The sequence below is a fragment of the Gavia stellata genome, chromosome 26 (assembly GCF_030936135.1).
Source record: "Gavia stellata isolate bGavSte3 chromosome 26, bGavSte3.hap2, whole genome shotgun sequence".
NCBI classification, from domain to species: Eukaryota; Metazoa; Chordata; class Aves; order Gaviiformes; family Gaviidae; genus Gavia; species Gavia stellata.
The window spans coordinates 6,585,992-6,658,080 of NC_082619.1; the positions used below are offsets into that span (position 1 = coordinate 6,585,992).

Sequence of the window (72,089 nt, forward strand, 5' to 3'; positions counted from 1 at the left end):
CTAGGTTTCTGTATAGCATTGCACTGCGCTGTACTTGAACCCAGTAATTTTAGCTAAGCAAAAATCTCAAGCTACTGCAACAGGTGAAAAGAATGAGGGGCTGTTCTCTTCTCCTGCCTCAACAGAATACATATTACCATCTTCTTTTTTTTAAAAAAAAAAAGGAAAAAAAAAAAAGAAAAAAAAACAGAAAGAAATCCCCCATCAGCTATTTGTCTAAGTTCCTGAAGTTTCTTATGCTGTATTAAGCTTTTATTTTTCACGCTCAGCCAGCAGAGAGGACGCATTGCAGGGACAGCATGGCACACAGGGGAGAGCAGGGTGGCAGTGGCCGGGGTGCAGCACCCCTGCGACTTGTCACACAGAGACGCCTTTGTGTTGGGAGGAAGAGACTTACACTTGGGCACAACATGCATGTTTGCATGAAGAAACTTCAAAAAACCCTCAGTATTTTAGTTGCAAACTCCAGGCTGTGGAAGCTGGGAATGCTGGAAATCGGGTGTTGCAAGAAATGGTGAATTAACCCCTGTGTTTTCAGCAAACACCTATAGAAGTAGACTGGGTGAGATAGTAAAACCTGTGCAATAACAGATGCCGCCTTCTCCGCGTTTTCCATCGTGCCAGCCTACCCTACCTACAGATGTCTGTCCCTCCCCACTTTTCCTCCTGTCATTCCTCTGCTTCCCCAAAGCCCGTTTGGAGATGCCCATTGACCGGGGCGGGAGGCCATCGCCGAGGAGAAAGCCCGGTGCCGGGCTTCTGGCAAGGCAGAGCCTGCAGCTCCGTGTCATCCATTCCTCATCCACTGTAGATTCATGTACGATGACACCACGTCATGGGCCCTAAATGCTCCTCGCTTGTAATTTTTGCATTCTGCTCCCTCTATTTATAAAGCAGGATTGCCAGGCGAGGCACGCCGGGTAAACGCGCGATGCCAAGGCAGGATTAAGCCTAACTGGGTTGCAGTGATTCCAGGCGCTGCCAAGTGAGCACTCCTGCATGAAAGGGCAATCATGGTGCCCCCCACCGCGGGCAGCCGGAGGCTTGGTACCCACCCGCAGACACAGCGGAGAGCACCCACCAGCTGCCGGGGGTTCGTTCAGTCCTAAAGAGTCCCGGTGATCACAACAGCGCCGGGCTGGGAGGTAATAGAATACAGAGCGCGGGGACCACTGTGATCCCCCTTTTCATCTCCCTTCTAACACAGGCGCAGGATTAATTTTAACTAGAGGAAGTTTCTTAAGAAGAGAAATTCACCCTGGCTATCAATATTTCCAGTAATGGAAAATCCACCATAACCCCGGCACGCTGCTCCATGGTCAATTAGCCTCGCTGTTAAAACGTCTCCCCTGCCGTCTCCATCATCCGTTCTGTCCATTAGGGAAAATCCAGTAGATTCAAAAATGAGATGCATGTCATTTCAACTTCTATAGCATTTTTCAATGCAAACAAAAAAGTATAATTCATTAAAAAAAAAAACCTTCCCCAAAAGATATCCGTTTCCAGAACCTGCAATTACAGCTTTTTTGCTTCTGACTCTAGACCAAGGGCTAATGAACTCGTTGACAATATAAGTAGCATGCAAGGAAAGGGACTTGGCACAGCACCATGCTGAGCCCTATGAATAGAAGGTTTCGTACAGCCCCAGCCACGTTAATGCTGTCTCCATTCAAAAACATTGTGCCTGAGCATGGGGGAATATTTCCACGTTTGCCAAATGGAACAACCGTACCAGCGAGTTATTATTACTCCATGAAGCAACCGCAGATATTTCTCTCTTCTTTCCCCAAGTTAAAAAACAAAGGCTGAACAGAACACAACTACTCACCGCCTGTTTAGCAAGATCACCTATTTTTAATGTGACATCTGTTATTACGCCAAACTACCCATAGCTCCTGAAAAAAAAAGCTGGATAAAAATAGAACTTTATTCATTATAATCTGCAGCAATTACAGAGACGATGGGCCCGATTCCGCTCTCACCTACAGACACCGCACAGGCACAGTGCCAGGGGAGGGAGGGAAGGCAGGTCCGTGAACCCAAAGGCACATGAGTGGTTGCCCAGGGCATGTCCACGCACCCATCCTTGACAGGCAAGAAGCAGATCGGCACAGCAGCGAGAGGGAAGGGCGTACTTGAGAGCTTAATGAGGCTGCAGGACTCCCTGCCACACGATGTTTCTGAAACCCAAGAGCCAAAGTGTAATTGATGTGGATACTAATACCTAGGGTCATTATAGCCAGAAGTAAGAAGCATTTGGAAGGCATATACAATGTCATGTACCGGGGTTAAGCCAGCTGTTAGAGGTTAGGAAAAGGGCCATTGTGAAAGAAAGATTGCTCTGCATCTGCCTGCTACCGTACCTTGTATTTCCCTCGGAGCCCTTGGTGCCCAATGCTGACACAGGCGGCACAAATTTGAGTCTACTGTTTGGACACCTCTTTCTCTAAATTACTCAGTGTTCTCCACTTCCACTCTGCATTGCGTGGAGCGTTTAGCTAAGTAGAACCAAGTAGCCAAACTTTAAGACATCGGCTTTTGCTAAAGGGGGATCATTCATTTCCATGCAAATCGGGGTCTGGTGGCGTCGGAATTTATCTAGACAACAGCAATCTAAACTAAGGAAACCAATTTAGCCTCTATCTACAGTCAGGGGCATCTCCAGAGAGCGATTCACCTCTGCAGGAGACAGGATAAACTGTCTCTTTCTCTGCGCTGGCCACAGGTGGAAGGAAATGGTCAGCTCAGACTAAACAGCAAACTTTTAAATGGTCAAAGTCAGGTGAGATGAAGCCCACCCAAAGGGAGGAGCGTTTCAAGCCGCTGTTGTGTAGGGTTGCCCGACAGATTCTCAAAAGGAGAATAAAAATTTCTACCTTAATTAAAAAAAATAAAGGTGGCATAAAGTTTATTTCCTCACCTCTTGTCAGTCCTGAAAGGGCTCATTTTTTGCATACCATAAAAGCAACAAAAATCTGACAAAGTGATCCAACTACCAACCGAAACTGGAGGAGAACGTTGGAGAAGGAGCCAGAAAAAGGGTGTAAATCACAGCAACTTCCACTGAGAAATCATGACAGCATTTCTACTAAATCCAGGTGAAATTCACTGTTTTTAGCGCATTCACCTTAAGAACATGAATTAATATGGCAATCTGGATACAGGAGTTACGTTACAGCAAACCAGCAATGGGGCCTGAGCTACCTGAAGTGGCTTGGACCCCAAACTAGACAGTAAAGCTGATTGTGGCTTCCCTGGAGATGGGTGTGAAGATCCAGTTTCAGACATTAAGGGCTGGTGGCTTCAACCTGAACCTCTCCAAAGCTGATGAACAGCCCCACAGGAGCACATACGTGATTTGCAGGCAGAGTTTATTGACTGCCAGCTTTGGGCGCCTTCACAAATTCACCCCCAACAGCAAGCTCCACCACGACTGTGGGTTTTCCTAATCCAGCTCCAGACCGGAATGCTACAGCTTGCTCCCATCCCTGCCTCTCACATCCTTCTGCACCTGCTGACTTGGGCTGGAATTGCAGGTGATAAAACACTACCAGAAAGTCTGTTACAATATTTCCCCATGCACCAAAAGTACAGAATTCAGGAGAATTTATGAGAACCTCTTGCAAGATTTACACCCCAGTTCACAAGCCAAAGCCTTTCAAAGGAATTCAAATACATTTCTTATGAGCAGCTGAACTCCTGTCCATGCTCTTATTGCTATCAGACAGGATCCCTGGGGTTTGCACTCTTGCCACTCTTGTCTTTGTTATTTTGAGAATTGTGCTTCATCTCTTTGTGCCTTTAGCTTCCATATCTGTAAAATGGGTGCTTCACTAAATTAGAAGTTTTGCATCAAGTAATGTTGCTAAAGCTTTTAAAATCATGGCCATGGAGTTCTTTTCTTGATTTCACTCTGTAAGGAGAGTAGAATTAAAGCTGATTGCTACAGAAAAGAAGCCTTTGTGTCTCGTCTTCCTCCATCAGATTATGTTTCTAAGGTATGTTAAGAAATGAGACCCCATAGGGTTTAGTGGTGTCCATTTAAATCTCTCAAATACCTACACGCAAATACACCGAGTGCACGAGGATTAACTCTAAATCTGAGTGGATTAGTCAAGAAGCCTTGCACGGCAATGTGGAATTGCTAGAGAAAAATATATAAAATTGTCATTTTTGTCAACTTTACAATACAACTTGATCCCCCGTGTATAATGAGCTGTAAGCCTGGCAATATCCCAGGATCAGGTGAAGAGAAAACTTTCACTTGGGAAAAAAACAGTGGAATTCACAGGGTCAGAGCATCAGAGACATGAGAGACGGGAAACCTGAGGCCACCTAGCTCCCTCACTCAACACCCGGCAGCCCCACCGGCTGCGCTCCTGGAGCTCGTCCAGTCCTTCTTCAAATCTATAGTCACACACACATATATAAAAATATATGTTTACACACTCCCAAGTAATTAAAGACAACTATGAAAGATTAGGATGTGAAGGACATGATTAAACACACAAAATAACATGAGCAAACAGACAAGCTTGATCCCTCTTTTGAAGGCTATATACATTACAATACTAAAAAGAGGGAGACAATTCCCTTTCAAGAAGAACATTTAAAGTAAAGCAAGCACAGTTTCCTACAGGACTTCCCTTGCTTATGAGATGTTTCAGCTGAAAGAGAGCAGAGATAACCACTTGGGATAACCTTGCTGGTCTATGCCGTAGAAGTTGGGTCTAATAACTAGACCCAACAAGTTGGGTCTAGCAACTAGAAGTTGCTCCCATGCTACATGGGTGGAAGAAGTGACCAAGGGAAAAGTCCGGCTCTGGCATCCGGCCTGAGAAGTTTGTAACTCTGTGAACCTGTTGCTAGAAGAAGGGACGCACCGCTCTGCCCTGCTGCCAGGGATGGGGCAGGAATATGAAAAGATGGTAAGATTTTTTTCAAGGTTATCAAGGGAAAAAGGTCAGAACTGCTGCCAGGCTCCTGTAACCCGGACTGCATTTGATCCGCAAAACTCTCCTCGCTTTTTTCCTAAAAATTTCCCTGCCTGGAACTGCTTGTCGGTAGCTGCATGACTGGCCACGGCTTATTCACAGCCTTAATTAGCAGGTGTGTGACTGCCTGTTTAGCCACATTTTTAGATCTCTGGGCTCTCAAGCTGTCAGAAAGAAAAGCATTATTTTAGGTAAAATACCACTGCAAAACAGAGTAACATTCAGTTTGATGCGTGAGGATAAATTAAGGATGAGGATACGTTAAAGAAAACTCTGAGCGCCTTCGTTGCATTCCTACATTCAAGGAGAAATGCAGCTGAGTTTCAGTTGATCTTGGCTTCTTCATTGACCTGTAGCAGTAAATTTTCCCCCCTTTTAGTGTTTAAATACTTTGCCAGTGAATGATCCCATTCATAAAGTGCTGGTGATGACAGTTCTGCAAAGCTAAATGGCACTTAACTGTGCACCTAATAAATCTGCAACAAAAATAAACAGAGAGGATGAGGAAAAAAGAGATTAACAATGCCAAACAGCTAAAAAAAAAAAAAAAAATCACTGGCAGGTATGAAAGGATATTGTCATTAAAACTGTTTGAAACGGTATTGTGCAGGATTGCTCCCATTTCCTGCCCCTGTTTGGCTGACCTTTGAATTTTCAGAAGAAACCAGGCTTGGCTGACATCTGGGAACTCTGTAATCGGTCGGATAGATTTGTTGCAGACAGTGCAGATCCATCTCTCCCTGTCTCTGTGCAGGTATTTGCTTCCACCAGGACCTCCTGATTTAGCAAAAGGGCATCTCCACTCTCGTGGAAAGCAAAATTTGCATTTATGAAATGGTAACCCTGATTCCATATAGGGAAAATGAATGCAAATACTCAAATTGCTGAAAGCAGGAAACAGATTTGGGGTGAAATTAGGGCAGAAAAGCTGGAACTACGACAATCCAGTAAGAAACAAATCTTAGAGAGCTTAGAGCTCTTGTGTTGCAAACAAGATGCTTATCACATCCCCAAACTCCAAGACCAAATGTTTTAATAAATCAATCTAGCCAAAGGTGGCACCGGAGAAATGTCACATATATTTAAGAACTGACAAGAGAATTTGAAATAAGCAAACAGGCTGACTTTAATAGCTTGGGAAAAAACCAGCAACCCTACACGTAGAGGAGACACAGGGAAATGGGATAATGTGGGAAGAAGTTTGCGATGCTTAATCCCTCTCTTCAGTGAGATAATGGATTTCCTAGACAAAGGGAATGCAGTACACCAGTAATTTGTATGGATTGTATAATTCTGTATAGGGAATTAATGACTTCACTGACAAAAGTGGGGTTTTGTATGAGAGGGTACAGAGGCGGCTAAAGATCAAAGGAAAACGTGTTCAGAGGCAGACAAGTGGGCTCAAGGAAGTTTATTAGCAGAGTTGTTCAGGATTCAGACTGAGACTAATTTTATCTAAGTCTTTAATTAAAACCCTGGGCAGAAAAAGCAGAGTTGAGCCATCAAAGTTTGGTGATGACAAAAAGCTGAGTCAGATTGCCATTACCGAAAAGGATTGTACAACCTGCAGGAAAACCAGGAGGTGGAGGACTGGAGCAGAGGAACAAGACATGGGAGGAGCAACCCATGAGTGTGGCAATCAGGGAAGGATTAACCGAGGTTTCTGGCTACCAAAATCAGGTGGCCCATATCAAAAAAAAAAAAAAAAGGCAATTGTAACTCCAAAATGAGCCAGATAAGGTGTTTGTGCTGGAGATAGCACTGCTGCGAGACCTCCTCTGTTGCAACGTGTGTAGTTTTCATCACCTATGTTCAAGAAAGATAAATCCAGCCTGGAACAGAAGCAGCAAAAGGATACCGGAGCGATTGGGGGAAGGAGTTTATCTCATGAGACAAGCCTCCAAAAGCCTAGCAGGATGAAGGCTGCACGGAGATACGATCCCTAGCTATAAATACCCAGGGAGAAAAGCAGCAGAGAGGGAGAACTATTTGCGCTAGTGGACAATGCTTGTAAAAAAAAAAAAAAAAAAATACAGCGAAATGGGACATATGTAAGTGTAGACAGAAAAATTAATGAAGGATTGCCACTGGAGTTAGCTTCTGAAGCAGCTTCCCAAGAGGAGTAGAAATGTACAAACCCATCTATTTGTTTTTAAACGGAGACTGAAATATTTATGAAAGGGAAAGTACGAACACACACACACACACGCACGCGCAACAACCTGGTCTTCATAACCCAAACAGCCCCTGCTAATCCCAACTTGAATCTCCTGCCATCATACAGGATCCCGTCTCGGGAAAGCAGTCCCCAGCACTAACAGCAGAGAACCTTGTTGCACGGGGAAAAGGGGAATGTTTGTATTATGTTTCACCAGCATCCATTTCCCGGTCTGTTGTTATTGTAACTACGCCGAGTTTAATCAAACAAACCTGTTAGGAAGAACAAGCAGGAAAAGAAACTGATAAAAATAGGATCCTCCGAAGAGGACAGCACGGCTCGTAGAAGCACTTGGGGGACATCACTGGTTTGGCGACGCTCCCCTGTTTACCTGCTCCAGATTTATTGGGCAAGACTAGAGCTCAGTTCCTTTGCTGACAGCAGATCTTTAAAAAGACCTATTAGAAAAGAGTCGAAATGTAGAAAGCTCTTTTTTTTTTTCTATAAGAAAAAAATAGCATCCTGCCTTTGCAATCCAGTGGCTGGGTTTGCAGTTACTCCTGACTTAGGAGAACCACCGCTGCGGGAGACTGTGCGTGACGCCCTGAAAGGAGCTCCGTCTTCAGAGGCAGGATTATCTGCTGCTTGAAAATCAGGATCTCTCCCGGGTGTCTCGAATTCAGACTTTGAAGACTATCTTGGCCCTTGTTCCCAGGCCCAAGTCCCACACAAACTTCACACAGCGCTGAGCAAATCAGGCTAAAATCCCACTCTCTGCTACCTCGGGCTCTCTGCAAATTACTGCTCGAACAGATGGGCTCCGTACTGCGTCCAAAAGGTCAATGCATTTGGCCTAATCCAGCCCAGGGCTGGGAGCCAGGGAACGGAGCATTCCTCAGGAAGGGGTTCACAGAGACCGCTCTGCAGCTTTCAAACAGCTTTTACGAAGGGGAGGATCAAGTTCATGGGCTCTCGCTCATCCCTGGGTGGCAACACGGCACGAGGAGAGAGGCAGGTCCTCGGGAAGGGGAATAACGAACCTCAGATTTAGCGGGGAAATGTCTGGCTGACTCTTCACGAATGAGTTATCCCATCTCCCCTGGCAAGAGCTCAGAACAAACATCAAGCCATCCCCTGCTCTTTGACATCTTCATCTTACTGCTCATGATGGGTGACTTTTCACTGCACAAATGGATCTAATTATTACCTCAGGGGTAAATATTCGCTCAGGCACACAGAGAATAAGGCAGGTAACTCCCAGTCTGGGTTTCTAATCCCATTATCAGACACTTCCTCAGCATCATTATCCTAAATAACACAAAATGAAACACAGGGGGAAAAATACCATTGTATTTCCAGTGATGAGAAGCATGGACAAGAGAGGAAATAATTTCTCTGAGTCATGCTCCCCACCCAAATAATAGCAATATCTCCATGTGGAGAAGCAGATGACGTTATGGATTAGCTGCACTTAATTTTCATCATGAAAAAGTTCCTATGTGCAAATCCCAGCACAGAAAGCCAGCTCTCCCTTCTTAGGCGGCCTGAACTCCAGCTATTCGCTGTCTTTGAGGTTTGCAGGGAGCTGGTGCTGTACATCCCTTGTTTGCAAGGGATCAGTCCTCTCAGACAGAAGCCGTGCACTTCCGATCATCCCACATCCATCCAGGGATGGGCACAGCCGCAGAATAAAGGGAGCAATTGTTCTGGACGCAGAAAGCAGTTCTGATGTGGCGGCTTGCGGTTTGGGAGCAGACCCAGGCGTCTGCTGCTCAAGACCTGGCAGCATGGGTGGATCACAGCTCCTAGCTCCGGGAATCCCAGAAGGTGCAATCCCTCAGCTGCTGAAGCCCCCGGGGAGCTCCTGCGGGAGCAAAACTGACTGGGAAGGGGCAGATGCAGGAAGGTTTGGAAGAGGAGCCGGAATTACGGGTAATCCGAGCTTCCAGTAAGAAGAGGGAAATTCCCATCTCCTGGCAGGACCTCAGATGCCCAGAGCATCAAGACTTGTACGTGCACGTATATGCTAGGGACAGGGATGGATGATGGAGGAAAAGTTTCTCTCTTCCCACTGAGCGGTGCCACAATCTCCCAGCAGAAGAGCTGCCAGCAAGAAACCCCCAGCCTGTGACCTGTTTGTGTATTTACCACTTTAATCCACCACTTTCAGCTTGTTTGTTTCTCATTTAGCTCCTAGACATCTAGGAGAGTCTGTATTCTCCAGGGGCACCAGGAAAGCTCCACGGAGAGCAGCTGTGTGATCTGGCTTTAAAAATAATCCTCCCCCCTGAATGTTAGCTTGCTAAAAAGTGCTCGAGAGCGACAAAAATCTGCAGGGTTTGTATCCAGCAGTCTCAAGGAAGAAGCTCTGCTGTTTTAATGAAAGTTTACACCTTTTTTTCCCCACTACTTTTGCAAAAAGCACTACTATAATGTCATAACTATGAGGTGGCACTGCTGGAACAGCCACGCAACTGTGACAGCAAAGGATGCTGTGGGAAATTTTTTCTCCCAGTGGTTTGCTTCTTGCGTAAATACTAGGACCTGACTGACTTCAAGCAGCTCTCAGACCCGCTTTAACTTAATTCACTCGCTGCAGTAGCCCCCCTGACACCTTGCAGGGTGCAGGATCTCTGGCACATAGGTCTGCCCTAGCCAAACCCTCCCTAGTTCATTGGCGGTCTGTAGGAATCTGCACAGCATCAGAATTGGGTATCACAGCTCTGATATAACGCAGGAAGGGTTTGCTTTAGCTTAAATAAGAGCTGAGCTTTGGGTGTGGTGAGAACGGTGAAGTCTTAAGTGGCCGGGAACTCGTAAGCTTTGCCACCTGACGATGATGCTAGCTACTGCTTGGGAAAGACATTAGTGGCCCTCCTATGGGAAGCGTAAAAGGCCTGAGATATTTTACTATTGTTTTATCTACAAGGGTTTGGTGCCTTAGGTTTTATGCAAATATTAGAAGCATTTGCCCAAGGGGTAACCATTGCTTCCTCTGCTTTTGTTAGTGCTCTGGCACGCTCAACAGCCTTCTTCCCCAGGAAATTTTGGCTTATGAAATTTCTTTTTGATACATTTCTCAATAATCTCTGGGGGAGAAGAAAACCTCCTCCCAGTTGCATGCAGGAAGGTAGGCTGTCCAGCACCAGGATGATTTCAGGAACCTCTCTTAGTGAGTAACTCTATTACTCTCAATTGTTTGACAAAACAAGAGCTTCAGTGTTTCCAGCAGTTAACTGACTCGTCAGAACAGCCTGGAGGGGTTAACTCTCTCCATTGGCAACCGCTTAGCAGTACACCTCTCCCTTTTGGCACCCACGGATCCCAGCAGTGATAAGAGGCTTCCTTCCTAGCAGTTACTGCTATGCTAAGGCGTAATTATTCCATTGCGTTGGGACAGTATGTTCAAGGAGCTTAACAACATGGGAAGGGACTAGAATTGGGAGGAAAGCCTAGAAATGACAGGGTATCTGGTTATGAGAAAAAAGAGAATAATCAATCTATTTCTGCTAGGGAAAAATATATTTAGATTTTAGGGTTCAAATCCCTGCACTGAAAATCATCCTCATGAACCTTAACTCCAGGACTTCAAAGTTTAAACCTAGTATCTAGTTATGGATTCCTAGAGCAACAAGTTGGGGGGTGGTTTTTGTGGGGTTTTTCATTGTCATTTTCACCAAACATCACTAACTTAAGAGATAGGAATTGCAACTATGTTTGCAATGTGCCACACTTGTAAAAAACAGGAAAGCTACTGTGCCACAAAGATTTATCCCCTCAAACCACCTATTCTTCAGTTTACAGTAAAACCTGATAAATCCTACCTGGCAGTACCAGACCTTGGGAAGAAAGAGGAGCGAGTTTCTTACAGCATGTTCATGCCCAACATCTCAGATGCCATGGGATCTAGGCTTCACCAAACCCGTGCCTTTGCCAAGACACATATTTGGGTCCAAATCCTGTATTGTAGCCCAAGTCTAATCCAACTGTTCCTTATGTTTTAAGTTATACAACGTAAGAGGAAACTTAAGAAAAACCTGTCATTCACCATCCTTGCATGTATAGTTAAGCCCCAGAAAAATCTCTGTATTTACAGAACCAGAACTTTATCTGTCAAAATTTACCCCCAAAAAGTTGACTTTTCATCAAGACTATTTGTCTCCCTAGTTTTCATTTTTCATGTAGGTTGATACAGTTGAGCTTTTCAGCTTTGGCTTTTTCTTTCACCTCATCTGTCTTCCCTCTTTTTTCACTCATTCCTTTCTCCCTGCCCTTTTCCATTTTGCTTCTGAAGAAAGATGATGGAGCGAAGGGGGAACTGAAAACCCACCCAAACACCAAATTTCTTTGTACTGGCCTGAAGTTAAACGAATGCATACTTTTATTTTTCTTGCAAAACAGGACGAAAGCCCATTCATCCTTGCTGGGACCTGGGGGAACTTACCATCTTGCAGGATGAGCTCAGTGCTTTGCAAAATTATCTAAACAGTGGGTACAATAAAAGGTGGGTCCCAGCCAGAACTCCGGATATGAGCACTTTCCATCCCTGTAGGGGAGTTCGGATTTCGACATCGGGGCTTGTTCCTTGCTGTTAGAACTGGAAGCTGAACACCCCTGAACATCAGCAAGGTTCAACCCCAAGGGCACTCGTCTCCCATCAGACTCCTCCGGTAAGTGACAAGCAGTCCTGGGACAGGAGATCTCGGTGCCTGGGAGACAGAACAATCAATAGCCTCTTGAAAAATAAGACTATCTTCAGGACCAGCGCAAAAGGCACTTGGACAGCCCTTCGCTGTCTCTCTGTTGATAAAGACGAAGCCTTTTTGCGCAGACTTCCTCAATAGGGACTGCAGAGAGCAGCCCACTTCAGCTACGCTTCTGAACAAGGGTGCCTAAAGTGAGACTTGTAATGTTCTTTCTGGGTCTCAGGAGCATGAAGCAAACACAACTCACAGCCACCAGAGCTGGGCAGCACCACAGCCCCCTTTAAAGGCTAATCTCAAACAGGCAGGCTTTCTCCAGCCCAGCCTTGAAGCCCAGCTCAGCTCAGCCCAAAGCAAAGGGGAAGAGTTGCTCAATTCTTTGCATCTCAGTGACAAGAGCAAAAATAAGCTCAGTGGAGGAAAATCTTAGAACAAGAGGAAAAGGAGCACTTGCCTACCAACAACGGCTGGGATCAGTATGTTCAGTTCTACTAGAATTTGTAGTTGTTTTTCTCCAGCTGCAGATGTAACACAGAACAGACAACAAGTACAAAAAGATTTGGCCAAGAAATAATTCAATGGTTTTACCATTTCTCCCCTGCTGTTTTCTTTCCATCCAAACACACGCATTCTGAACGTGCTTTCCATGAACATTCAAGAGATTATCAGGAAAGTCAGTGAAAGTAATTAAGTGTGAGCAAGTATCAGACAGCATTTCAAGAGCTAATTTTGCTCTTAAATAATCACATTGAAAAATAAGATGCTAAGATTGCTACTCATCCGAAAGAGGAACAAAAACGTCTTCAGTGTCTTATGGACTCATTAAAAACTAGCCCAGACAGCTAGAGTATTGCATTTTTACCCAGATTGACTCATAAGTGATTAGAATGGGATTAAGAAAAAAAAAAAATCCAAAATCACTGGAACTGTTCCCGCTGTAAACTGGGGGTTGAGTCAGGAACAATTATTTTCATCTGGGAAGTGGGAAATGTCTTTCTGTAAAACTTACTTTAATCTTTGCTGGAAACTGAGCAACATTGCTTTGCTCACGATCTAAAAACGCATCTTTAAAATTTTTTGAAATGTTGTATTTTCGTTATTTCCCCATTTCATTGGGTAGCACAGAAACACCATACACCACTTCCTATTTCGGGGCAAGAAAGTAATGGTTTTTTCCTGTTTCTACTTTTCATTTCTCCCCACCATGTAAATCTATCAAAATTCCTCAAATTAGACAAATCCACTGGGTGCCAAATGCAAACAAAAACCCACCAAACCCCAAAACCCACATGCATTATCCATTTTATGGAACGCATTTCGGTTGAAAGAAAGGCTATAGACTGAAATTGCCAAATGCTATGTTTAAAAAACATCTCTGAATTTTTTTTAAAAAATTCACTAGAAGATATTTCCAATTTGAACTCAGAGAAGTTAAAATATCTTTGATGCCTTCCCTGACGGTCAGCTTTTTATGTTGCCGGAATGATCTGCACACAAAATTTGATTTAATGAACTATTCAGGCTTTCGAATAAACTTCGTAGAGACTCTTGCAGACTTTTTTGCAATCTGATGGTGAAACTCATTAGACAAATTATTTCCAGTAAATTGCTCTCTTCACCCTCACCGAGTACTACCGCATTTAAGACTTATAGAAACATTTTATTTTGAGATAACAGTGCCGATGCTACCATCCAAGAACAATACAGGATGATTATAGATTTCATAGACCATCTAATCTAATTCCTGTATAAACAGGCCATAGGCCTTTTTTAAATTAAATGCCATTTCAAGTCCAATAGATACAGTTGAACTAAAGCACAGTTCTGGAAAGAAAGAAAAAAAAAAAAAGACATCCACAGAAAAAGAATGTGCAACAACATACTGTATCATAACTCCAGGCAAGTGCCAAAATCCTGCCCCGCCACCCTTGCCTCTCACTGTGCCTGTCATGAGTCTGTCAGGGCTCAGGGGAGAGAACAATGGTTCAAAGACAAACAAATTTTGACGCATTTTAATGGCAGAGGAAAGACTTTGTAGCTCACAGCCTGCGTTTTCAACACAACAGGTGAGAGGGAAATCTTTTATCCCATTTCCATCTCTTCGTGCCATTAAAAAAAAAAAAAAAAAAAAAAGAGCTGAATGGCATCAAATGCCTGGGATTTTCAAAGTTTCTTGCAAACGAGCATTGCCCAACTCTGGGGAATTTGGTTTAGGTGCAAACCTGTAGATGCCCTTAAACCTGTAGATGCCTTTTCAAAGTTGATTACTGTGTATTAAATACACAGCGAGTGGAGCAATGTCCCACCCTGGCTTCGTTGAAGTCAGCTGGAGTTCCGCCATGTAAGTATTACCTGATGCAGATGCACGTGCCATTGCAGAGCTAATGTGGAGGTGGAATTAAAGTCTTCCAAACACCACTGAGCAAGAAACTGGGAAAAAAAAAAGAAATGCTTTCTCCCCACTCAACACTCCTTGGATAAGTCACTTGAGATCTATGTGTGTGAATTGTTACCACCACCCCAAAAAAGGGATATTAAGAAATCATCCTCACAAGGACACAAAGACCCATTCATTAGCCCTCCAGATGTAAGTGCAGGAGGGGAGGTGACAGAAAACACCTACAACACCAGTGCTCTCGTTCTGACACATTCATCAGCACCCAGTGACAAGGTGGCATTAACGACACCCCTCACCTACCTTAGCAAGGTGCTACAAGGAAGTTCGCACAGCGCTTGCCGCACAGTAGTATTACGGAAAGTCTGATGACTCCCGCTTTCTCCAGGGTTTGTTAGAATAGAAAAACCTAGCCCAGAAAAGTCTCTGTCTAGCATTCTGGAAGAGAAACAACAACAACTGCTTTATTTATATATTTAATTTTTAATTAAAAAATAAAGGTTATCTTAATACATCTCTTGCAGCCTTTGGGCAAAATGCACCCTTAACAAGACTTTATGAAACATGATGCACATCTATTCTTGGCACACATGTTAAACAAACGCGAACTTTCTGCAGCAACTTCTTAAATCCATCATTCTCCCAAAACCCTGAAAACATTTAAATGTTCTTTAAAAAACCCTACAAAAATTAGAAGTGGGCCCAAAGCAAAAATCCCAGATCCAAGCATCCCAAAGCTTTTGGAGAAGACTCAAACCCAAACCCTCATCTCATTCGAAGTTTTATCCTGGATCACTGCAAATTCACAGACACGGCACCCGAACAACCAAGAGAGATGAAATCTGAATGCTGACCTGGGTAGGAATCTCGCTTCGGAAGCTTTGATCTTTACTCTGGGCCAAAGCAAACCTATGGGTCTGAACTCCTTCCCAAAACTGTTTAAGTTGGGCCCATCCCTAACAGAAATAAGTGCTGGTTACACGATGAAATAGTGCTATCGGAGCTCCTCATTTCCTAGCTGTCCCTAATCTGAGACCAGAGCAAGTACTCCATCCATTTGCACTACTTTAAAAGGCAAGGATAAAGTCAAGCGAACACACTGAACCCTCCAACATAGTCCTATCACTACACATTTGCCTCCTGCAGCATGAAAGGAGCCCCGGCCTTCTCCTTTACTTGCCAGGAGCTGTCTCAGGTTTCTAGTCATGGTTTTCTCTGGAAACACGCTCAGGCCTCCGTCACTATCTGCGGGAAGGCTCATGCACACCGCCGGAGGGACGGGTTGTCACCACTCACACGGGATGTCTTTGTTCCACCGTGGCCCATGATGGCTGATTCCCAAAGGCACAAAGTGACCAATCTTTAGACTTATACACAAGGTCTACATATATATATATATTTATATATATATGTACACACACAAAATTACATACATATTTAAATATATATATATACATATATATATTTGGTTTTGGTTTTTATCTTTTATCTTTTTTTGCTGTTCCTTTTTCCCCTTTCCCTCCTTGCTTTCCCTTTTAACTTAATGGCGTAGTCTCCTCTGAGGAGGGCTCTGGTATATGTTCTGGAGACTTCTCTGTCTCCAAAGAGACTTCTGGCTTCTCCTCTGTCAATTTAGGCTCCTCGGGAGCTTGAGATCCCTCCAGCTCCTGACTCTGCGCCTGGCTGTTCATTTTCTCTTCTGCTTCAATTTCCTCCGAGGTGGGAATGGAGTTTTTCTTTGGACGGCCTTTGGGCTTCGTTGGAGCCTCCTGTCCACCCTTCAGCACCTGAAGCAAAGAGATGAACAGTCAGGATCAATCTGAACTCTGCTGCTATGAGACATCCTTTGCAGAAGGATGAAATTCGGCTTCGACCTCAATGTTAATCCATGACTTGGTCACCATTTCAGCCCCATAGAAATGCCCCGTGTTCATGGTGTGAGCTCACCCATTACCTCATATTAAAAAAACGAAATGCAAACGTTACCAGCAAGGACACCCAGAACTCTGGAGGTCTCTGTCAGTTCCTATGGGAGGCCCAAAAGCAACCTAGGCACACAGTCCTCAGCGCTTCAGACAGAGATTTTATGCAGAATTCAGTTTCTTTCCCGAGTGTTTGCTTTAGTCAAAGCCCACGTAAGGATTTCCTCTGACTGCCTTTCCTCCAGCCTCTTTGGCTTCCGAAATAGCCTTTATTATTATTATTTTTTTTGTAACGTCGGCGTTAAAATACACGAAACTCCTCTCATCTGTGTAAAAGGCAGGAGTCAGCAAAACAGGTCTGCTCCTACGTCTAATCCCCTCTCCCTTCACACCATCACTGCAGCAACAAGATGCTTCCAACCAAAGATCTGTACCCAAGCTAATCCCAAATGTGTTTTAAGTGGTAGTAACTTCTGCAGCTGTCACATACATTCAAAGACACAGTCTAGAACTGCATCTCCTCTCCCTGATCAGAACACATAAACATCTCCACTGGAGAATGTCACAGCATCATGGTTCCCACCAGGATTTAGCAGACAGTTGTCTTTTCTAAAAGCAGTTCAACTTGAAAAGGGCCATGAAGCTGAGAATAAGTGAAAGAAGTGAAAGGAAGATATGAAAAGAAAGAATGAATGATATTAGCTCTCAAAACTGCACTGGTTTCCATGGAACAATACAATCTTTTTTGTCTATGCACATAACCAATCCCACAAGCATTAAGATCACAGGAATGCCAAAAATGCAGAGGGAGATATTTTGGTTCTTCCCTCTCTTCTGTTCTAATTTCTTTCATCCCTTCGCCTTGTATACTTCCTACTGCCTACGGTCCCTCTAGCCCACCACGTTGCAGTATAAACTTTTTAAAAAAAGAGTATGTTTCTAAGAACAGTGATCAAGACTAAAACCAAATTTGGTATAAACAGACACAGGTCACTGACACTATGCTCAGCTTCCAAATCTGCTCTTTTGAAATCAGTTTTTAAGAACCATGGAAAAATGATAATGAACCACTTACCATTTTCTTCCACTTCATCCTACGGTTCTGGTACCATGTCTTCACCTGGAGCTGAGTCAGCCCCAACGACTGGGCTAAGTCAAGCCTGGGAGACAAGACAGACATTGAAATGAGTTCACGGAGGAGAAGAGCAGCTCAGATGCCAGGTGCAGGCAGTCCAATGCTGCCAGAGCGTACAACAGGGGGACCGCCAGAAAAGTTGGCTACTTGTCTCTCTCATCTGTTGTTTCGAGAAAAGGTCAGACAAAAGTGGCAAACCACTGTGAATTTAGGACGTAAAGATAGATGCTTTTATGGAAGAAGCAAAAATATTTAGGTGTTTGCAGGTGCTCTCTTTTCTCCTCTGTGACCACTGGACAAACAAATAAGCCTAGAAGTTTCAGAAGTTTGCCTGCCCTCTTTGAAACACAAGCCCGCTGTACTCCAACTGCTGACACTCAGCATTAGTATATGAAGCAGGGAGCTACTGGTACACTGCATCCCTGAAAAACAGGTCTACGGTGTCTGAAGCAAACACGTAAGAACTAGGACACCCAGCATCAGTCTGCCTTTGAAAGTGCTGCTCTTTGTATCATATTTCTTCTTCACTACCTATATAATGGGGATAATAATACTTTCTCATTTCTCACGGAGTAGTAGTACATCTAAATCTATTAATTTCTTATGCATTCTGCTATTATAGGCAATTTAGGCTTATAAATGAATTTATTATTTGCGTGTTTAGCTTAAGGGTATATGTGGCAGACAGCCCATAATCCTGATTCATCCTCCACAAACCTCCAACCTGTGCAAGTTCATCTGAAACCATTCATTATTTCTATATTAAAACCCAGGATATGAAGCAAATGCAGCTCAGAGTAACTCTTTATCCTTCCCCACAGGTGGTAGGACCATGCATCTGGCAGTGTTGTAATGGAATTGCACAACGGACAGAGTTGGAAATCCTCAACACCGCTGGGCAAGCGCCCCACAGAGTCACGCAAGTCCTGCAGGTGGGACAGCTCAAGCTCAGAGTCACATTCCAAGGTGTTCTGGATTGTGTGAACTTTTTGGAAAATATTTCCCCGCCTTTGGATGGGGAAACACATTTGTCAAGGCCAAGTTTTTCATAATAAAACTTTTGTTTCAGCTGGGCTCCTAGGGCAGTCAGACTCACCCTTACGTTTACAAACACCTACGTACCTCACACCAGCTCTCTGCGCTCAACCGCACGCTCATGAATTCATGCTTTTCCCCCACTTTGGATTCACTCTAGACCTGCAGCCTTGGTTTGCCTGCTGCCTATGCCACTACATAATGTCTGCGAGGTATCCCATTGACTTAAAGATACTAGCACTGCTATTTGAGAAGCAGAATCTAGCAGAGGCATTACCCTGTTGTACTGCACTCCCTTACTACTAATAAACCAGGTGCTTCAGTTGCCCTCCAAGCAGTACAATCTTGTATCCAAGCCAAAAGCTGCAGGAGTGAATGCAGATCGCAACCCACTGCTTCGCCATCACGTTTCCAGCCATGAGCTGACAGAGAGAAACACTGCTTGACTAACTCTTGCCTTAGCGCACATGTCTTATCACACTTTGATTTCCTGCAATCAGTTACCATGTCTTGCCACACACATTAGCATAACCAGCATTGCCTAGAAACCTGAGGAAACAAACAGAGGGGAAGTGGCACACGGACAGGAATTGCTCATCAACAGCCTCAAACATGTACAAAGCCAAGGAACAGTCATACCATAAAATTAATTAACAACCTCGAGTGCTTCATCAACGGTGTCAACCATCTGGTTATGTGAAGCTGTGAGGAGTCAGTACAGGGGCATTAGGAACTCTGAAACTGTATGAGACAGCCTGGCCATGCCCATGAAATTTGGTCCAGCTGCGATCCTTGGCTTTGGTGGCAGGCAGTGAGTGGAGAATGCTGATCTTCAAAACCTATTTAAATATTGGGACACTGCCATCTGTGGAGTTCAAGGTCTGGTGTAGCTTTCAAACCCTCTCTAGGTTTACAAACTTAATAGGAATTGGACAGGTCTTTATATTTGTGGAGTAGCATTCAAAGCCTTTAAAACAGATAAAACCTTTCCTTATTTTGGTTTGTCCTTTTGGTACCAAGTGGTCCCTAAGAACTTGCATTTTCCTTCACAAAGACAAGGTACTTGCCTGTGCCTTCACAAGGGCAAGGTACCCTTCAACTCTATGCAACCCTGGCTCTGTTTTCCAAGCTGATGGACAGGCCAACACCTTCTCATTGAATTGATACCCAAGTTTGCTAGATGAAAGCTACTACAGCAGCCAGCTGAAGCTACAGCCAACCTCTCAGCTGCCATGGACACACAACCATCCACCACCAGACCCCAGGAGGAGACAGGCTCCACCTTTCTTCAAGTGTGCAGCAGGAATGGGAAAGGGAGAGCGCCTTCTGCTCTGTACCTTGCCTATTTCTGAGCCTGGATGCCTGCTAGCAAGCCCATATATCACCATGTGGCATTTCCGTTGATATAATCTATTCGTATCACCTTTGATCCCAGGAAAAGTTAGCCTTGAAATTGAATCTGGTCATCTGCCCATGTCCTTGGTCAATGGCAGAGGCATCTCTGTGGAGCTAGAAGGCAGCACACTACAGCCAGGGAGCGTTCAATACAGGAACAGCTGAGCAGAGCTAGAGCAGCCCTTTTGCTCATTCCTTTTCCTAGGGTAAGAGACTGACTTACCTGTCAGGGGTAGAGAGATACTTCTGCTTCTGGAATTTCTTCTCCAAGCCCATCAGCTGGAGCTCTGTGAAGATGGTCCTACTCCGGCGTGGCTTTTTTAACCGAGGAGCGGGCTGCTCTGCCTCCGACTCGCTGCTGGCATGGGTCTCGCTGGCAGGTGTCTCTGAGCTTGCAGTCCCTGAAGAGGGCTGGGCTGACAGCACGCGGGAGCTGGTGGCAGCTGGGACAAGGTGAGGGACCACGGAGGGCTGCCTGGTGATGACGGAGATGAGAGGATATGCCCTCAGAGAAGGTGACCCTGGCAGGGAAGGAAGCAGAGGTGGATAAAGGCCAGTTTAGTAGCAATATGGTTAAGTAATGGGAGCACTGGAGAGAGTAGGGAGAGAGAAATACCTTCCCTGGCTCTGCCATTCACCCGTTATATGACCACACGGAAGTCAATTCCCGTCTCTGGACCTGTTCCTTCTCCCAGATTGCATGTGTTTAGCCTTCCTTGAGCTGGGAGTCTTGATGTGCATTTCCCTAGCACAGGGAATGGAAGGCCTGTGTTTCCATTAACTACTTTTTTTTTTTCAGGAGCTATTATAACACACACCATTGAAGTCACCTGTCTAATTACCACAAGAGATTAAACTCTGAGCAAACGATGAAATCTGTCCCCATTCATGCAACTCTGCTTCTCTACGGACACTAAGACAGGGTTCCCTTGAGAGAGTTACCTAATCTCCCTTTATAGGCAACAGACAATGGAGTTCAAGTCACAATTCATCTCATCCTCTGGTAGGTAACTGAGTCAGATGAATCACACTTTCATCCTCCGCTATCTATACTGACCCCGTTGACCATACAGGCAGATGAGGATGAATAGATCAGAAGCAGAGTTTTTCACAGAGTGAACTCTACATCTTATACCAACCAGTTGATACCAGCCCTAAAAAAACCACCACAGTTCTGTTCCAATCCTTTCAGGTCAGGGCCATTCTGGGATGACAAATCTAAATGTTCCCAAACACTAGAGGAAGTTCTGATTCACATCAGACCTTCTGAATTTACAACTATAGACAGATTTCTGCTCGGCCTTAGCCCCAGGGAAATCACATGTTCCTTTAAAATTTGGGCAGGGAAATAGGGCCACGTATGGGAAGCGTACACTTGTTACAAGATAGCGCTCTACACAACTTTGCAACCAACCTGCACGGTCTTGGGCAAGTCACTTTCTTGCTCCGTACCTCAGTTTACCTCATCTGCAAAATGGAAACAATCCTTCTTACCTACTTCACTGGTGGTAAAACATGGATTAAAGTTCAATGTACATAAAGTATTCTGAGATCTTTAGATAAATGGTACTGTGAAAAGGAACATATTACACCAGCAGGCCTGATTGTGAAACTCTTAATATGAATCACCACTAATGAAAATAATGATCTGTAGACCTTAATGAGTCTATTTCGGTGAGTAACACATCACAGTGGAAGAAAGGAGTCGCCAGCCTGGCCTGCTGATGACCTATATCCCTTATCCTCCTCCCCCGAGTAAAGGGTTGTGATCGCATAAATCAGATCCCAGGTAAGCTACACTGCCCAGGGTAGATCAAAGAATCGCACGGCTTGTTGATCATTGCTTCTCTCCACAACCACTGCAAGTTGTGCAAAATCCAGCACTTACAAAGCAAGCTTGGAAAACTATTGCCAAAACACTGCAAAACCCAACAGACTGGGATTTAAGCAAGACTGTGACCACAGACTGTGGTTTAGGCAGACTGGGACTTAAGGCTTGCTTTCTCCTTCACATCTCTGCAACACTAAAAATCAAAATATTTCCATTAAATATTAATTATTCCACTTAAACCACCAAGAAAGTACTTAAGAGATGACATCAGAATTGCCAAGCCAGCCTTTAGCTTGTATAGAGTATTATCAACCTTTTCTTTCTGTGGATTTTTTTCAGTTGAAGACCATGCTGATCTACAGCATCACCAAGTAGCCTGGCAGAAATTCTGCCTTGAGTTACAACCTCAGTGGCTGTTCAAAGATCATAAATTAGGATAGAGCACGCTGTCCTTTGCTTTACACTACTAATTCTGCCCTCACTGATATTTATGCACCCACTGACACCAGCCAGCTACACAGAAGGTAAAACAGATCCTGCTCCCGTAGCCTATATCCTCCTCGCCAGTACGCACTACGGTTAGTTTCTGCCATCGCGGGATAGCAAAAGCAGTGCTGACCCACCAATGGAAGAGATGACTTCCTCTGTTTCAGCCAGAGCTGCCAAAAAGAATCAGCCCCTCTTGCTTTCTTGAAGGGTACCTCCATTGCAAGAGTCCTGTGCAGGAACCCTGAAGCCACCTCCACCATAAGAGATGTTCCTGGGTGAGCGAGGCGGTGTGTTGATGGTCTGCATCTAGCAGCAGTCCTGGAACTTGGCCCTTCTGCACTACTGCTCTTCTGCATTACCTCTCTTGTTCACAGAGGCTATAAGAGACGTCAAGGGTCCCAGTCCCAACCTGCTCTGAATAAGGAGACTGAAAACTGATGCCCTAGCTTACAGGCCATAAAAGAGTGGATCGAGTCTTATTATATAGTGTTATCCTGCTGTTAGGGGGTCCTGGTTCAAACCTTCCCAGCACACAGCTCCTGCTCCCCTGCAGGTTCATTCTCCAAGCCTTATCTCATAGCCTGAAACCCCATTCCTGTCCTTGCACATGGGTGCCTTTTGGCACCAGATCACTGGTTAATTGATACTTTTACCCTTGTACCCCTGTATATTTCCAGCAGGGCTCTCCATAAACCACAAGATTACTAAGGAGTAATAAATCACCAGAGCTCAGAAACCCCTGCAAGGCTCCAAGTGACTGAAACCTCTGGACAAAAGCATTTTTACAAGGAACTCTCTTCAAGGGAGGTCAGCAAAAGGTATTTGATATCAGAGCAATCAGGGATATTTGCTTTCCTATATGGCATGGTAGCAGCATGTGGGACTACTTGGGGTGGGGGGAGGCTAGCTACAATGGTCCCAGAGCTTAAGATCTGCCTCCATCGAGCAGAGGAAAGTCTCTTCAGGCTATTTTTCTAATAATCAGGTAAGGTCAGGAATAAAAGAACTGCTTTCCTCCTTCCAGGATCAGCAGAGAAAACTTCGCTATTTTTGTAGGATAAATAGTGGTTGGTTATTAGAGAAGCAGATGACATTGGAGTTGTTCAGGTCCACGTTTTCCAGTGCTAAGCACCTGAACGAGGGGATACATTTTCCAAAATGTTCAGCAGCCAGCAGCTGTGACCTGGCCAAATGCTTAGAAAAGCTCAGCACATGCTTATTTTTGGTGCCCACGTCAGGACACTTCTTTACTTACGGCACTTCTGAAACCACTGTTCTACTTCTGTGCAAGTAGTGGTTCGCAACTGCTGAGCTGCTTCAAGCTCCAGGTGGTGAACAGATTTGTGAGGCTGTTGACACCAAGTGTCTTATATTTGTTTATCATTTGTGCTCGTAAGAGAAGCCTTTGCTTATGGTTTGACACCAACAGTTGCGACAGTGCTTTTAGAAACCATCGTAAATAATGAAAGCATCTGCTGATGTTCAGCCCAGCCGTATACAAGACTTCTCAGCTTTCTGCCCTCAGCCTGATGAGGACACAGGACGGTTCGGGCATAGCATAAGGACAGTATTTAGAGAAAGACGTGGGGTTCAAGGCTGCAGATATTGTCAGGGGGGAAAGCTGCTGGCCAGAAAGGGAGCTATGCTTTAGCAGCCAACTCTCCTTGCAGATAGAGTAAACCAGAAATAGCTAAGCCTCTGCCATTGCACTAGTTACCTTCTAGATCACAAAGAAAAAAGCCTAAGTTCAGTGTCCTGTTCTGGATCTAGTTATCCCAAAGTTCAAAGGTAGCTGAAGTTGAGCCAGTCCATTGTCTCTAGGTACACTATTAACATGACTCCCCTTAAACCATCCGTACAGTTCCTACCCTGATAAAGCCTTGGCTTCCAAACACTATGAAATCTCAGGCTAGATCTAAATTTCACATCCCCTGGAGTTCAAAGGTATTTCTAGACTGACATGGTATTGTAAGAATGGAATAATTTCTTAATCTTCAACAAATTAAATGCTGGCAAGCAGATCTTGTCTGCTCAGCACTGTTGTGACATGCTCTGTCTCCCAAAATGGGAAGGAATGGAAACGAAGCGCTCTTCCTTTCCGTGCCTGCCTTTCAGAACAGTTTCAGCTGAAAGCATACTTTCCTGCATTGTTGTCCGAGCACCTTCTCCAACCCATACCCACTGGTCTTTTGCCCTTGAAAACCAAAAAGCAGCCCCCATAAGCCAGAAAATGAGGAATTAGTTTGCCACCCTTGCAACACACCTCAAGTGTTTTATTGTTGCCATCTAAAACAATCGAGAGGCAGCACAGCGCAATGGTGAAGCCACCAGGACTCAGGAGGTCTCAATGCTCTTCATAGGGACAGTGGTCTCTTACCATGTGGTTTTATACAGAAAAGTCCAGTTTTATCTATTAGAATAGTCTTAATCACCCCAAAGTCCAGGGTAGTCTTGGGCTCGCTTTGCTGCTGAATACTTCTCAAATACTTGGGAGGTATTTGTATAATCCATACTTCATACCGTGCACAACTGAGGGAGCAGTGCTTCAGCAACAGAAGTTTTCCTGAAGTTATTTTTTAAGCATTTGAATAGTCTCAATTTCCAGCAGCAAGAAAGCTCTTATTTCTGTCCATCTCCATACAGCTAACATCTGGCCACTCGGTTGCTAAAACTAACCAAGAACTAAAAATAAAAAGGACACTGGATCTGCAGAGTGTTTTCTAAGGATCTGAAAACATTTTGCTTTGCTATTTAAATCGGGCCATGTTGGCAGCCACTGTACAGTGAATAATAACCTGCCCCTTGCACAATGCACTAACCACACCACCTTGAAATGAATTGGCTTACTTGGGCCACGCAGGTCTAGAAGAATCCTGGACTCCCATTTCCTAATTACATGTAAAGTATCTGTCCTAGAAATGCATCACAATCTAACATATCCAAAGATACTTTTTTTTTTGACTTGTTTTGCTTCTCAGAGGTAACACCAAGAAAATGGACAGAGAATTCATCCCATTTTCTCCAGAAGGTTTCAGTCAGGAATATCAATTTTTACTGGCCAAAACAAGCCAATATCCCAGGCATAAATCTGCAGCATGTCAGCCTTTTACTCCCTCTTACCCCAGGTGTGAACACAAGGGGCAAAGCAGCAAAGACTCAGGCCTCCCCACACCGGCTCCAGCTCCAGCTCCATGAGCAGGAACTGGGAACACTTGCTTTTCTTCAGACCAACCTGAAGTCATCTCTACTCATCAAAGGGGGACGTTTCGATTAAACTTCTTACGACCACTAGGTATGACGCAATAGGTACACCACCACTACATCAGATCGCATTGCAAAAGTTTTAATTAAAAATAAATACTTCAAACAAATATTTTTTCCCTTCTTTCTCCCCTCCCCCTCCTCCCTGGCTTACTTTCAACCCCAGCAGACACAGACTAGAGGGAAGAGAAAAGGGAAAGCACTAATTAATTGCACTGTTTGACTGCCGGCAATGGCAGAACAGTTTTCCTCCCAGGCAAACTCAGCTAATTCTGTTTTGGAAAGAAAGAAAAAGGAAGGAAAGATTTATGGATCAGCTCCTCTTGGCAGGTCAGCCCTGCTCGGAGGCAGAATGAAATCTCACTGAGCATGGGCTGCAGTGAAAGGTAAATAATAAAAGAAAATGAACTTACGACTCAGGAAGGTCTATAAATCTGCCGTCTCCTGAGTGTCAAAACAAAGGGAACCAAGAAGGAGTTGAGTTCATTTAGGAAAGAACTTCATTTTGCTGAAGGAGCAGGCAGCCTACTGAAAGGAAGAAGCCAGCCCTGCCCTGAGTGAAGCAAAGAAGGCAAAACAAGCAAGGAAACTTTGAGAGTAAGTCGAACCATACACAATTTGTTTAGTGGGGAGGGCATTACCTCTACTTTTTCACCACAGATCCCAAAAAACTGAGATTTGCCGGCCATGCCATTCCCAAGGATTTTGGCTGGACTTTACCCCCAGCCTCCAGGGGAGTGGAGGCAAGCCAGAGCCGCGCACGGACCTGGTACCATCCTGAAACTCAACATGGCCCAGGAGCCAACTGGTTAAAGACAACAGCCAAATATCCACTGTGTACCCCAGGACACACGATGTCCTCTCAGGTCAGAGTGGGCTCCTTCGCCTTGTCGTTGCGAGAGCTAGCGGAAGGCTGCTTAGGGACCTAGCATAGCTCTTATGCAAGGGCTGTGCTCCTTCTGCTTAGCTTCCTCAGCCAGCATGCACCATATGGACCTGCAGCATCTCTCTGGTCCATCAGAAACCCCACTGAGGGTAGTAAAGAAATTGTTGCTTTCAGGTTAGACCGTACCCCATCTGTTTTTGCTGACATTGGATTTAAGCCTTCTCTGCTCCATCTATACCAGGTTCAGGCACTGACCAGCCCGCAGACATGGGGGCCTCTTCCTGCATGTCCTTGCCTCCCCTTTGCTGCCCCCCAGCACCCTGAGCATTGGCAAGCATGGGATCAGTGTCCCCTTGGGCGCTGCTGCCCATCTTTCTTGGAAAGGTGACTTTCCCTCACCTGGCAGGGCTTGTCTCAGCCTATATCCAGCATTGCATCGTTGCATAGCCACGCTGTCGGCTCTCTTGCTGAGTGCGCCTGTCATGAAAGCAACCACGCGGTCGGTCAAGACAAGGCAGCCGGCAAGAGGCTGTGGGACGAGGAGCATGCACACAGACTCCCCCTCTGCCTGCGCCCTTGCCAGCAGAGCTGTACCCTCGAGCTGCCAAGTTCACCACCGACTAAAGCACCTCCCCAGCAAGATTCCTTCTCTCTTCCCTGTGCTTATGTTGTGTTTTTATGGGCACTGCCATACCAAGATACGTCGCTTATTTGCAATTGCATTATATTATCCAAAGACACACAAAATACTTAAGCCACTGTGCTAGTAAAAATACTGCACTCACCTATTCTTCATTCTTCTTTCCTTAAGCTCTGGTTTATGATTATTAACTATTAGAAGGCAGCTTGCATCAGGTTCTTCCCAAGATCAACGCTGTACTCCATCAACCACCCTGATAAGGATGTAAAGGCAAAAGGGAAGAGAAGAATGGCAACAGGCTGTGCATATACCAGGCAAATTAATTTCCCCTTAGGAACAAGAGCTTAGGAGAGGGTTGAAGGGAAATAACTAGGTCCCCCAGCCTCCTTGCAAACAGCGCAAGATCCAGTCCTTTCCTAGATGCCCTGCCCACTGGAGCGCTGTTATTAACAAACACTTGAATCCCAAGTTAAAAAAATGACCTGGGTGATGTTTATGCTATGCAGCATGGTGCTGCGCACAGATCCCTCAGTTATCTCTAGAATGGGAAGCAGCATAGCCATGCCAGGGTATGATTGCACCTGAGCTAATTATGGCCTGAAGAGAGGTGGACTAATTAGGTTGTGAACACTGTGTTGACAGCTTGACAGTTTCCAAGATATGAGTCGGTGTATTTGCACAGTGCAGCCCTTGCAACACGTTGACACAGCTGGTCTTTCAGAGCTAGCTACCCCTCTTGTGTCCTCTCCTAATGGGCTGGAAGTCCAGGCATAGCCACAAAATCTTCCTGAAGCTGTCCCCTGCACAAGTCAGCTGAGCCTCAAGCCCAGAGGTGGTACCTAAGTATGGACTTAAACGTTTTTAGCATCCCTGTCAAAGCAAGCTTGGCCAGAGAGGTGGTGACAGCTAATTTGTCAGGAATCCTTTGCATCAGCCAGTTCAGACATTGATTCTCTTCTCATTCTTTCCAGTCTTACTGTAAGACCACCCCCCAGAGCTTACCCCTCTTTGAATATTGAAATAGCTGGAAAAACCTGCATGCGATCCTCAGGCCCTTTAAAACTACCATATCCCAACTCTATAATCAGACCCTTCTGTGGCTATTACATGTTAAATAAGAATTCTGGAACTGGGAATGCTTGAGAATGCTCTTTATTGCCATTCCTCTTCTCCAGCATCTCAGCAGCTAAGAGCTTGGTCTGAGAGCTAGCCCTATTTTGGGAGGGAAGATTTGTCTTTGTTTGTTTTTGTTGTTTCTTTTCCTACTAGCTCTCTTTTTGTTTGGTTAGATGTGGAAACCAGTTGTAGCTGAGCAAGAGCCAAAGTCTCTGCACATGAGCAGAGGTGAAGGGTACTTCTGGGGCATTTTGAAAGCTTCCAAAAATAGTCCCAAGACTCAGCCCAAATGAACAGAGACAAAATTTCCATGGGAATCATGAGTGTCACCAAGGCTACAGGAGCAGTCAACCCTGGAAATCAACCCTGAAATCTAAGTGCAGAGCTGGAGCAAGAAAAGACACTGGTGGTACTCCAAAACAGCATTCAGCAAGGTTCCTTGGACTAAAGTCTAACTGCTCCTCAGTCAAAGGTTGCAGGTACAGTTCACACCATATTCTATTTCCACTTCAATTCAATGAACCATATTAGCCTGACAAGGACCGTGAGTCTTGGAAAAAATAAATGCAACTCAGATACACAGCAAAAAGTCTGCTTGCTAGCAAATGGCTTCTCTCCCTTGTGGAAGAATCCAGACCCAACTGATGCCTGTGGCAAAGTGCTCATCAGCTTCAGCGGAGCCAGGATTTCACCTGCATGTGTCCACAGGAGGAAAACAGAAAAGAAATGAAAATTAGTGCAGCTAATTTTAGCACAGCTACAATGATGCTTTTTAAGGCATTCTGACTGAATGCCAGTTCTTCAGGAGTCTATACCTTCTGTGATGAGCCAAGTGTAAGTGGGGGGAAAACCGTGGCACCTTATCAAATGGTAATTTTTGACAACAGCTTCTTAGGTGGGGGGAAAATTAGGGCTCATCCAGGAGTCCTATTTTACCTTCCCTAGGCACATTAGAGAACAATCACTTTTCTGTTCAATCACATTTTTCTGAAGGGGTGGGTTTTCAGCTAAGTCGGTTGCAAACAAAAACCCTGATGTCTGTAAACGTTAACTTTTATAATAATGAATATAACATATTGCAGCTAAAATGTGCACGACGAGATGCTTTGATGAAGAGCAACTACCTGTCCAGCTACCCAGGGGTGAGTGGAGCTGGACACAGGCTTCAGCTGCCGTTCCCCAGGCTGTGAGGCACTTAGATCTGTGGTTGAGTTTAGTCCAATTTCAAAGCCACAAGTGAAATTTCCTCAGCGCTTGGAGCTGTGAGATCCAGGTTTTCTGTTTCAAGCCTGTCCCCATTAGCAATTTATCAACATAATGTTTCAGTATAACTTCTACATAATAACAGTAATTAATAAGTTTGAATGCGTCTGAGGCATGCATGCCGGAGGCCTTCACAAGAACTAACCAGAAAGATAATTAATCCTTACTTAATAATGGCATTTGATATTTATATTGTGCTTTTTTACATGTTTAAGGCACCGTACACACAGTAAGTAATTGGCCTTGAACAAATCATGAGCCTGAGAGCCTCCCTGAACGAGAACTTGTCTCACTCCCTGCTGCCACAGGCAGATGTATAATATCCTCCCGTAGACAGGACTGGATGTGGCGCAATTATTTATCTTATAAACACAATCGAAAAATTCACCTACAGCATCAATGTCTCCAGGGATGCCAGATCCCTGAAGGATGGCACCAGGGTTCTTCTGGCAGGGTTGGCGCTACCCATTATAACAAGCTGGCTTTGTTCAAGGGCCATACTGGGGGGGGAGAAGGTAGGAATGCACGTTGAACCTGGAGTCGAAAGACCCGGTTATGCTGCTATCCTGGGGCTAGTCACTCTGCCGTGGTTTCCTGTTATCACAGGAGAGCAACGCTTAGCTGCTGGGTTTCTTCTCAATTGCCGGAAAGATATAAGCACGCACCACCTGGGCGCTATAGATTGTTCTTGCACACAGCAGCCTTTCTTCCAGGCTGTCTGTCAAACAAGGGAGTGTGCCAGGACCTTGTCAGATCCTCAATGAAGAAGAAAATTTATATAGAGAAGATTATTATTTTCTTAAGAAGCATTTAAAGAATCTATTTGGCTGTCACTCAAGAAATCCTTTGTAGAAAATGCAATAGCACTCTGGCTTAATCAGTGGAGAATGAATCAGAAGAACACGCACCACTTCTCTATTCTGAATTATTCTGCTTCACGTATTCAAACGGCAACCTGCCTTTTGGAAGGGAGCCCCCCTTGACTCAAATCCACACTCTTCAGGCAAACCAGGCATGGCTCAGAGAAGTCCTGCTCTTTGTCTGAGGCTACAGAAAAGTGATTCTGTCTGGGGTTCCTCATCTTTAGCAGATGATCCCTTTAAATCCTACTCAGTGGGAAAGGAGGTGCTCTGAACCCAAGCAGATCAGTCCTAATAGCTCCTATAAGGATCTATGGGCCCAAGGCCATCACGACTGGAAACAGCGCCAAATGGAGGGTGGGTTTGGACGTGAACCTCCATTCCAGGGCCTTATTCTTTGGACTCCGAGGGAGTTTTAAGACCAGGCCACATTAGTCCCAGAGAGATAAACACGAGCACGTCTCCATAAACGACAGCGCTCAGACGGTGCAGCAAAGTTACTGGGATACAAGCCACCAGCTCATTTACCATATCTGTATCGAGGGACACTTTGGCTCCATCAAGGCAACTTCAATTTGAAGCTCTTTCTTTTGAACTAAGTCATGTTAAATACTTCAGCCAAGTGTTTCCTCCATTACCGAGGATAAGACTCAACTCTAGAGCTGATCACCCCTTGGACCCAGATTTAGCAAGCAGAGTAGCCAAAAGATTACAGAATCAAATAGCTAGAAGGAATAGCTTTACAGGCAGTCCCTGGTCTTGTCTCTTGGGGGTGGAGGAGAAACACTGCACTGAGAAGACACAACTCTCAGGGTGTCTAAGCTTAAGTCGCAACAAGTTTCTGTCTTTACTGACGACAGCCGGATGACTAGACATCTTGGGACACTGGGGAGAAACATAGGAGGTCAAATCCAATCCTCTGTCCAGATGGTGTCAAGGAGCAAGATTTGGACTTAGATCTGGAAACAGATCATCAGAGCTGAGAGGGTACAGTTTAATGGAAGGATAAGTCACGTTCTGTTCTTTATACTGCTCCCTAAGCATCTCTTGCTGGCCACCGTCCACGATACGAGTCTATATGGACTTTGGACTGACATTATGACCATTCTTACATCCTTACACATTTGATAAATAAATCTGCCTTCTCTCAGGATTTCACAGTTTCTGTCCAAGTTCAAATGCATAATGCCATGCATGCATAAATCAATCAGTCCTTTACTTCCTGCCCTGTTAATTATTATCACAACATCCATAAGTAAACACTAGCCTTGGACAGCTGACTAGCCATGCACACAAAAGCACTCTTCAGGTTTCTCAAGCCCACCCTTGTGTGAGCTCCAGCAAAAAGCTTGCCATAAATATCACTACCTCTTCCTGCTTCGAGCCTCTGAAACACTCTGGTGAGTGACACACGGGAAGAAAGAGAGTTCAATTGTTTCTAAACACCAGACTGTGTAAATTTTGCCTGATGGATCTTTTGGAAAATGCTTTTTTCTTCTCGGGAGAATAGTAGATCAGTGTTTAAAATACTCAGACACCCCCCTCTTTTCCTCCACACTGAAATGAAAGGGGGACTTCAGCAAGTACCAGTGTTAACCTGAAAGAGACCTGTCACATCTTGGCAAAGCCGCTGCCTCTTATAATTGTAGCTTATCATCTCAAGGGTTGCTTTATTAATAATCTTGCCCCCATCAGGACACATTTAGCAGAGAGGTTGGTCTCTCCGAGCTGCATATATGATTCTTTGATCTTGCATCTGCCCTAACAGAGAGAAAAACTCATCTCTGTTTCCTCTATGGACAAAAATAAACTCTGTGGACGATTTGGCTGAACAGCTGCACAAACAATGCAATTTAGAAGGATGCAAATGACACAGGAGCAGGTTTTGTTCACAGCCTGTCTATCCTTTGTGTTTGCCAATTAGACCAGCGATCTTAACCCAGCTCTTGCGGCTAGAGTAAGGACGAGAGACTTATACAGGGAATAAAGCTAAGCGTAATGCACATCACACTATTATTCCAGGAAGCTGAAACCCTATTATCAGAATCTAGAGCACCTTGGAATAAGGATTTCCTCCAAACCTGATCTTTTTGCTTGAATAATCTGACAAAGACTATGTCACAGCTTCCACCGGCACACTGCATGGCTATTTTTATTCCCTCCACATCAAATAACAGCACACCCGTGTCACCCCATGGATTGACTCTTAACCAAAACAGAATGAATCAAGGACAGCTAAGCTTTCACGTTTTGAGTGGGGAAAAAAAATACAGCTGAATTCCCAGTTTATAGAAACCTTTCATTCCAAACCATTCTGCAACACTGCTAAAAATCAGTGCTGGCAACTTCAGTAGGACTGTCTACATTATGCAAAGTTAGTCATGAGCTGAAGATGTTGCAAGAGCCTTCAGTCATGCGGCTTCATCACTGCCTCTACCTGCAGCCGTGACTGTCCAATATGGACATGGGGAGGTGGGATGCTCACATCGGTTCCACCCTCGGTCTCCAGGCAAACTGATATTCCACTCACTTCAACATCTGCACTTAATTAGCCTGCCCTGTGGCCCAGGAGTGAGGACAAGGAAAGCTGCATTCGCCACTACAGACATCATGGAAAGAGCATGTCAGACTGCAGCTCTGCACACATATTTTCACTGCAGAGTACAGCCGGTGGATGAAAACACAAGCAGAGCAGACAAGGCAACTATGGGGTTGGTCTATAGCAGGGAAACGGAGGTAAGCAACAAACAGAATGCCAACTGCTCAGTGGAGAAGGATCTCCAAACAACAGCTCAGTCCACCCTACACCAGGGTGTACCGTCTGCACCAGGTCTCAACCTGTACAAACTTGCATAGCCCCCAACATCAAAACCAGTCTGATTTACAGTAGCTGAGACCCAGCCCATTCATTTCAAGGTGGGTAGTGTTTTGGGGTTTTTCAGCTGAAGCACAAAACAAGTTTCACTCCTACTGAAATTCATCTAATTTCAAAAAGCAAGCTGAAAAATGTCTCAAGGATGGGCAGTCTCAAAACAGACGCACCCAGAATAAGCAGTTCCATGAGAAACATGTCAACCTTAGAGTTCCAAAGCACTTTGGAGGCATGCAACCACTTATATGTCAGAAAAGTGATGACAAGGTTTTCCCAGCTACCAAGCTGCCTGTACCACAGCACTGGTAGAAGGATAAGCCAGAAATTCCACTTGGTGAGCTCTAGCTATCCCTGTCGCCAAAGAATACGAGCCCTCACTCATGTCAGACATCAGTGTGCTAGGTTTTTTTCTGTTCTGATAGGAAGTCAGCCAAGGAGACACTGTTTTCACATCTTCAGACAAATATAGATTAGACTTGGGGTGGAGATAGGCCCTAATTAATCATAAGGGATTGAATTAGGTCTCTACAGTGCTCAAATTCTGCTAGCTTTAATTGTGAGTAAATGCCATTACGGATAGAAATGTTAGAAGGACACCTGTTTCCAACAGCTCCAATCTAGAACTACAAACATGCCCCTAGAAACGCTCTGATTTAGGGATCCAGATGGGAGACCCTCCCTCACCCTAAGGTTTGGAGGGCTTTGAGTCAAAGCTTTGGTTATCACCCATCTCTGGTTTTCATCAGCACATCTGCTTACCTCCGATTCTCCTACGGCACCTGTCACTGAAGAATGCAGCATCGCCGTGTTCCACAGGTATGTCTGTGACTTGATAATCGCATTTAAATACCAATCATAAAAGTCAATACGCAAAAAAACAATGCAGCCCTTTCTTCCCCCCACACGTGTGTGGGTGTACAGTTCCCGCTAGCATTAGAAACAACTCCAGGCTGATGGGAATGCTGTCTCATTCTCACCGACTTTATTTACTCTCACCTGCCCCAAAAAGGACGAAAAGAACAAAGTTCTGTTCACTTAGATGTAGATTTTGGGGAAGAGGATATTAGGCGTGGTGTTTCCAACCCTGCCACTGCCTTAATGTACAATCTCAGCCAAGTCCCTGAACCTCACTGGACTACTTCTTTCCCCACATGCAAAATGAGGATGATAATACCTACCACACAAGGTTCTTGTATGGTCTGGGAAATACTCAAACGGAAGCCACAAGGGGAGGCAGAGTGTTATTATCTCACAGCTTGCTGAAGACATATCCCATTAATAGATTGCATGAGCACTGCATTGAGAACTCTCTTTTGTGTCACACGATTACGAAATTCCTTAATGTGCCATTAATATATATGTTAATACTGAAGCAATGTATGTATCCTGTTACTGTGCAACTGGCAATGTTTCCACGGGAACTCCTCCAACAACAGGCACATACGCAGCGTGTGGTTTTTCAAACCAAAATAACTTTTTTCAGCTTTTTTTTTTTTTTTAAAGTTCTTCTAAACCAAGAAAGATACGCTGCCAAAGATCAGCTGTGGCTGCCAATTTTTACATGATAGTGATGTAAAGAAAGAAGTCTGCAGGGAGTATTTTTTGTATTAGCCAAATACCACCATTACCAGATTCTTTCATGTGGCACTGCTGGGGGGAAACTCATCTTAGATTTGGCATTTCCATGTTCTCCCTGCAGACAGTATGACAGACTCTCTACGTTGCCAGTGTCTTCATTAAGCTTTGAAACGGGGGCCATATCCCACCTGGAAAGTTGTTAGATAATCTGTCCAGAGAACTTAGGCAATTATTGGCATTTACTGCTATATGATGAAAAGCAACCAACACTACCAATCCATCGAGCTGAATTGGTTTGCTTTGCTCAGCAACAGCATAATAGTTATGAGGGATCTTTCAAATTCTGAGAGTTAAATGAGCCTTTAACTTATGTTTGGTGAACCACATATGAAAAAGCATTTCAATTCCAACATTTTAAAAAAATCCTACTCATATTTTTCTCTCTCTTGAAGTATCAATGCCATGCCTACACCTGTCTCTGTTTCCATCCCAGAGGATCTGCTAGGAAACCAGATCCAAGGCTTTTCAGTTTATGTAGACCTTTAGAAAGACTTGCCTGGACACTGCAACCAATTTCACTGTCTTGAAATAGATTTCCTCCAATTAATTCAAGAGTGCTTTTTTAAGTCTTTTTCCTCCTTCCTTTATGAAATCATTCTATAGAAATGAAAATCTTAGTTAGATGGACGCAGCGTTGAATGCATACAGATATAGATATATAGTTGGTTTAATAAAAAGATGACTTCTCTTCTGTGTCTACCTTGCGTATTCAGACCACCACAAACACTCCACCATCACCTCCTTTACACAAACAAAATGACATAGTGAGGGGGAAAAAGTGCAACTGAAACTAAAGCAAAATCAGAAACTTATAATCTGATACAAGAATTGGCTCAAAATAACTAAAGATTCCGAATTATTTTAGTCCTTTATTAAAAATGAATTAATAAAACAAAGACAGACTGAGTTTAAGGCATTTGAATGGCTTGTCCCTTCCAAATTTATAAAGTTTCAGATTGACAACACATTCCTACTCCTTTCCAACTTGGGGGGAACAAAATTAAGAATCTCTAAAGAAAAAGAAAAATCTCATATTAAACCAAAAATCCATGTGAATTGTCTTTGCACACATTCTGAAGAGGCAAAAAAAGGCATCATTTTAATTATTTCCTCCTCTTTGTGTGTTACCTTTCATTAAATTGTTGAGAATAAAACATACTCCCACCAAGACGTTAACATCTCATTTCCAGTACTGCTTGGGCGAAGAGACCAAATAAAAATAAATGGCTTCTACAATAAGACACATCATCCATCATCAGCATGTAAAACGCAGTCATTAATCACACAAGCAACCTACTTATTACGGGTATTCAAGCACTGGCAATACAAATGCTTATAAAACAGGGGCTCCTTTCATAATTCCCTGCCCTTGCCTCTCAATAGTTTAGAGGATTAACCCTTTTACAACGAGGGATGGGCAAACTGGTTTTGCCTAATTCCAAACCAACTTGACGTCATGGGTTCGAAAGTTCGACTTGAACTCAAACTTTATCAGATGCAGTTTGTGCAGAGGGGAGACAGCAAGAAAGAGAGAGAAAAAGGAAGGAGGACAGTGAAAGAGCAAATCGAAAAACCCAGCAGGACATAGACAGAATGAAAAAAGTCCAGTAAAGGGTCAAAGGATGGATGAAAATTGCTAATGAATGAGTTGAAACCCCTACAAAGTAATAATGCAGCTTTGCCTTAACACCTATCTTAATGTGATTTGCGGGGAAGTCTCTTCCCTCCTACAGACTTCTCTCTGTTGGGAAAAAAATACAGGTTTTAGTTGTACTTAGTTAATCCTCATGAAGAGCACAGTTAAACATATGCAATCCCCACTGACCATACTACTTTGGGCTTGTCTTGCATTTCTTAGCAAAGGATTTTACAATCTCCTAATGAACCGCTGTTTTCCTTTAACTAATGGGAAAGATGAGGCATGCAGCGAGCATATAACTGGCTCTGCATCATATAGTGGGTCAAGGACAAAGCCAAGTAGAGATGGCCAAACCACCGAGTGTCCACTGCAAAGTTCTCAGCTATTCCATGGGCCTTGCAAAATCACAATCTCCATTCAGTTATCCCTGCTCCCAACAGCGGCATGTCCCAAGCTGCCAGCTAAATGAATGCTCAGCAGAAAACGTTCATATATTTGCAGTCTGATGCAATTCCTTTTCTTTTTCTACACACCCAAAACTTCTATTGACTTCAAGGAGTAAATAAGAAGTGAGGACAAGGGGGGAAAAAAAATCAAGAGGTACTGAGAAAAGCAATATTTGGACATAATCTGCAACATGCAAAGGGGTAAATTAGAGTTTAAAAACCGTAATTGAATTTCCAACTGATTGTTGGAAAAAGTGAGACACGTGAATGAAGAAAATTCTTGTGGAAAGAAACTAGATGAGGTATATATTTGAATTTTCTCACAATGTACAAAGTGGCCCCAGCTTAACCAGAGGCAGTAACTTTTCAAACACTTAAATTGACTTTGTCATCAACTGGACAAACATTTCCAATGTCGGTATCAATTACTGGAGGCAAATGACCCATGATTGGCTTTGGGGAAAACAAACATTTTGAGAAAACAAATTAAAAGAGTCCACCACACTTAAGCCACACTAAAGCTATGTGCCAGGTACTGGAAACAAACATGTTTCTTCTGGATGAATTTTTCAGTTAACTAACAAAGCAGCAATAGGCAGCAGCAGCTATTCCATTATAACTTTCTTCATATGTAAGAAGTAGTCCGTGAATACCTCGTAGGCACGACTGGTTTCAGGGTAAAGTGGGCTATGTCCTGGCAAATCACAAAGCACAAAGTTCAAATCATTGCAGAGGTACTCAGAAATTCAGCACCAGCTCTGCTTCCTAAGAAGTATCAGGAGTTTTCCCAAGATATTTTCCCTAAAGGAAACGTTTTTCTTCAACCGAAGTTGCCGTCAAGGCACTGTGATGAACGAAAGCATTTTTGGTATCCGTCATTGTCCAAAAGGATTTTCTGTCCTGTAATTTACTACTGGAAAGTACCATTTTTATTTTGCAGGCATATACTCAGAGATAAAGAAATACAAACAGCGGGTAAAAACATTATCACTGGTTTTGTTTTTTGAAAGGTAATACCAAAGTTAAGATCACTGGTGAGTTAACATGAGTCAAACAAATCACGCCTAGGCTGTACTAAGCAGTCAATATCTGTGAATAGATAATAGCAATGCTCAGTTTTTAAGTAGCTGTCAACTGATTTTAATGCATTTTTACAAGCTGTAACATGACTAATCATGCTAATACCAAGGAGGGCGAAATACAGCATGGATCACAAATCAGTTTGTTCAAACGTATCAAAGCCACAGATCATCAACTATAGCTATCAAGTCATCTCCACTGCTTTCGTGGTAGCATCTTTGTTTACTGATGGGGAAGAAAACAGATAGTATTTTTTCCTAAGCTGAGTCTGTGCCATAAAAGTCCTAGATCAATGTTTATCATGGTTTTATCCCTTTTTCCCAATTAACACTGCTGGATGGGTATCACTTTTATCCTTCTCTGAAGGACAGAAATTTCTGTTTCATAGTCACAAGCTCTTTAGAAAGTGTTTGTGGAAGCTATTAATTGATCCTGCTGTTTATAGAAATGCATGGAAAACAGAAAAGGATATAAAAAAGGCGAAACAACCACGAAAACTGTGACAGCACGGAAGAAAAGGAAATAATTTGCTGAACTGAGTTTGCCAGACTAAAAACCAAGTCCATTTAGCTAGCTGAACAGCTCTGAAGACACTCCAACACTCCGGCGCTAGCTGTGCATGCAGTCAAATCGATCTTTTTCATTTCCACCCGTGTCCCATCGTCTGTCCTTTGGCTGCTCTGCAAACATCCAGCATCCCCATTCACCACAAAGACCTTTCACAGAGCCTGAGCAATATCATGTCCTTAGTTAAAACAAGGATCAGGCCCCGTCTTTCATTTTGGACACAGCTGCTTACGAAGACAGAAAAACCAGAGCAACTTCAAACCCTGCAGAAGCCCTTTCAGCGCCTGGCATTGACTGGGAGATCGTCTGTCTGCGGGGACGAATTTAGTTCACTGAGGGAGACAGGAATGACCCCAGTTAACAGCTATTCCCTGTTGTATACACAACTCGCTGTGTCCCAAGCTTTTGACAGATCTTTAGGGATGGCGCTTGGGATGGGGTGCTAAAACCTCCTGAGACAGCCTTCCCCGTCAGACAAATGCAAGCCAGGAAACCCTATACCTGCTCCAAACAGTGGGAGATGCCTTCGCCCTGCTGGAAAAGGGACAGCGAGAAGAAATTCTGAGGACAGAACGGAAAAGATCAATCCCGAATTTATATTTTAAAAAAACCCCACATAAATTGTCTTAAAGCAAGCTTGTGAATCAGAATTTAAAAGATAATCTCCCCCATTTTCTGAAAACACCACCATATGTTGTTAAACTTGAATGTATTTATAAATCCATTTTTTTATCATGTATGCTATTTCTCTTTTTAAATAATATTTTGGATGCTGTACTTTATTCAGCTGAGACAAACATGAATAACCATAAGCTTTACAGTTTTGAGATTAGCTCATGCAAAAGTTTCAGTAGTTTATGAGCTGATACTTACACAAGTAAGCTCCCTAAATCCTGACAATTAGATGAAACACCACCGGGATTTCTACAATCTCTTTTCAGTCATCTTTGCTGTCTCTTCTCATGCAATCCCTAGCCAGCTAGTCTCCGATGGACAGAAAAACAGCTCCAGTATCAATTGCTGTGACATCTCTTCACAACAGACAGGTGCTATAGGGGTTAGGCACCAGCCTAAGAGGTCTATGTCTCTCAGCCGCAAGAAAAAGGGTTTCATTGGAGCTGTACAAATCAAATACTATCAGTCTAGGATTTCGTAAATGCTTTTGTTTTAATGCCATTTAAGTGCTAAACTACCTTATAATAATGTGCTTTTAAATGTTTACAGTTAAGGCATAATTGAATTTGACTCATTTTGGCCCTGATCCAACTACAATTTAATTGACTTCAGTGGGAGCTGGATTGGGCTGTAAGTAATTTTAACTAAAATAATCCATCAATTGTTCCTCACCCACTTCATCAAACTCCTTCCCATCATTTATGATTGCTCTGTAATTTATTGCAACAAGGTGAAACCAAGCCTTCTAACTTCTGGCATGGCTTCCTGCCCCTCAGTGGAGAATTTCACTACTATCCAGCAACCTAAAGCAAATTTGCTTAAGGAAAGCAAAAGAGCACAACGAAGAGCAGACGGCAGAGACCCAAACTGCCTAGTACTGTCCCCTGCTGTTACAGAAAACTTCAAATATCAGCTCCTCCACTACTTAGTCACCGCAGGAACAAAATGAACTGTTAACAAAGCTGTCAAGAGGAGATTTTGAACAAAACAGACAGCAGGGTAAAGCGAAATGTATTCACAAACTCACGCAAATGTTCTGCAGCCAAAAAAAAAAAAAAAATCCCCATTTGCTTCAGACTCTTCACCATTATACTGTATCAATTATTGCATTACTTGTTTCTATTTCAGGGGGATTTTTTTTTTTTTTCATATTTTTCCTCTTTGGGCCACATGAATAAATGCAAGCCAGAGCAACAGGCGTTCCTAAAGACGTATAATGTTATGCAATTATACGTATGTGATACGTACAGCATGCAAGTAGATACTTTCTGTACGAAAGTACCACCACTGCTAATTTTGCTTCAAAGACGACAGTCGTCTACTGTCATAGAATACCCTATTTAAGTAACCACAAACGGATCACACACATTTCTCTGTCTTGTAAAAGAAAAGGAGATGCTTTTATTAAGGCTTCAACCCTTCTGTGCTTACACAACAGTGGTTTGGTTTTTAATGTATAAACGTGGGCAGCTGTACACTAGATGTGCCAATAGGTACCTGTATGCTGTTCTTGCTTCAACATAAGTTCTGAAGATGTCTATTAAAATTTAATTCAGATGAAATCCAACCCCTGTAAGGTGAAATCCCAGTTAAAAAAAAAAGAATTTGTATCAGCAGGAAAACTAGCCATTAACTATCCAGAAACTTGCAAGATAATCCTTAACAGAAATAGCCAAAGCCAAATGGTGAGCCAAGTGTTTAAAGACAACTTCATGACTACATTGAAAACTCTCTTATTTTTAAGAAAATCCACCAAATGAGTAGCAAGATTATCTGAGTTACCGGGCAAATACAAAAGCTTCCAATTCAAATCCTTCTTTGCATGAGTAGTCCTGTTGAAGTCAGCCAACTAACTATATGAATAAAAACCACTGGCATGTTAAAGAATTTACAAGATAAGACCTGAATATGCACATCCAAACACATTTTAAGGTCATTGTAAGGTTGTTGCTCCAAATCTTACAGAAAAAAGAGCGTATTTCTTCGCAAATATTCTGACATATTTTCAAAGGGTATTTTATTTTTGTTATATAGGAAGTTCTGGAAACCTGTTTTTCTCCTTCCTTCAAAAAAAGTAGTGTGATTTTTTACAGAAAAATGAAAAAAAAAAAAAAACCCCAGAGATTTTTGTCTTGGAGCTGTTAAGGGTGGCGTTCTTTCAGGTTTTGTGTTTTAGATAGAGCTCAAATATTCTGGAACTAAATACTGCCAAAAACATAGTTTTATAAAAAACTTGTACAGGGAAAAGACTGTATTTTCCCACTCATCATGTATGCCAGGATATTCTTCTAGAAAATGTCTTGTTTTTACTGAAAGTAATTTCTTCTTCCTGAACTATATGTATTTATGGTCTACAAAAGTGCTACCTCTACTATGAAGAGGTATGCACAGACCAGTCAAAAAAAAAGGAAATTAATTGGGGGAGTTTCATGTGTTTTGTTGTGGGGGTTTTTTTATATAGAAGAGATGCTGGACTGCCTTTCCATGTGGCACACTTCAGAGAGAGAGATTTACACAGACATCTAACTGATTTTGACCCCAAGAACTGGTTTTTGACTACCATCCTCATGAATTCTCATCAGGTAGCTAAGAGCAGAATCAACTTTTAGCATCCTCACGGCACATGTTCAACCAGCGTCACCCAGACCCCGCTGGACTTTTCCCCTCGGGGGGTCAGGATGTGCTCAGAAGACATGTGAGAAGCAGCAAATATTAACTTCCATCTGCAACACTGGGATGTGCTAACTGCAGTCGGAAGAGATTTGAATACCAGTGCAGGGGTCCACATTTGGGAAGATGGAGGATTTTTTTGGGAAAGGCTGTTCTTCAACCTTCCCTTTAGTTAATTAAACGGGTCTCGGCGCCAAGTACCCAAACACCTGTCTGAAATATCGGCAACTGGTAACTTGGTGTTCTTCTGAACTGTGTTCTGGCCAAGAGAAATGAGGGAGAAGATGCCAAGAATCAGTCAAAACGTCAAGTTACATGAGAGGAAGATGGAAAATATTAAATATTTACTGTGTTAGCCAGGTCCTAATACCAAATCTCTATATATTTTTAAAGATGTCATTAAAATGTAGCTTTGGGAATTTGACATTACTCAACAAGGGCTAGATGCCTCTCAGCTAGATTCTCCCAGAGTGCTGGGAACACAAGAAATAATAGATAACCCAGGGCGGGGGGGGGGAGAAATCCATCTCCAATATTTCCCTGGATAGTCATATTAATACAACTTCACAATTTATTGCCGCTAAGCCACCCCGAAACTCTCGCATTCCTCTCACCCGTGCAATCCATGGTGGGAGCAATCAGACACGCCATGGCACAGAAACTCTTCCTAGCAGAGCGGGAAACGTGAGCAATGCAAAGAGGAGACACTTTCCTGTATAAGTCAGCGTGAGCGGACACTGCTGTACCCGTCGGCAGGAGGCATAACTTGGTCTGTCTCATCTGAGCGGTGCAACGCTGTGCTCCGCGCCCCGCCAAGCAAACGTGTACGTAGGACATCTACCGCCCAGCTCCCGTTAGCTGGTTCTCGTGATCCTGTTCTGTTACGGACTTTGTCTTGACCTACACAAACACAGCTGAGATGACAAAGCAGGTCCTAAACTTTCCAAGGAACGATTATTTCCTAGCAAATGAAGCTCGTGTTAACGTGTACTGGCTTCTGCAGTCCAGCTGGAGCAATTCTTAAATAGAACTGACTGAAAACATTCGGTTGTAACTTCCTTTCATCAAAAAGAAAAGCGAAAAAAAAAGGAAGAAAAAGAAAGAAAATTTTGCAATACAGAAAGTAACTTCATTGCTTTGCCAAATGTCTCGTACAAAAAAAGGAAAGTGTTAGAAAGCTTTGTTTCAGCCTTTAGAAGATATGTTTTCAATATTTTATTCCAGATCAAGTATTTCCTCTGATCTGACCCCCCCTCCTTTTAAACTTTTAACTTGCCAAAACTTGCTTCACTCTGAACTGAAAAGGACAACTGGTTATTAGGTCTTGTATCTACCAACAAAACAAAACATCCATTTTTTTGGCTACTTCTAGCATTTCTGCTTTGATGTGACAAAATTTTGTACACAGTCTGCAAACGCAAAGCCCAAATTTCCAGTTCCTCCAAGCAGGGCCGCAGTCACCTCTAACTGGACAAAGTATCAAGGGAATGAGCATAAGAAATAAACCATGAGAATCAAGAGATCAAAATCATCTGAGCAACAGTGAGCCAGAGCAGAGCCTCCCTCTAACCCAGTAAATGCCAGCAGTGGATTAAGAAACAACTCTAGCGAGCGTACTGAGCAAGTCGTCTACAGAGATCAGTTCCCGATGCACAGATCAATTCCAGATGATCAGCTCTGCCATCTATCGCGTACGGCTGCATGTAAATCTTCCTTCCTCACAGGCTTGCACTGAGGGCATGGAAGCGACTTAAAATCAGAAAGGCAGAGATTTCTTTCAATCATCCAAACCCGCTTATAACACTCCTATCAGCACTAAATCCTTTCTGAAGGTGGATCGACGCTCCGATCAACACACCGCCAAGATTGTGATACTGCAAGCTGTCCTTCACCATACTCTTAGCTGGAAAATAAATGTCATTCTCAACACAAGTAAACAGAAGAAAAAACAAAAAGTCTCCTTAGCTACTGCTCCGCTCTCTTCCCCGTAGCCTAGCGAGTTGACTCGGAGCTTCACGCAACTCGTTGGCTCAAAAGAGTCTCACTTCTTGTTTCCCACCTTCCCCAGGGAAGATTCTTCTTGCCCTTGCTCATACCCAGCTAGTACTGAAGGCAGCCATGCTGGGGGACACTTATTCTACTAAACAAGTCTTTCTTTTCCTTCATTTTACAGCACCAAGTTGAATAAAAGTCATACAAATAATAATCACAACAACGTGAGAGTAGGTCTGAGAGCTAGAACAACGTGTGGCACTAGGTCTGTATGGCGCAGTCTCCGTGAGCAGTGTCCAAATTAAGGATACATTTTACAAATCCACAGCATTTAAACCTAAACCAGTGCGTAGACAGATTTAAACTGCGCTTCAGTACAAGCCGTGAGACTTTAGAAAATAAGGTGTAGGTGTCAATTTTCCCAGTGGAATCCCACATTCATTAATACCTCCTATTATAGCACTCCTCCACAATGCTTACTGATGCTTAACCACAACCACAAGGCAGATTACTTTCCACAGTAGGTTTTACTGCAATCACTGGGGTGTGATTTTCTGTTTTGTTTCATGTAGTTTTGCCTTTCATTACTTTCTTTTACTCACTATTAACAGTACTGAGATAGAGACAGCAAAATTCAGTCTCTATTCCAAATTTTTAAATACCTAGCGTTGAAACTTCTTTAGAGCCAGATTTCCCTGCTCAGTCTAAGTGAGACCTGTTTTCAAATTCAGATTCTGACCTGGCTTTGCTTCTGAAATACCACCTCTAATATTGGATGTAATCCGATGGAGAAAATTGACAGATTCTTCTCCGAGTATATAGTTATTATTAGCCAGCCCATTATTATCCCTCATATGCCACTTTTTGGCATTTCTGAACTATGTTTTCTGCTAAAGATATCAAAATGTGTAAAAACCAAGGCAGACATGCTGAAAAATGCTGAGGTTGTGCCCAACCTTCAGCTGTTACAGATGAATCCACTTTGAAAGTCTATAGCATTTGTTCAGTTTACCTCAGCTGATAAATTGGTCTTCAAAGTGATTGACACAGAAAGACTTTTTCTTGTAGGGCTAAAATGGACAGGGAGTTATTTGGCTGATAGTTTTGAGAAAATTCAGACTTTCCTGAGGTTGCAGCTGAAGAAATCACGCTATGGGAGGAGGGAGACAGTCCCAACGGCAAATTCTGACTTTTCTAGGTTTTCAGAAGAGCACTCTGAGACATCAGCGTAAATGTGACTGCATCTTCTAGGATCTGTATGCAGTAATGTCGTCTCTGAATTATCTTACATTTATTAGGAATACTCGATAGCTTCCCTAACGCTGGATCAGACACACCTACAGAAGCAATATGTCATATTTTCTGAGATTAATAGATTTCCTTTGTCATTTTGCCTTTATTTTTTGCTATTAAACTATAGAATTATACCGATCTTTGTAAGCTAAATCCAATCAATGTTGGCTGTTTTCAAAAGATTTTTGTTTTCTTCATATGTTTGCACAGATAATCAGAAAAAAATCCCAAACAGTATTGCAGCAATGTCGATTTCCACACAGAGCCACTTACAGCTTTGCAATTTAAGTTGGCACCTATCGCGCTCTGCTGCTGTATAAACAAGCACATTCATTTTGGCCTGCTTCCCTCAACAAATACAGTTTGGGACACAGGTCTTTAATGGACCTCGTGAGACGTCGAGTCCCAGCTCCTGCCATCGCAGGAGCACCTTTAAGACACCCAGGTCTCCGGAGCACCCACCCCTCCCACCGCAAGACCAAAACTCTTTCCAACGCCTTGTAATAACGATGGGGATGCCACCGCAAACCCTTACACCTGCAGTGTACTGGGGGATGGCAACTCAACCCCAGCTGAAGATGCAGGGCTGACGGGAGGCTGGGCACACTCAGGTTCAAGTTAGCCTGGTAGAAGGTATACCCACAACTTTGTATTAGCTTTATCTAACGGGATTAACCCAGCTGTTACGTTTCAGACAACGCGCTTTGAACGGATGGCATCTTGTTCTTCCCCACGCTGGAATACACACTGCAGGGACTCCCTTCTCCTTTCCCCCAGCGCCCTGCTTTCCCCCAGGAACTCCGTAACAGTATCCGTTCAATTTAAAGGAAAAAGGTTCAGCAAGTACTTGAGCAAAAGAAATGGCTTCTACCCCAATTTTAGGTAATGTCCCAGAGCAAATTCAAACCTTTTTGAAGGCCTTTTTGAACAGAATCAGAAGGAATCTTGTTGCGAGGTCACACATAAAAACTGAGCTGTTTTAAGATGCAATAAATCTACTTTCTCACCATGGTTTCCTAAAAAGGCTGACAAGACTGACTGAGGACCAGGAGCATCAAAGCTACCACTTTATGGCACAAGCAATGATTCCCCGCCGGCCCCAGTGGTTCCAGGCATCGCTTAGTTTAATCCAGAAAGCAAAAACCTCAAACACATCAGGAAAACAGCAGCTAAAAAAAAACTTTGGGATAAGCAGTTCCCAATTTCATCCTAAGATAAAACAACAGAAGACAAACAAAAGAACTGAAAAAGAAGAATTTAAGTTTTGAACAATTCTATGCTAGATACCTGCCTACATTAAAACCCCAACTGCACAAATACCAAACAAGGTCTCATTCTCAAAAAAAGAAAAAAATAAAATGCAAAAATCCAAAATAATAATAATTTTGAGGAAGCAAGTCATAATTATTAGTGTTCTTTGAAGGCAACTTGTTCCGCAGACTAGCAAGCAGAGTAGTAAACTTTCAAAAAGTTGTAAAGCTGAGAGAATTAAGGTTATGTCCACTTCCAGAAGTTAACACAACTCCCCTTACACAAGTGTGAATATTTGATATCAAAGTACCTAATTCTCTCAGAAGGTAAGTAAAACCACACTGATATAAGGCATCTTTGTACCTGTAAAACTACATTGATGCAAGGCATTGTTCTAGTATAGCTACTGTAACAGATGAAAGAGAAAGCAGCGCAGTCCTATCCGCGAGATGTACTGCTAAAAAACCTTGGAGTAGAATGAAATAAATTACACTGATGCTCATTGGAATTTAAGTTGTAAATCACTACGACAATTTCAAATTTGAGGATTTTTGATGAGCTCCAGAATGGGCCCAGGTAGAAATTAATACACGGCATAGACAACAAATAATTTGCACCTTGAACTTTGCTAAAATAAACTGAAAACTCATAAAAAGGTCTCTCTTGAAAGAGGCAACAGGATTCTTTCTGATTTAGCCATCTTAATTTAATTGGGGTAGAAATAGATAGGACGTGCAAGACCAATATTGTCCATTATCAGTATACAATGTGACGAATTCCACGATCACCAGCTTCCCCCCCCACGCCCCGGCCATGACCAGCCTGGTGTTTATTTTTCAAGCCATTTTAGTTACTTTGATAAATATGAAACATTTCCAGTTTGACCTCATAGCATCATACACTGACAACGTCCTACGATTCTTTATCATGCCCAGAACTACAAATATGGCATTTAGATTTTAATGTGTCGCTAAACCGAGATTTTAATAAAATCCAGGAGACAAACCAGAATCGGTATAGACTCGCCTGCAAATATTTTTAAATGTAAAATTGAAAAATTGTATAAAGATAATTTGAGACGTGATTCTTATAGGACTCTGCTCAGTTGAAAAGCAACCTTCAGAAATCACTGTAACAAACCCAGCACAATATACATTAACACTGTAATCGTTACTTTTAGAAATTAATTAGATATGACATAATATGAAAAGCCAATAAAAATATAAATATCATGAAAAAAAAAATAATGTTTTCACCAAGTCATCACAATCCAAAAAGTCATAAATCAAAGAGGTATTAATCACCACCTGAAAATATTTGCATTTAAGTATCTTTTTTTTTTTTAAATATCATAATGGCTCTGAACCCGGGCATTTTGTTACAGATTCAGTATGACTACAGCCTTGCTTATTTGGCTCAATAAATGCCACAATACATGTTCACACACCAAATTTTAAGCTAATGATGGATCGTTTTCACAGGGAATTGCATTTTTCTTTCCAAAGAAAAATTTTGGTTGGGGCTCGTTCCAAGCTCTTCGCAATGGGACTCTCCCCAGTGAGATCGATGAGCTTTGCATTAGAGCTCCTGAACGCTCCTCACGACTAAAATGTCAGTCTTTGCCTTCACGATGCACAGGGAAAGTCCCGAATGCTCCTTCCACCCCCATCCCCCTCTACTTAACCATTTTGTTTTGACCCAATTCAGCTGCACATGCTTAAATATTTAGTGTTTGATCATAGCCAAAAGAAAAAATATTTTCCAGTTGGTTACCAATGTTTTTCAGATCTCTTTGCTTAACAGAGGATGTTGTGAAACACACATGCTGCACGACTAAAACATCTTTTATCTTTCAGCTCCAAATAAATTATAAAGGCATATCAGACTTCTCTGACTTCACCCAAGATGAAAGAATTAGTAACTCTTTAGCCCATGAAAACGCCTACAAAATTTGTCTCCTGACTCGAGAAAAAGCCTTGCTGCTGAAGAGAAGTTCAGCTGAAGTCACTAATTACTCACTACTGCTTCCAACACTCCCAAGTCCCAGCTATGACTATACCGGCAAGGTAAATTTCTGTGATTTAGATTAAGATTCATTTCTTTTCGACCGCAAAGAGACTAAGTGCTCACTCCCTTCGCCATTATCTCAGGAGACAAAGGAAACACAGGCAGTAAGTTAAACGCCATAGTGCTGTATTTCTGCAGTCTTTAGTCCCTAAGTGGTTTGGGGTTTTTTTGTTTGGATTTTTTTTTTTTTTAAACAGATTTGTGGTGGGTTTTTTTCAGATTCTTTCATATTGAGCTATCTTTTGTGGTACTGTCCATTTCTTAGACAATGACAGCATTTCCTCTCTTTTATAATAAAAAAAAAATCCCATTACCTAATACATGTAGGACTTCAATTGTGCCTACAAACCTTAAAAGGCTTACAATTTGGAAGCGTGGACTTTCGTAGCAGTTTTTTTAATGGTTTTAATCCCACAAGCAAATCTCTCTCCGTACTTCACTTCTCAAGCACTGCAACTCCATAAAGCTTAGGAGCAAATATTCACAATCCACCCCGACACAGGGACAGGCCAGAGCTTGGGCTAGAAACACAATCTTGAGGGAAAATTCATTAAAGATGCCAGACACAAAGAGAAATAAAGCTTTAATTGAACGGTGACCGCAAGAGTCATGCTAGCATCACTCAGAATCCACTGCTGAATCATTTGAGGATTATTAATGATTATTTAATGAATATATATTCGTCTTGCAAAGCCAATGTTTGCTATACTTGACACCGAACTAAATACTAAAAAAAATTCTCTCTTTTTTCCCCTGGGGGTGGCGAGGCTCAAAACAGCTGCTGGGAAACGCCCCATCCACCAAAAATGCTAAGGATCCCTTAGCCCAAACGTGACATTCAAATCATGGGTTTTGATGCCGAGTTAGCCATACATGCTGCTGGATGTTGGTAAATACTCAGGTTAATATTCCTTTTGGGTGCTAAAGGGGGCTTTCTTTTCCATTGCTTCCTCTTGCTGTGCAGAAGGAGATAGAAATCTCCTTCCTCTTCCTGGCGGACTGAGGTCTGTGGAAGTCACGCCATTGACCCCGATGTGAACAGAATCGGGCCCTCTGCGCTTAACTGCAAGCTGCCACAGACTGAACCCGTTTGGGACTTTCATGCCTATTTTGGCCAAGCACTGAATTTCACTGTCTCCGCAGTAGTGAGGGATCAGCTTTGAAAAATGCCCTTGTCAGCAATATCTTGATTAACAACCAGATCTTCTTGTTTATAAGAATATGTCAGCAATTAGTTAGAGAAGGCAAGGAACGTCACGCACAAATCGATGGGAAGAAGAAAGTGTTGAATGAGGCGCACACTATTCATGTAACCTCTTTCAAAAAGTTGGTCACCATGGGTCTTAATTCTGATCCAGCCTCCTAATCACTTCTGGGTCTTTAATGATTAGTATTTACAAAATAAATATTGAGATTGGAGAAGACTTATGCTTGGACCAAGGGTTTACTTTACTCATCAAACTCTTAGGTAACCTAATAGCAAGTTTTATACTAGCACAGCTCCACTAAGACCGGAAAAGTTCCTTCTTATTTATGTTCAGCTAAGCATTAAAAACAAAACATCGCGCCTAAGCCAAAGTGCGGGCCTTGAATTTTCAAACGCAACTTAATACAAATGCAAAATTAACATTCCCAGGAAAGAGGAAGGAAAAAGAGAATGTTATGACCTTGAAATATGTATTATTTTACCGGGAATTAGTCCTTTACAAATATTTTTCAATAGTTAAGATTTTTTGAAGAATGTATTTTTAAGTTTCAGCTTCATCATCTAATTCTCATAAGACATTAGGTGTCACCATTAGAAGTGTGGCCTTATGGAAAGAATATAAATCTGGAAAACTGCCTACTTCACCAGAAGAAAAGAAGGATTTTTTTTCTTTTTTAAAATCTGGAACGCATTATAAGAATTATATTTTCACTTTTAACGTGGATTTTTAAAAGCTCACATCACACCAATCTGTTTGTGAGATTTAGTAACACCCATGGTCAAGACCCAATCGCTCGTTTGGTTGCATTAAAATCAGTGGTGTCTGTCCAGGACAGAGATCCATGTGTATGTATTTGTTTGTCGCGTCTATGTCTGCAAAATTGTTAGAAGTATTTTCACATTTTCTCTGTTAGAAACAGCCTAACTTCTTTCAAAGGAAGAGAGAATTTAGGGTAGAAAGTAGTGTGTCTCAATAGCAGTTTTTCTGCTTTTTCAAATTTTCCATTAATTAATTTGTCATTCCACAGATGGCAATGAAAAAACCACCAGTGGTTTCAAGGAGCACAAGATGAAGGCCGCTTTCTAAAGGACCTGTGCTCCTGTTAACTCATTATCAGTCGCACCGGTTATTTATTTGTGAACACCCCGAGGAAGATGGAAGCAGAACCCCACCACTGCACACTGAGACGAGCAACGTGGCCCTGCAGATTTCTCAAACGACATCTTCCCCCCCTCCCTGGAAAAGGCAGGGAAGCGGGAGCAAATGCCAACCCTCCCGCTGGGGACGGGGCGTGAAAGCTGGGGTTCGCGGCAGGGACCGGGCTTGGGGAGCCTCCTGCGCTCCGGGGGAGCGGGCCCCACCGAGGAGAGAGAGGCTTGGCTTGCAAGCGGTGCCTGCGCGCCCCGGCGCACCCGCCGAGCCCCGGGCAGGGGGCTGCTTCGGGAGAGCCCCCCCGGCTGCGCCCGCCGGCGGGCAGGGCGCGGGGAGCAGGCTTACCGGCGCAGGAGTGCAGCGGCTTGGGCCGGACCAGGAGGGACGGGCAGACGGAGTAGAGGGAAAGTTTCTCGAAGTAATCGCAGGTCTCCTTGGAGAGGATCTCGTCGATCATGAAGGTCTTGTAGCGCCGCCTGCCTGCCTTGGCGCGGCCGGGCGCGGCCAGCCGCGCTTGCGGCTGGCAGTGCATGGCGGGGCCGCCCGCCGGCCCCGGGGCTGCGGGGCTGCGCGGGGCTGCCAGAGCCGCCGAGGGCCGCGCATGGGCGCCCGGCGCCTCCGAGCGCTGCCCCGGCTGCTGCCGCCGCCGCCGCCGCGCTGCCTGCTCCGCTCCGCTGCGGGCTGCGCTGCTCCGCGCCGCGCCGCTCCCCCCGCGCTCGGCAGCGCCCGGCTCCCCCGCTATATAAACCTTCCGATAAGCATCTCTCCACGTCCTTTTTAGGACGCTCCGGCTGTCAATCAGGGCGCCCGCTGCTCCCCGGCGAGCACCATTGTTACCCTGCGCCGGGCTGGGAGGATCCCGCCGATCCTCTCCCCTCCCTGCTCTCTATTTTAAGATACTGGGGTGTGTGTGTTTCTTTTTTTTTTTTTTTTTGTGCCAAAACTGGAAAGGTTCCAGATTTGGGCTGGCTTCCCCCCCCCCCCCCCCCCTTTCTCCTCTCTTCCCCCCCCCCCCCCCCGTAGCCTGTAATTAGCTTTAAAAATTAAAAGTGCCCATCCCGCAAATGCGGGCTGCCGGCGGGAGAGCGCCTCTTCCCGAGCCCCCGGAGCTTTCTCCGAGCGGCATCAAACCTATTCCCCAGTCTCGAAGTGCTGGAGAGCGGCAGAGGGGAAAAAACCAGACTATTTATAGGTGCCTTGCTGAAGCAAACGCTGCCTTCTCCGGAGCGGCGTTACTCAGTCCCCGGGCTGCTCTCGCAGCCGGAGACGATTTACTGACGGATCGCTGCTTATCTCAGCTGGATTTTTGGCAAAGATGAGCTTTGAGCCCCTTCTGCTGAGGCCAGACCCCATGCAGCGCACGGGGGGCCGAGGTTTCCCCGCTCCCCCAAAGCTCTTCTTCCTCGCAGGCTGAGCCCTGAGTTTTATTTCTCTGCTCTGCGGCGGTTCCCCCCATGTGCAGAGAGAGCTGCTCCCGCACGGGGATTTTAGCCCGCTGAGAAATTACACCGCGCCCCGTTTGGAGTCGGTGTGGTTTAGCACAGGAGTCCCCGGGACACCTTATTCAGGGGAAGGCGTATCGGGAGGAGCCCTCCCGATTTCAACCGGTTGCTGCATGGTTTTCCAGAAACCACAACAGCTCGCAATGACTTGTGGCCGCACACTTTAAACAGGAAAAGAGAGGCTCATTATGGAAATGTGCCACCCCCCCCCAAAAAAAAAATATTTGCAGGCTTCATACAAGGGTTTAAGTATGATCTGCAAAATGTTATCAGCCACCCTTTAGTTTTCATGCTTCGGTGATGCAAATGGCAGCAAACTCTTTTACTATTAGAAAACTCAGTCTGTTTTTGCAGAAGGCAACGACCATCTCAAACTCTCATCAACGATTTGAGCAACTTTTATTTTATTGACCTATATTTTTAAAAGCCCACAAAAATCTATAAATTATCTTTAATCTCTTTTGTAAAAGCACTATTTCTTTTTCAATTATGAGGCTTTAAGCTTCAGAGATACGTTTGCCGATTTGGAGAGCCCTAAAACCAAAAAAAGAGATACTCGCATTGTCCGCGCACTGTCAAAACTGGAAAGCAGACGCAAGGAAATATAATACTTCTGATATATCCTTTGAACTTTTTTCTTAAAAATTCATTACGTGGTTTTAAAAAACACAGCACAGCAAATTGTATTAAAAGAAAGATAAAACACAGTGTTTTGCTCACTGAGCCATTGGAATGGCATTTTCATTTAAAATAAATTGTTTGGAAACGGGTTTACTTCTTTTTATTTTGAGAAACTAAAGCCATCTTACAAACAGGAATTTAGCTAGAATGACAGCCACCACTAAGGAGTTCAAGGACTTTTTTCCCCCTGCTGATACAACTATTTTTAAATTACTTAAACTGTTGATAAACAAACTACAAGTATTTAAGGAGATTTGCTGAGTTCATTATGAATGTAGCTTTATACTCACTTCTTAATTCAGACATAAAACATTTTAGGAACATACTTTCTTTGCTTCTTTTTCAGACTTTTTTTTTTTTCTCAAGAAAACAAAATAATTACCAGTAACATTAACTTAAGCAATTGCTGCTTGCTGATAATAATTGCAAAGAATATTTCTGAAGCTATGTCCTAAGCAAGCTAGCGATTTAAACCCCGAAACAGCAGCAAACAGCATTTTGCTCCACCACGTTTCCTCAGTGTCTGGGCAGTAGCTGCAGCCCCCCTACCCCCACCCCAAATTCATTTTGCATTTATTGGCTTCGCAAAACCCGACAAGACACAGCAGAGAAGTGTATCCTAAATTGGGAGTGCTGGAAATCAGAGAGTCTTCCATGAGCCCCACTAGATCCAGCCCAGAAATCAAGAGGGGAAGAAAAGCGCCTAACTCGCACACAACTGACCGCAAGGCAAGAGTCTCCGCTTGTCTGTAAGCGTTCCTTTCTCACATCTGAAGGGCTGGATATCCAGAGATGTGGGGCTGGCACCTCTGCCCGTGCTCTAGAAACACGGATGCCCTCACCGGAGCCTAGGGAGATGAACTGGCAGGTGGGGTTAGCATACCCTGGTGTGTCTTCAGAAACTTTATTTCTTTTATTAATGAATTAAAAAAAAAAGTTGCCAGAGCAGTACGGTGGGTTATGTCGTATGAAACACACACTGGCTGTCAATCAAAAAGGGGGTGCTTTGGTCAGGAATAATCAGGGGTTTTGTTTCCAACATTAATGAAGTGGCTGGAATAGCAAACATCTGCCAAGGGGACTCAAACCCCGAGCAGCTGTTGGAGCCCCCAGTACTCTTCCCATGTAGGACAGCCTTGCTGATAAGTATTTCTCCCTAAGGTTTCTCTAGCGGTTGAGAAATGGGGCCGCACGGGAGGGTGGAAAGCAAAAGGCGTGTTAGGGAAGATTTGGAGGGCAGAAGACTTGATGCAGTTTGTGCACATGAGCCCAGCACCTGCACTCTACAAACGGCAGCACGACAGCAAGTTACCAGGATTTCTGCCCATGCCCTTTTCCAAGAGGGAAGGGAAAGTTAATCCAAGCGACATGATCCTGCAATTCACTGACTGAAGCAGGTTTATTTTTTATGCGCAAAACCAGCATCAGAATTGAGGAGGAAAACAGCACCGCTCTGAGCTTGTCAGTCAGCTATGGGTTGCTAATGATGAAAATCAGGGAGTTCAGCCCTCCACCAGAGAGCAGAAAGTAGATCCCCCAGGAGGGCAATCATGTTCAACCAGAAAAGACATGGCAGGAGACTTTCTGAAGTAGGGTTTCTGGAGGCAACGTGTTTTAATTTGGAGACAGTTTGTGCTACCAGGTACTTTTTGTGCAGTATGGGAACCTCACTGGTGCTGTGCACCTCAGGAAAATGATTAAGCACCTTAGAGTAGCCTTGTTTAGTCTCAGCACAAACATTATCATAAGACGGTGATTAAGGCCATAGGAATTAAGCTGCTGCTGCATTACTAAATTTGTTATTTAGGTAGTACCCAAGTACCAGGCTCTGCTCAGAGAAGAGTTAGCTGGTTGTGATTGCTTGCTTCTGTATTTGTACATTGCCTAGCACACTGGGATTGTTTGCCTAAGAAGAAGAATTCTGTCTGATGGGTTTTCAGCTCACTAGTTTTCACATTTAAAGAAATTAAAATGCAAAAAGCCTATTTTTTTCCTGGCCATTCTGTCAAAAAAGTGCCAAGGCCTTGAAGTGCATTGGTTCATGTTCTGAATTCCTTTTTCCTTATCAAAAGGGCAAAGATACCTTTTGCAAGCCCCTGACATTACCATGTTTCATCACTAGAAAAGTCCTTTTTCCAGTGAAATCCAACCACCTTTGAAAATAAATTCATACAGACATAACCAATTCTGTTAAACACCAACAATCTGATCTTAAGTGTATGCCTTTTTCAGCATGATGCTGGGCTTGATACCTGATCCAGAATAGAAAAATCAAATGTGTGGCTAGAAACAGGGAGGCACAATTTGGGCCAGTGTTTTGCTCAAGGGAAGAGTATCCACAGGCTTTGTCCACTCAGCATGAAAGGTCTCGGTGCACGAAAGTCCCTTTGAATAAAAGATCTCAGCATCCATCTTGTAAGTAAAGAGGGTTTCTAGTAGCTACCCAATGCCAGAGAAAATGGCATTGCCCAGGAAGTTTTTTTTAAAACCAGGAAAAGAGAATAAAATCTCCCCACGTGTGCACACATAAGGTAAACCCAGTGTGCCCCTTAGTCTTCTATGTTCCCCTGACTGAAATTCTGTTTGAGAGAAAGGGACAGTCAGACACCTCTGAGCAGGGTCTCTCTCCCCAGTCTCCTGGAAGGCCTCTGTAAAAGCAGGATCCCATTGTAGGATGGAAGAGAAACCAGAGTCTGTTGACTCTGCACTTTACCTTGACCCCTTTGCAGATGGCAAGATGATACCACTGGGCACCGAAGTGTGCCATGTAATAGAAATTGCAGAGCAGAGAGGTAATCGCACATGCTCACGCAATCCATTGGCTTCAGGGAGGCTGTTGCTTCCAGCTTATCTTTACAAGCAAATTTCACTCCTGGCCTAAGTGACTGCAGAATAGGACTGCTCCAAGTCCAGCAATTTCATTAGAATTTTTTTCAAGCTCCCAAAGCTATGGAGTCTGTCTCAAATCCTCACAAAATGACATTACTTCTCTTGTCACCTTTAAATCTGTCTGCAGCCTCTTTGAGTGTCAACAGACTTCACTCTGAGCCTGACCGATTCTCCTCCTATTCCCCCTGCTCCACTGTGATGCTGCAGCATTTGTGCAGTCCAAACCAGCCCTGGCTTTGCTAGCAGGTTTTGTCCCTTAATGGATGAACCTGGGCTTATGGCAGCAATGCTACAGATTAGTCCCCTTGACGTGGTCAGAATAAATCAAGGCTTGAGTTATTCTTTGACAAAATTATGTAAGAGCTGAACTATCAACTGGGAGACTTTGTTGCTCTGCCACAAGCCCTAAACCTAGTCTCCCTTGCTTAAAGCCAACTTTGAATCATCTAGAAATAGAATGCAATGGTACTTAGCACATGAGTGAAGCCAGTGACTAGTCCCCAAATTAGTTAAGATGCTCTACTTTAAAGTACTAATACAGCTAATATTAATTGTTTTTATCAGTGCTGGTAGCAGGCTCAGAATGCACAAGCCAGAAAGAACTCATCACACAGATTGTAAAGTCCCTTAGAAAGGAGATCTACGTGCAGAGAAACTGAGGCAGAGGGTCCCTCTGTTAACCTTCAGGTCAGAAGCCAGACCTCACTCAACATCATGCATTCTCCAGGTGGAAAGCATACTCTAAACCTCAGTATTTTCCTCCTGTGACCTCATTTTTTCCCCACAAAGGCACTCGGGGCTGTGAGACAGTATCTTGCTATTTTTCCAGTTACCTCTTCGCAAGGACACAAAACATGTAAGCAGCTTCTCCTATCCTAGGCTCTATTGCTACCAAAAATCGAACCAGATCCTGCCATTGCCAGTGGTGGTCAGAGTGGTTCCTGTGAGCTCACCAGGGGTGTTGCCTTGTCACTACGCAGGGCGCCAAACATACCAAACCAGATAGAATAAATCATTATGAATCCTGAGACAGACTCACTGGCAGAACTGAAGGCATTTAGAGAGATATTTATGGGGTGGCTCTGGTTTTCTGGGTGTTGTATAGATACCATGTACACCTGAGTTTACGCCAAGAAACATATGCCATCTTTCAGCAAGCGGGGATTTGTTTTTTCATGCTCTAGCTAGGAGGCGAGAATCCGGACTTGTAAGCCAGGGCTAAGGAGTTTGGGAGCAGCAACCAGGAATGCAAAGGAACATTCTGTGTCATCCTAAGCAGTAAAACACACTGATGGGACTTGCTGTGGAGCAAAGGTAGCAGATCGTACCAGTCATGGACAGGCCCATTGCTGAGGAAGAAGAAAAAAAATCCTGGAGAATATCACAGAAGGCAACTGTTCCTGCTACTGTCCTCAGCACAACACCTGAGGGTCCAGTTCGGGCAAGGTAGATGTGCCTGGTCCCCTACTAGTCATCTCAAACATTAAAGGGACAATAGATAGTGTTTTCCCCATGCATCCATTTCTCCAAGACACTCCACACTGCAAAACTGTCTCTTCCTCATCATCCTACACACATTGCTGTCCTCTCCAGGATGCCAATGAAAACCAAGACACCTATTTTAATATGGCCAAGGTAACAAAAGACCTCATTTAAACCACTTTCCTAGAGGGACTGGAGCCAATGGTAAAGGGAAGCATCTGATCTCATGAGAATGAGAGTGTTTGGGATTGGAACATCTTAAAAAAGCTCCCCCAATTTTTTGGCATGGTAGGCTTCCCAAATCTAACACTGCTTCACTCTTTAATCCATTCTCCAGCCTAATTTGGATGAGGATCCACATGCGAGTGCTCACTGCTTCATCCAGCTTTGCCTAAGGCCAACTATTTTTTGCACAAGGCTTGCTAGATCTCTGCCAAGCTGGATGGTAGCATGTTAAAAAAGAAAAATCAAAATATTTCCAACTTCTTCTATAAGATGGGCCAGGATATTTTGGTGTTCTGTGACTGATGCTTTATTCATTATTCAGAAGTATTATTTCTGTTTGTTTTCTTTTTTCCTACAAAAGAATTTACCTGAAAGCAGAGCAGAAAAAAAGATCCCAAACCAATAGACCAGAAGAATGTCTCCAGTTTCCATAGAGACACCAGAAAAACACCATAATCATGTGAGTTGCACACAAGAAGCCTATTCATACTGGAATGGGTGGTGTTCCAGGACGTTAAGTAATTTTGACAGTCTGCCACTATCTCAGCCTGCAAGAAGCCCAGAGGGAATTATTGATGCCATCAAGTACTGATCTTTAGAAATGGTTTCTAGACAGCCTTCATCATTACAGGCTCTGCAGGACCCCAAATCTGAACCTGTAGATGGATCTTAGCACAGCCATTCGAAAGAAACCAAGACCACCATCCCCAGAGACAGCCCAGATGCTGTGTCCCCTACACGAACCGCTCAGACTTCCCTTCCCAAGCAGGCTGCAGGGAGTCAGGAATTGCCTGCAAGAAGCCCGGCTATCACAGTACACTACAAGAGCCCAGGTCTTACTCTCCACTTACCCAGGTGCTGTGCTGCTGCAACGAGCTGGGGTAGATAGACTCGCACTTTAATTAATACAAGGACAAACAAGGAGAGACAGGGGCTCTGGGAGTCAATAAATAACAGAGCATACCAGAATTTACTGTAGCACTGCCAGCTCCCTAGGGTTCACAGGTAAGGCTGGGACTTTCATTGCCTAACACTAAGAGAAGGGCAGAGAGTTTTCCAAGAAGCAGAGCCTGATCATGCCTATAGATAGGCTCATTCCTTCCAAACAAGGAAAGACCAAAACCTCAGCTACAGTGAAAAACCCCTTTCAGAGGTCCTGGCCAAATTCACTCTTCTGAGGTAGCCTGCTCACAGGCAAAGGGCTTGCTGTATGCAGGGTTTGGTGCTTGAAACACAGAGGGGAGTCTCCATCCTATTAAAAGTGCCTCATTTGGCTACCTATGATGCTCAGTGTCCTTCCTAGACCAGCCACAAACTCCCCATAAAGTTCCTACCTGTGGAACAGCTCAGAAATCAGTTTCACAGCCAGAGTTGAGGAGCAATGCCATTCCCAGAAGGATTTGTTGCCTGGGTTGCAGCAGTTGGGTGTATCAACATCAGCTAGGAACCAGCACACAGCTCCAAGGATTCAGGAGTGCTGTATTCGGGGGACTCAGCACAGGCAGCTGGGCTGCCTGCAGCACACTCAAATTCATCAGACCCAGCTCAGTCAAAACTAATTGTAACACTGAATCCCTCAGAGTAGCCTTGGACTAAAAGATTTGGCCCTGAAGAATGACCTGTCTACACCAGTGCCATTCTGGAAGCAAATCTGTCACACTCCGCATTGCTTAACAACAGCTGAGGCACCCACAGGAATCTGCAGTCAATCAGGTTGTGCCACTGCTCACCTCCACAATAACTGGTTCTGCCTCACTTCCCTCTGTTTGCTGCAACATGTTTTCCGATAGAGCTTTTTGGATGATCCCAGCTCCGTGCGGGAACAAGCCCTGCCTCCAGCCTAGGGTTCAGACAAAACAGCTAGTACCCATGAGGAACAGTGAGGAATCAACTATAATTCAATTCCTATTCAGTATAATTAGGACATTAAAATACAAATAGTTGTTAAGACCCTGGTGCCAATGGTTAAGCCACAGAGCTTTTACTGTGTTATCAGTGTAAGTGTGGGAGTAGGACATCGAACAACTGGTACGTGTGTCCAATCCCCTTGCATTTAAGGAGCACCTCTAAGTTCCTTGACCCAGATGTCCCATTTTTCTGCCCATAATCACAGCTTTATGATTGACCCAGAGCTGTTTGTCTTCTCACCATTACCTGTTTCCTTGCCTGCTCTCTCAAAAATGCTCTCAACAGCCCTTTTCCAAGGGCATTCTGAAAAGCCTTAATCCCTGCTGCCAGGGACCTTACTGCTTCTGGGAGCCTCAAGCCTGGTATTAGCTGCTAACTGATCATAGTGCAGTGTCTTTCATTCAGGGCTTAACTCAGATGGCACAGATCTCAATTGTGTCTGTTTGCAAGCAAAAACTGTTCCCATTTCCCTTTCACCCCAAGATTTCCTAACATAGGTACAGTTCCACTCTCCAGCTTGCTCCAGCAACCATAGCCATTGAAGAACATCTTTAACACAAAAAAAGAAAGCTCTCTAGACTCTACCTGAAAGATTGCTGCTGCTACCTGCCTACCACTTTGCCACCAATCAGCCATTAACATTTCTTCCTACTCCAGAGACATTCCTGCTTACTACACTAATATTTTACATTTAAAATTCTTCATCGCTTAGCTCCCTTTTATTCTCTCATTTAATATTATTTGCATCTTACCAGAGTAGAGATAATGCCTTCTTTCTTGTTTAGCATATCATATTTTGCTCTAAAAGTCTCCCTGACATAAGGAAAAGAAAGAAAAGAAAACTCTGACTAAAAGCTAGACAGGAAGCTTATCTTCCCCCTTTTATAAGAAAGGAAGGGTGCCCACACCCGTGCATTTCCACCTGCAAGCACTAATTAGGAGACATTGTGCTAAATGTCTTCTGCACTATAAAAAGGGGACAGGACAGTCTTAGAGAGACTTGTAATAGTTATGGTTACTGGTTACGCTGTAGTAATAATTCAATGTTAGTCTCAGAATTTGAAAGCAAAATGTTCTCACTATTAAGATAGGCAAGGTTAATACAGAAGGAGTCTCTATAGACTCTGATTACACAATAATGGCTTAAAAGAACACTCTGAAGAAAACAAAAGTCTGAGATCTTACGGTAAGGACATCTTGCTACAGCCCATGCTTTATTACATAAAGTTCTTTCTCTCTTTCTGTCTTGATTCTGTTTCAAACAAGTGTTGTATTCTGTAGAACTGAAAGAATGTTCCAAGACTTAGTTTCTGAAGTTTTATTAACTCACATGAAACTTAACTTTCATCAGCTATGGATCCCTGTTGTAAGAAAGAATGTTCCTTATGAGCTACGACAAGGAGTCAGGGAGCGCTCTGAGACTCCTTAGTCTTAATTCTTCTCTGCATTCTATTCTGTGCTTTTTACATTAAAGAAAATTATCATTTATCACAGTTATAGATCTAAAGTCCAGAAGAATATTAAATGCATAGGAAAATAGAAACATTAAAGTAGGTATGTACATTGGCATGTGGAAGAAGAGTTAAGGCTTATAGAAAGTTGTCTTCTAAGTGAGCAGAAAGAAATGATTCAGCTTCAGCTAGAGAGTAAACCAAGATATAAAATTTCTCACGGTAAAACACACTTCTGTGTGATTTTGTGATTCTTTTCAACTTATTGCTACCACTTCATAGCCTGTTAGTGATAATCAGTAATGAAATAGCTTACTTCAGCCCATTCTTTTACAGTGAGATGTCTGCTCCTAGAATGACAGAAATAGGCTTTCTTCCCTTATGTAATAGAGTAGAATAACAAATAACCTATAAAGGAAACATACAGCATCTCTGCTACAATTATTTCAGAAAATAATTCAGGGCAGACATGGATTGGCAGCTGGGGTGAGAAGGATGGGGCTGACAATAAATGGTAATAGCAGCACTGGCTGGAAAGCTTGACAGTAAACTAGCAGGTGTTTCTGTCTTGGTGTAATGCCTGAACACAGACATTTGATGTGCAACTAATTCCAAACACAAGAGTGTGCTTTAGACACCAATAAGGAGAAGTAACCTTGCTGATCTGGGTAGAGGAAAGCAAGCTCTCAACTTCATGTGCATCAACCAGCTTACAGCAGCTGTCAGTCCATTCCAGCATGACAGTCTCCTGTCTAAGCTTTGCCCGTAATCAAAGCAGCTTGTGGATGCCTTAAGAGAAAGCAAGATGGGACAGCTGAGGGCACTTGGGCATTAGAAGCATGAAAGGAGGTGTGAGAGGTAAGAAGCAAACAGAGCTCTTAGCAGGAAGGAGAGAAGATTTGAATGACACTGGGTGGAGGGGGCTGGCTAGGGAAGATGGGGCAGGAGGGAGAGGGCTAACTCCAGTAGCTGGTCATGTCCTTTTTTTTTTGGTGTTGCTGCTTTGGCCAATCAGTGTCATCTCTGCCATACTACTTTCATTTCAATCTTCCACTTAGCACCTGATGTTAGCTGCTATGTTTCTGCAGATGTGAGTGGGAAAACTCCTGTGGTCTTCCAGAATATTAGGATTGTGAACGGGATCCAGTTTAACAGATTAATCCCATTCCATTGCCTGCAATGGGACTAAACTGACACTAGATAAAGATCTATCTTGTGATCCAGATGAGGCAAAGCTTGAGAATCATTACCAGCTAATTAGGTCTCCATGGTCCAATTGTTCTCTTGGTTGAATCAGGATAAATAACTGGTTAACAATAGAGACCTGCTCTGAGCTTAGAGTAGCATCCTTGTGAAAACTTGCTTCTTTAAACTCGCAGTGTGATTTTTTTTTTTAATATAGTAGAGGCAAGACACTGACAGCCTCCATCAGGCAAAGGACGGTGACTTAAATGTACTGGTAAGCCACAAATGATTGTTGGGAAAGGCAAAGAGCAGGTTAAAGGGTTTTCTGTTCCTAATTGTTTTAAGCAGAACTGGTATAGCCACATTGCTACAAGATGCTCCTGTGTACAGGAGTACAAACAACTCCTCCATGTTCCAAAGGGCTCTCTTGATAGGAGGCACTACTTCAAGCAGAAAGCAGTTTTGTTCATTTAATGCCCAGTTGTCACTTTGTACACATAATTAACAGTAGATAGGCAGCCCGGATCGTGGGCTGGGATAAATCAGGCTGGTTCTGTTTGCTTCTGCAGGGCTTAGCCAACTTATATTAGGAGATACAGGTCTCTTGGGCAAAGGTACGTGTTGTCAGCTGCTGCTTTCTGTCTCCTCTGCAGGGGATTTTTGAGGTCTTGGTGACTAGCACCCAAGCAATCTGCAGAGTGGGTAAAGATGGAGTGTTCCAGGGCTGGTGGTATTTGCGAACGTCACCCCGTTGCACTTTACAAACAAATAAATGCTCTCAGCTCTAAAATGAGCATTTAGAACAGTTCTAAATACAAGCAAATAGAAGAGGATGACAATCTTATCAAAAGACAGACTGATTAGAAGTCCTGGACTCTTTCTGACCTTTTCACACTACACTGCAAACTTGAAGAGCAGCTTGCAGGTCAGGGTGACAGCAATCTGTCTTCTGTGACAGACTTCAGTGGGATCTCCAGAGCCTTGTTTCCCAGTGGATGTGGAGTCACCGTATTAGTGGTAGGTAGAAGTAGGTCAGCACAGCTTCACTAATCTTTCAATAAAGTTATCAATATCCATCAGCTGAGAATCCCTCTTTTGCATATCCTGCTGCTTAAGCTTGCTAGTATTGTTGTGGTGGGTGCTGACAGTCTGCCTGAGGCACTAATGAACCGGTCATTAAAATGCTAAGTTTGAGAAGACTGTTTGTCAAACATGGGGTGGTGTGTGTGGTTAGAACAGACAGCACCATAGAAACCCAGATGCTGGCTAGAGAGGCAAGAAAACAAATGTCCTTTTGGTCTGCTTCAGCATCAGATGCCATCCAACCCATGTTCAAACATCCAGACAGGGCTGCTGTGTTCTCATAACCAATTGACTCTCCCTTTTGCAAGTGCTGGGTCACAGACATGCGGGTTATTCATGTTAAAAGACAGGCAACACAACTCTTCCATAAAAGTCCAACAGGCAGACACATTAACCCCTGTAATCCCTTCCTGTGGTGTATATGACGCCACCTAGATTTATTAATTAAACCCTGTTATCCGGTGGCCACTGTCAATTAAGTGTTTCCTTATAACGTGTATAACGAGGGCTCATTCATTAGCAAATGTTTCCATTACATTTAGGGCTGTGAGTGTCTCTGAAGCCTTCTCTTCCACAAAAAGAGGTACAGAATTTGTTGTGGTTGGCGATTCTAGGTGAAGGGAGGGGATGGAGACGTAAAAAATAGGAGAGACAGATAATGGATCTGTTGCTAAACTGAACATTTAATAAATGGTCATTGCTGTGCCCTGAGAAGGCACAGTGCTATCTGCAAACAACTCCGTTTCAGGAGATGGATGCAATTCCTGGCTCTGCCACTTGCCAGCCATGTGACCCCAGAAAAGTTGCAACACCCCCCTACCTTTTTTGTTCCTGTTCCCTGCTTAGACAGCTCTCTGGAGAACTGCACGTACAACTGAAAAGCAGCAGCCTTACACGTGGGGCCTGCATCTTGATCAATGCCTCTGAAATGCAGCCTCACCCAATAGTCTCCTTCAGGTGGCCAACAGTGTTGAGGTCTGAAGTGTTACTGGCTCAATAATTCATTGCAAGATTTGTAGTGCTGACACTCTTCTTAAAGTACCAGCTTCATGAGATATGTTACTAGAAATATAATCACATCCCTGTCAGATAAACTGCTGAGAAACTAAACCACCAAAAGACTGAACAAAAAAGCACAAGATGCGTCTTTCAAGCAGCATCTGTAATAATAAAAACTTCATGATTTTAAATGAGTACTTAAAGTCCCTTCAGACCTGATGTGATTTTTAGATCATTGGGTTTTGGTAAAACTGATCTAATAGAATAATTAATCCCCTCTGAACGTTACCAAGAGTTCTTTCCAGCAGCTGCCTCAAGAGAAAGAGGGGAAGGACTAACTGAATCCAGAGCTTTTAATCAGTACGTGCCTGCCAGTTGTGCTAGAGCAGCTGTTGGGCGATGGAGCTACAGTTCCCCCTTCTGGCAAAATTTGCAGTTGCAAGTCCTTTTTAAAAACAGGATTTAAATTTTTAAAAAAATATCTATTCAGTTAATCCAAGGCTGGGTTAGGGCCCCTTGTGAATAAAGCTCAAAGCTAAGTATATCAGACAAATCACAAAGTCTGCATGTCAGGGAAAAATATAATCAAAGCCTATCTAGAGATAACTGACAAATAGCTGAAGAAATTAAATTCAGCCAGTAACTTGTTGGCTAACTTAACCCTAGTGATGATATTATTAGTGCTGCAGTGGTGTTATGTCTTTGTACAATGATCTCAAAGCTTTACATTTACTACACCGGCAAGAGAAAGGGAAGCCTCTTGTAGAGATTCTTTAGTTGCCAGAGGCCAGTTGCAGAGCCTGGAAATAGATGGGAGTGAAAATTTGGATATCAGGCTGAAAAGTTACTGGGTGGTGTCCCTATGTTGTTCCCTGCTTGTTGGAGTGCTGCAGTAGGCTGTTGCATGCCAGCACTGGGGAGTGGGGTCGGCAGCAAATCCTGAAAGAATCCCACATAAAAGATTCCAGTCAGACGTTCCCCCTCTCCCAGGTCCTGTGCAGCCAGACTGAGTGAACGAGCTGTTACCATTGAACACATGGAAAAGACGACCTTATCGAATCAAAATCACTGGGAAAAAAAGACAATACCATCTGGCCACTCCTGAGAGAGCTAGAGACCATGCTGGCACTATCTAAGGCAGACTGTACACTCATCCTTCCCCACGCATTCCTGGGACATTTCTAATCATAACTGTGAATGGCATCCCGCAGTGCCTTTCTGGGATCAGGTTCCCCTCTATAAATGCCCAGTCCTGTGTTTGGAGGCAGCAGGGCTCCAACTGAAGTCCGCTGAAACACAGCCTGACTCGCTACAGTCAGAGCTGGTACTTCATGGAGGGCCCATTAATAAAGTTTTTAACAGAATGTAATTTAGACTTTCAGAGTATTGTTGTATCTATTCGAAGTTGCGTTTTTTTAAGGAAGCCAGCAAAAGACAGGCAAGGATAAAATGACGTATTCCTTGTCCTTTCTTCCGAATCATTCTACAGTAACGTATGTATATAATCAATTATGGAGAGCAAAAAATGGGATTATTTTTAAGAAGCCCACTTTACTTTTTTTCCCTTTTTAGTGTCGTCATGTTCACACAATTCAAAATGGATTGAAGTGATAACGAGTAACTCAGCACATGGCCCTGTCTGCTCAGTTTATTATCATGCATTCCTATCTGACTATCTAATCTAAGATGCTTTTAAAGGACCCATCATCAAAATATCTAAGTGCTGCCATGGGATCTAATTACTAATCTTCAGGAAGAAACACTGGCTTTGCTGCAAAGTTGGAATAAACCCCCCTTAAATCTTCATGAAGCAGAGGGGCAGAAGGCTGCAAAGCGTACGTGTATAAAACATAGAACTGTCTTTCTTGTGCCTAAGTCTGTGAGCACTTGATGCATGACGCAATATAAAACTATTGTTCTATCAGAAACGATGGTGTTATTTTACACTGCACGAGACCATGAGTCATTAAAACTGTGTTGTACCATGTCCAAGAAATGGTTTATATTGGCCTGTGTTATTCATCACTTTCTTTATTGGTTGGCTTTTCTGTGAGCATGTTACCACAGAACTTGAGTGCCCTAAAAGTACTAGTAGATTCACTCTTACAGCATCCACAGATCACGCAACACTGTCATTTTCTTTACACGTGGGGAATTGGAGGCAAAGATGAGGGATGAGATTTGTCTAGGGAAATAAGAGTGATTTTCAGGGCAGCACTCCAAATGCAACCAGATGTCTTGTGTCATAGTCCTTCCCTGCAGGATTTCTACTCATCTAAATAGAGCATTTTCCCTTGTCTCCTGACAAGCCAAGGACAGGTTCACCAGCTGGACCAAATAAAATCGTAGCCAACATATGCATCCTTCTGCTCAAAGAAGTTATTAAAACAGTAACACGGTGTTAGATACAGACTTTGGTGCTTGTCATAGAAAATGGGGGAACAGGAGACTAGGGAATGAGCCTGGGATGAGTCTTTCATGCTTGTTATAGAAACCATCTTGCCTAATTCTAGGTCTCTCCTTTCTTCTGTTCCTAAGTCACTACCAGCCTTATATTTGGTTCCTGCCTGTCAGGAATATCTTGCATATCCATATTCCTGCATAGTTCTTCGTCACAGACAGGAATGGGCTCATGAATTGCATCCACGTGTCCCAGATCATAGAAGTATTCACACCAACTCAGTCCACACAGAGTTCCTCAGCTTTAAGTCAAAGTATGATTTTCCTAAAACCATTGTAAAAATGTGGGTGGGCACTGTCTGATTTAAAACTTGTGTGGACCAAGTCAGTTTGTAGCAGTACATTTGCAGCTAAAAACTAAATCATTCTAGCAAACTTTACTGGAACAGATATTGCACCAGCATAACTATGTCTCTAAACAAATTTATAGAGACAGGGCTACCCAGTCTCATCTTAATGACTGCCTTCCACTTTCTCCCATGGACAGAAGTATAACCCACGTAATCTGAACCCTAGTACAGCCTTCTCTTCACATTACTCAAGTCACCCTCCCTACTAAGCAACAGCAACACATTCATAGAGTTAACTCACGTACCATAAAGTTATCCAGACGGCTCAACGCAGATGTCCTTGAACTGCTCTGGTTAGTAATTTTGGTGTGAAACAGCATCTTCAGAAACGCATCCACAAAGTCTTCATTTGATAGCATCCTGAAACAGAGAGTTCACCCATCTGCTGAGATGTGTGACTACAAAGTGAAAGTTTACCATCTAATTTGAATGCATTCACCTTTAGCATCTAAGTGCTGGTTTAATAAGACTGCTTGACACTGGATTTCTAATGTTACAAGTTCTACTAGTGATTTTGCTTTTTAGTGCATTTATAAAAGTGTGTTTTAAAAAAAAGTGATAATTTTGCAAACTCTTATGCAGAGCAGGATTAATCATCTGTAAAAAAGTACACTCATCACTGGAAAGCCATTTTAAAACGTCCAGCTTCAGTCCCTAGGCTGGCTGGCCTGGAGTTAGCAAAGGTGCTTCTGCCTTGCCAGGGTTCACACCAGCTCATGTACCAGAGGGAACACGGATGAGCCAAGCTGCACGGGTAAACGGAGGGTTGCAGTATGCCAGTTCCCCACTCACTAGAGAAGACCACCAGATGGCAATCCTCCAGAGCAGAGCCTCGGAGCCAGCACACAAGCATAACCTCTTCCTGCTGCAACATGAGGCGAGAGCACTATCTCAAGCCAAGGAAACCTGAGAAAATAAAAGACCAAAACGTCCCTGAGCTTTGCTGAAGAATTCAGGCTGAACTTCTGTACCATAATGAGCAAAATCATCACTGCATGCTCTCTTCTACCTCTCATTTGTCTGTCTTTCCCGCTGTACTCTTATTACTCTTATAGCGTTTTTCATTTTGGAAAGCAATAGTTACTTTTAATAGTTTGGCACCTAGCTGGGATGAGCCCCCCTTGTGTTGGATCCTGAATCATCGTGCAATAAAAACTGTCCCTTTCACCAAGATTTTACAATCTAATGTTATTTTGTTTCTCTGCGGGCACCCCACAGACAATATAATACCTTTCCTACCCTAGCAGCTCCTGTGCAGATGTCAGAGGGAATACTGTTAGCCCCCACATACTTTGGTAAAACTGCCTGCCATCATACCAGTTTGCATAGTACCATGAAGGGGCTCCAATGAGCATGAATAACACTTGTTCTGTTACTCTTCTTCCTTTCTGTATTCTCCCATAATTATATCATTACATTTGTTACTTTAAATACGCTAAAATGTAAACCAATCTCAGCCTAGAAGTGTTCGTACTGGGAAGGGCAAAAGAAGGCCTTTAATGACTGAGTGCATAAACTATCATTTTGAAAAACAAACCAAACATGCAAAGCTTAGCAAAACAATCTCTTAAAACCCATCCCTGGGAGGTAGATGAAGAGGTGGCGTCATCCTAAAGATGGGGAAACTGAGAAGTGCCTGCAGTCAAGTACCAGAAGGACCTTCTTGCTCCCGAGTTCGGGGTTCCCAGAGCTGAACCCCTCTGCCTTCTGCATGCTTTCCCACGCAGAGAGCTCATCCAGGATGCCAAGCCCACGACCTCCATTTCAAGCCATCCTCCTGCTCTGTGGAGTCTTGCTGCTGTGAACCCACTGTCCCACCTCTGCTCTCTTGCCACCCTGCATCATACAAGGGTCTGACCTCAGCTCCGGAGTTATAAAATACTCAGCGGGAGTGAACGGGAGCTGGGATGGAGCTGGATGCTGAGTGCCAAACAGGCAATGAACAGCAGGGGGAAGTATCAGGCCAGACATGAGAATAACCAAGAGGAATTCCCTGCCCTGTGCTGTTAGGCAAGATAATCACGATGGTCCCTTTGGGGCTGCATGTCTCCCACTCCCGTCTTCCACTGTGGGAGACAGTGGGCCCTGAAAGTAATCGTGCATAAGGAAGAAAATGGTTTTACAGGCAATATACAGAGCCAATCCTTTGTGCTCTGGTCAACTGCACAGCTGTACACTTCTGTGAGCTCTTGAAAGGACACAGTTACTGGAGGGACACATAAAAGGCTTTGCCCTTTGGGCGTACTTTTGAATGCTGCTGATCTCATCCCCACCACGCAGGTCTAAGAGAAAAAGACAGTGATGCATCCCTGGAAGAGGATGTAGTGCTCACCCTCCCAGTACATGGATGCTCTTGACAACCAGAGGTTCTGAAGAACACATCTGGAATCACTTACAGCAACATCTGGAAGCTGTCATAAGCTGCAATGAGACACAGTTGTTTAATTATTCTGGGTCCATATCCTTTGCCACTGTGAAGCTGTCAGTGGCCATTCAGCCTCCTCGGCACAGATCCCAGCACACCATCCCTGCATGCTACTTGTCACATTTAACACTTGTGATGGTAAAGGAAGCATCAGCTTTATCTTCAGCCCTCCCTGATGGCGTCCAGCACAAGCAAACAACTATGGGAAGTTCACTGTTATAGAATGAGGAATGGAATAAAAAGGAAAAAGTCTGAAATGCTCCAAGAGCCTAGAACAATAGCCCTATAATATTCACAGTTTATCTCACCACCAGACACAAATGAACACTTCATTCCACAGCATCAATCCATTCTTTCATGAGAAGTCCATCAAGAAATCTATTTGCAGCAGCTGTGTGGTTAACATTATCTTATGAGACATCCTGGAAGAGGAAAGGAGTATGAAGGTACCCAGGACAGACTTCTGCTTTACCATTATATTTTCAGTACCTCATGCTCTCTTATAGAATAGATGGTCTTCTCATGGAAGGTGGTCCTTTTTGTTGCCCTGTCTCTAACAGCATCTTTGCTTGCTCCAGGGAGTGAAGGAGTTAAGTGGACTGTACTGTGCATTTTACTCATAGCACAGAGGAGAAAAGCTAAGGATTCTTGCTCTTTATCCCAGTGCTGAACTTCAAGGCTGAACTTCCTCTGGAATCGTTTGCATCTTCCCTTTCCGCCTCCAGCAATGCCTCTGAGGTCAGTGTCTTGACCCAGGATGGATGGGATTAGAGCAGGAGGGAGGCTGATGCCTATGCTCATTCAACTGTTTCAGTGTGGGATGGTGCTCCCTGTGCTAACAGGAAGCAGAGAAACGTGAGAAAAAATGGAATAAAAATAATAGAAACCAAACAGGAATGTTGAGAAGTTCTGGGGAGAAGCGGAAACATGAAAGTACGTGGGATAGAAAAGGACAGAGTGCACTCACGCAACAGTGGCTCCAGGGGCGCAAATGAGACGTCTAGAAAATGCAAAGGAATGACAAAGAAATCATTAAACCAGGACCAAATTCCAAAGGATACATCTAAGAGTTCAGTTCATGCTGCAATAAACAGCCAGATGGCTGCGTATCCCAGAGAGACGCTGCTGGGAAAGGAAATGGAGAGGGAAAGACGGGGAGAGCAAGGTCACCTACACATGACTCTTCCATTCCCAGTGAAAGAGGAAAAGGAAATGTAGATTAAGAGAGGTCTTCATGGCTCCTGCACTGGCTGAGCCAGCACAGGCACAGGAGGCAGAAGAAGCCAAGGAATGTCTTTGAACCTCTTGTGCTCACATATTTTTCTTGCCCTCTTCCCTTCTCATTCTCTCCCACCATTTCAGCCCCCTATTTTCCTACTTGCGCACCACCCCTCTTTCCATTTCTGACAGTCTCTCTGCACTTTTTCAGAGGCCCAGAGCAAGGACTGGTTTATAGCACCCTAAACCATGTGTCACGGTCTGACGTCCTCTCCTGACGTCCTTCACAGTTCATGGTCAAACAAAGGGGAAGCAGTGAGGCAAGTCTTTACTCTTACCAAGAGTGCTCTCTGGCATCCCCAAAGGTCCACGGGATCTCCCAGATTCATCTTCCCTGTGAAAAAGGGAAAAATCAAACACTCTACTAATAAAGTCATACAGGCTGGACTTCCCCCACAAGAACAGTTAGGGAAAATCTGTGAATTTAGGATTGCATCAATTGGCTCAAAATCGGGACGTCATCTTGTAGTCCTTGACACTCTCAGCACTCATTATGTGATCTTGAATAAGTCTTCTACTCTTTCTGTGTCCCTGTTTCCTCAGTTCTGAAACAGGGAAGAATGCTGACCTTGCTTTGTATAGAACCCCCAAGATCTTGTGTAGAAAACATGAAACCAGTTTAAAAAACCACTGTTGGATGAATCAGCTGCTATTAGTGACTTCTCTAACTAAGATTTTAAAAGCTTCAGTCCTTCAAGCAGCTGTGAAAGTAAGAAACATCAGTGAATTTCAAAGCAGGAGGGTTTTGTTGTTGTTTGGTTTTTTTATTGGGCTCTTTTTCTGGCTTGAGCTGTAGGTGTTACGCACTGAATATGGATTCTTTCGTCCTATTCAGCTAGGATGCACCAAAGACAAGCTCACACTGAAGGCAAGAGAGATGAGAGAGTCCTCTTTACACATCAGTTAGCCGTTCACAGAGAGCCCTGACCCTGCAGGGTGAAGGGCAGCAGCAGGAAAGGCAAAATCAGAACTACCTGGTGCCTCAGCCAGGTGGCAAAACAAAAACAACTCTAAAAAAAACCCCACAATATTGTTCTGTTTTGCTTTGATAAGCAACTTTTCGCTGAACAGTATTCTATTACCCATACAGAAGCGCCGAGTCTTCAATTAAAATTAAATGACTACGGGAAACGGGGGAGCTGTGTTATATAGAAAGAAAGTGGCTGTCTAAAAGGCACACGAAGTTTGGACATTAAATCAACATTAACCAAGTCCTTTTACTTTCTCTGTAGTTGGCAAGATTCTCAAGTGGAGTAAATCAACAGCGACTGAATGTCCCACGTACAGCTACAGACTCTAGCCGATACTGGGAAGCCAGTTCATGGGTGTGCAGCATTAGATCTCCTCTCCGCTCCTGGACACATCGCTGACCTGCGTGGCATTATTCTGCCAGACTGCACGGAGCTCAGACAAAGGGGACTGGAGAAGCTAATGGAAAGTAAAATAGTAGGAGCAGTATGATATTATCACTGGGAATGCCAATGAGATTCCTGGAGAAAACAGTACCAGAAGCCATTACACAGGACATATTCCCAGTC

At 43.6% G+C, this 72,089-nt stretch overlaps 1 protein-coding gene across 1 annotated transcript; it reads right to left on the bottom strand.

Moving 5' to 3' along the window:
* Nucleotides 1-15,785: 15,785 nt before the first annotated feature.
* Nucleotides 15,786-51,165, bottom strand: BARX2 (BARX homeobox 2). The gene is made up of 4 exons (XM_059829786.1): nucleotides 50,979-51,165; nucleotides 19,961-20,258; nucleotides 17,248-17,332; nucleotides 15,786-16,037 (listed from the first exon to the last, which is right to left on the bottom strand). Exons 1-4 carry the CDS (start codon nucleotides 51,163-51,165, stop codon nucleotides 15,786-15,788), a joined length of 822 nt encoding a protein of 273 aa, XP_059685769.1.
* Between the last annotated feature and the right edge of the window lie 20,924 nt (nucleotides 51,166-72,089).

Excerpts from the sequence above, each read along its gene's own strand:
- BARX2 (XM_059829786.1), bottom strand. The coding sequence starts at position 51,165 with ATGCACTGCCAGCCGCAAGCGCGGCTGGCCGCGCCCGGCCGCGCCAAG. Across the intron at positions 17,333-19,960 it reads TATCTCTCTACCCCTGACAG|GCTTGACTTAGCCCAGTCGT; the intron begins GTAAGTCAGTCT and ends CTTGTCTCCCAG. Across the intron at positions 16,038-17,247 it reads GGATGAAGTGGAAGAAAATG|GTGCTGAAGGGTGGACAGGA; the intron begins GTAAGTGGTTCA and ends TCTTTGCTTCAG.